Source organism: Lagopus leucura, unplaced genomic scaffold (genome assembly GCF_019238085.1).
Source record: "Lagopus leucura isolate 7727_CA_CO unplaced genomic scaffold, USGS_WTPT01 Super-Scaffold_73, whole genome shotgun sequence".
NCBI classification, from domain to species: Eukaryota; Metazoa; Chordata; class Aves; order Galliformes; family Phasianidae; genus Lagopus; species Lagopus leucura.
Window position 1 is genome coordinate 61,299,894 of NW_024962252.1, and position 72,089 is coordinate 61,371,982.

A 72,089-nucleotide genomic window follows, 5' to 3' on the forward strand; every position below is an offset into this window, starting at 1 on the left:
GAAATAATTCCAGTCATGTAAAGAAGGAATCCTAAATTCACTGTTTAACCTCAAGCAAGTGAATTTGACATGACATAAGTGTCAATGTTCTGAGGTCTTGAGGTGGCAAGTTTTGCATGAACACAAACTTTCCTAGGATTTTCCTAGTAGCACAAAGGTGCAATGAAGGAAAATGATGCTTAGAGATCCTCAAAAGATTTGGAATTTAATGACCACTCAGCCACCAGTATACATATGCATTAGTCTGCTCAAGAGAAAACGTAGCCTTTAACTACAAATTCATATTGTTTTGAAGGTCTTTTCTGGTAATTAAGTTTTGGCTTTAAAAGAAGAAAATGCTATTAGCAAGTGAGAATCTCATGCTTTATTTCCTTCCTGTTGTACCAGTGTTCTGCGTCAGCCACTGAAAAGGTGGAAAGCCTTGTGCACTTGCAAAGATAATCACTAGCTCTTATGGATAACCTCCTAAATGTGATGGCCTTGTGATGAATACAAGCGGCTTCAAGGGTCACTTGTATAGTCTCAACAATCTGAGTGAGTTTCACCTCTCATATTCAGGAGTGAAGAATAAGAACAAAGCTCTAGCAAGCTGGACTTGTGTAGTCAGCAAAGAATGGCAGCTTTGCAGCTGAACACAACTGATTCAGTTAATAACTTTTGACCACGTATCAACAGCTCATGTACTTCCATTAAAGCAACCATGGAATTACACTGTCAGTTTGTGCAGCGTATCTCTAGTCCATTAACATAGAAGCAAACAATACCAGAGGAGTGAGAATTACTTTGCAGATGGCATAAACCCTATTATACTAAGAACAATTTGTTCTGCTATAATTGCATTGATATAACAAAGGGTGAGATCTAAACCCTTTCCAGACAAGGCCATAACCAATTTTTCATCAGTTAATGTTCTCTCATTCCCCCAAAACTCCTGAAGAAGTATTCCACTTGTTCCATTTTTCTAACTTTAATGAGTGGAGATAGTTGCTTGGGATATGAAGGGAAGGAAATCTGGCAAGGATTGGGAACTTAAAAGAATACTTACAGTCACTGTATATCTGGAAGCTACTTTGCACTGGCTATCTTTCTGTCTCTTCTCTTCCCACTCTCTCCTTTATGATTGTTATTTTGACAATTGGCAGTCATATGGGAATGTTATTTTGCAGTGGTTTCCACAACAATCCTAGTATGCTTAATATTGAAATATATGTTCTTAGGCACGTTGTTTAGCAAAGATGATACACGTGGTTATCAAATATCTCTGATTTGTTGTCATCTGATTTTAGCACCATAATGATTGCTGACCCCTGTGTCATCTATTGTCAATAGAGTTATATTTGCTTCAGCTACTTTAATTGTCAGTGTGCACAATTTCAGCTTTCAAACTGTCCTTAAAACTTAGCCTAATATTACTATTTTCTCTTTTTCAAATTTCTACTGAAAATCTTTCCACTGTCTAATGTCTGAAGTAACTGCTGACTTAAATGTTCTAGAAATAAGTATATACCTATCACTTCTACAGATCATCAGTAATAAGTCCTATCTTTGAATCTTCATTCAGCTTAGTTAATTGGGGTTTGGAAAATATTAATTTTTTATGTCAGGATGTTCTCACTTGAGCAATAACTGATGCAGTTTCTACTAAAACATCACCAGCTTTGCCATAAGCAACAATAAAGCCTCACAATAGCCTGTTGAATTAAAAAAAATATATTGTTTTAGTTGTGGAAGTGGATACAGATGGGCAGTGGAGCAGAGTGGCTAATTTAGGTTGGGCTGAGCCTACTGGTTGGGCTTGATTTAAATTCACAAAATAAGCATGCTGCTATTACAAAGTTCTTTCATTCGTTTACTTTTTTTCTGAATTCAGTTGATCAAATTATCCCTTGTTCATCTGATACCCATTTTCAAACCTCTAACACTCAAAGACTTAAAAGTGAAATATCCAACAGGAAGACCTAGAGGCTGCAGCCTCTAGGTAGGATGTCAGGTTTTGGGACATTCTGATACTTGACCTTATTCTGCTTGAGAAGAAGGCAAGGTTTTCATCCTTGGATGTTCCAAATCCAACCAAACAGAAATTTGCAGTGGTATTTGCCATGGAACAACACACATTGTGACATTCAAAGCTCTCTTAGGCCCCATGTTCTCCACAGATGGTTACACCATCGGAACTCACTTGTTGGGCTAACTGCACAGTGCAGATTTCCAGCAGCTCCAGTTTATGTAGTTTTCAAGGACAGCAAAAATGTGTCTCCATGTAAGCAACGCACATTACTCGGGTGACATGAAATTTGTCTCAGAAGATTTTTAAAATTGATGTTAATTTGCATTAATGCTATCAATTAGCACATTTTGAACTCAGACACAGGATATTTTGCTTTCAAATTCTATTTGCTCCTGTAGTCATTTTACTTGTAAAATGGCACCTGTAGGCACAAAATATTATCATTTTTAATTGATTTCTGTTACACAGACCAACCTTATGTTAAATCTCTTGCAATAGCTTACAACAGAACAGAGCAACTAAGGCTGCAGTGTAGTTTTGCCTAATATATGCAGCACCACATGAGGGCCAAGTCACATCTGTTTTCACTTCTAAGTATGAATTGCAACAAGCTGCTTAGTCCTTCAGTTTCCTCCTCTCTTCTGTACAAACCAAAGCAAGAAGGCTAATATCAGCTCAGCAAAAGCTCAGATCAGATGTACAAGAAGTCCCAAGGATTTCAGAGCTGAATTTTCATTTAGGTGATGCTTTTGTTCATCTACAGAATATAACGTGGCCCACCACGTTGCAATGCTCTTCTAAGTATCTTTGCTGCATCCTGATCGATGAAGTATAGGAGTCCAGCTTCTAGGAAAGGTTCATTGGGAAATAAAATTCTAGCTATCAGAAAAAGGTTGGCTTGGGAAGTTGCTCTTCCAAGACAGAAATGAAAATGTGGACAGTGACCACTATGTGAGACTCAAAAATATTCAAGATGAGTTTGGGTACAAATTTGCTCTTTGTCCAACCTGGATAAGGCTAGATTGATCATCCCTTGTTATGACTAAAACCTACTTTTTATCCACAAACTGAAAAATGTTTCCCAAAACTGAAATGAAATACTTCCAAAAAATCACAACTAGCAGAATCTGAAATGCCAAAAATACAAAACAAAATTAAAAAACAATAAAAACTAATCCTGCTTATTGTCATATGTATTATGCAAATAGAATTTTTCTCTGTTTTAATTTATCCAGAGCGGTTTGAGTAGTAGTTAATCCCAATAAATACACAAAGCCCAGGCAGGTTGCATCAAGGCATGATCCCCCTCTCAGAGTCTTTATTCAACATGTGGAATAGGAAAATGAAGACAAAACCTCTCCCTTCTTTCTATGAAAACATAATTACTTTTCTAAAGCAAAATTACTAATATTACTTAAGTAATATTATTTTTTTTCTGCAAAACTTTCTGCTCTCTTACTTAAATACAAATTTCCATTGTCTTGGAATAGCAGTATCTCAAGTACTGTGTTCAGTTTTGGGCCCTTTACAAGAAAGATGTTGAGGCTCTGGAGCATGTTCAGAGAAGGGCAACAAAGCTCTGAGGGGTCTGGAGAACAGGCTTTATGAGGAGTGGCTTACGGAACTGAGATTACTTAGCCTGGAGAAGAGGAAGCTCAGGGGAGACCTCATCATTCCCTACAACTAACTGAAAGGAGGTTGTGGTGAGCTGGAAGTTGGCCTCTTCTCCCGTGCAACTAGTGATTGGACTAGATGGATTTGCCTCAAGTTTCTCCAAGGGAGACTGAGGCTGGATATTAGGAAAAAATTATTTTCTGAGTGGTCAGGTGCTGGAACAGGCTACCCAGGAAGGTAGTGGAGCCACTGTCTCTGGAGGAGTTCAAGAAATGTTTAGACATGGTAATAAAGGGAATGGTTTAGTGGGAAACATTGGTCGTAGGTAAACAGACTAGAAGATTTTGGAGGTCTTTTCCAAGTCTAATTATTCTATGATTCCATGATCTCTTAATGAATACAAAACTGACTTCAAGATTCTAGGAGATGGCCATGCCAACTTTATCTTCACAAAAAGTAGGTGCAAAACACAGCCCTACCATAAATACAAATAATGCCACATAACCTGGAAGAGAATCATGCTGTTACTGCAAACAGGGAGTTAAAACAGGAGCCTTATTGCAAGTAATTTGGAATACATTGGTTATTTATTAATTAGTAGAGCCTGACTGTGATTCTTTTAAACAATAAAACCATGTTTAATCAATAGGAACCCTGAATGCTGTGTCTGGAGCCCACAGCTGTTGCTGTGCTGCAGAGAATTTCAGGGAAATAAATACTCAGCAATTTTCTGAAAAGCAGCATCCATCTATGACTTTCTGTCTCCAAACCTACTCATGATACTACTTCATATTTCACTCTGAAATCCTTGACTAAGTGGAAATAATTTTATTCCAATTCCTCGGCTATGATATATTAGCATTACTCTGACATTTGTATTTGACTTTTGGAAGCCAAAGCCCATGCAACCTCAGTAAAAAAGAAAAAAAAGTAGGATAAATACAGTAAAAAACTTACAGAGATGGATGGAATTGAAGTAACAAGAAACTGGAATCATAAACATTGGAATGTGTGTATCTAACTAAATGTACCTTGTGTTCCTCATGTCATTGATCTTTAAATTACTGGAAAAATTTCCACATTAAGCAAACATGACCAACTAAGCACATCAAATATTCCTTCCCCTTGCTGCTTTTTTATTTTCTGGCCAGTGTGCTAGAAGTCACTGGCTGCTGATTCAGTTCCTATTGCATTACGTAAAGTAAAGCTTCCTTTCATTCTGGTAATTACAATAGCAAAAGCTTAAAATAGATTGCGAAGAAACAGTCAATAGGAGAGACACTGCCACACTCACCACTTAATTTTACACTGACGTACGATGGCGTCGTACAGTCAGATTACCATAAAACATCGGGACTGGAAGAGATCTCATTAGAAGTTCTTATGAAGAAGGCAGTACTTTCACAGGATAACAAAGCAGCAGCTTTTTTTTTTTTTTTTTTTCCAAAGTATCTGGTAAAATATTCTTTTCTGAAACTATTATAAATACCGACAGTTCTTGTTCATGTTATTCTTCTCTGATTGACTCTAATGAGTCTCCATTTGTCTTGTAAACTGAATACTTAATCACTGTGTTCAGAATGACATCAAGTTATTACAGAGTTCAGTATGTTTAAAGTGAAAAGCTATTAAGTGGCTGATTTGCAATCCTGCAGGGACTTCAGAATCTGTATTAAATAATACATAATTTATATTTCAGGATTACAGAATTGGCTCCATCTGGCTCTCTGCAGTTTATAAAGCAAGCTGCCTCATTAAAGTTTCTAGCACTGACCACTGGTGGCCTCCAGCAGAATTCAGTCAGAGACACAAAATGCTTAAAAATGCTGCTTATCAAATCCTAAGAGGTGGCTGCAAAACTCATGTGATGAGGGAGATGCGGGGCATGAGAAGTATCAGGTCTGATCTTGGGAAACTCTGGTTCACCTGGTTTCCCCCAAAAGGCTTAGGAAGGGAGAGAGAGAGACTTCTGCAAGTCCACTGCCCCCAGGCAGCTTGATATGTTCCCAGTCATCCCTGGAAGGAGCCAGGTTTAGAGCTGGTCTTCTGTTGCTCGTACCAGGGTTTCAGTGGCACTGCAGAGACCAGATGCTCTGATTCCCTCCAAAACTTGAGGTATTTTTAAAATTCAGACTGTAATGATATGTCCAGACCTATGGGTGATGAAATGCCCCTTTGCATAGAATGAATGCATGGAAGTCTGCCTTCTTTTCCATGGGACTTAAAACTGCAACCAGATTTCAAGCTGCTTACACAGGAACAGCAGCAGAGCTGAGTAAGAAAACAGATACTACGATTTCCCTGTTTTCCCATCTGCCCAGACGGACAACACCAACTGTGCCATGTTTCTGTTTAAGTAATTACAGATATCCCAGACTGTTAATTGAGCATAACCATCTTTTAGATTAATTATTTTTTTCTTATACATTACTCTTAGTCAGATGTGAGTGTAACAGCAAACCTGCTAATCAAACAAAAATGTCAAATAACAGGTGCCAGAGGGATAGGTGTGGAGGTACAGAATGGTTTGTGTTCATCATTAAGTTTCAACCCCCAATCCTTTATAATGAATAACAGATTAAAAGTTATCCATCAATCTGTCTACCCTCCTCAGGTCCCTCAGTGATCCCTGAAGCCAGAATCTCTCAAAACAAAAGGGGGAAGTAAGAGAAGGAAAGGGTAAGGGAGGGAGAAGAGAAGAAAAATATTTTGTGTGCATTTTGTCCATGAGAGTTGACATTTTTTCTGCTGCAATATCTGAGTCTTCATGAATGGTTTGGCTATTCTCCGAGATCAAAGAGCACAGTTGGTCTTTCCCTGAGGATAACGAAGGGAATATAAGAGAAAACAAAATGATGTTCTGGAGATAAGAGGACTGTTTGTGTCTTGGCGCTATTTCACTATGGCAATCGTGCATTAGATCTCAGAAGTGACAGTGACAGACTGCTCACTGAAGGCCCTGCAAATTGTGCAAATGTAGTCTCTTAAGAAATGTGGAGTTGGGAGGGTAACTGGGGCAGGGCCAGCTGTGCTCTCCCTGCAGGACACCTGCACCATCAGCCTGAATATCTGTGTGCCTCGGAGATGAGTGCTGTTCCTGCTTCACCTGTCAGTTCATCAGCCTCCTTCAAAAATGCATGCTTCAGGCACCTGGTAAATATCTGAGAATCTCTGCATTGTTTTGAGCATGAATGTGTAACAGCTGGCACTGAGAACTGACAGCACAAAAAGTTCGGAGAGACAACTTCATGATCATAGCTTAACCCATGGAACGAGAGAGGTGGACCTGTGGAAAGTCAATTGGGTGGAAGGGAAGCACTAGTGATGGGTCAGCTCTTCCTATCCCAGGAGGCACTGTGCCTCTGCTGGAGCACAGACAACTCCCTCATCTGCAGCAGGGACCTGCAGGGGAAGAGGCCTCTCCCCAGCACCGACAGTAGCAAGTATTACTCAGCTGTGCTATGCAGAAGTAATCTAATGGCAGGTACCCACTGGGATGCATCAGGCTTGTTTATGAAGGTGGTAATTATTACATGGTAACTGCTGCTCTCGCTAATTTTGTTTGGGCTTCTCTTTGATTTGCATGTAGAGCACAGGTTCCTAATAGTGTGAGTTACAGAAAATTCCGTGGTGAATAATCTGTCCTTCTCCTGCATCAGGCCTCACTGAGCCTGTACACCAGAACTTGTTATCTCCAAAGCACAAGTAACCGAAACCCCTTCAGAAAAGCATTATTTATGTATATCAAGTCTGGGTGGCATAACACAACTGTGCATAGCAAGGAATCCTCGTCTGCAGGGAAAGAAGGCATGAGATGAGCCTCATCAAGGAAGCTACCCAAGTAGCAAGGCAGCCCAAACTCAGGAAAAATATATCGTTCCTTACCACTGATTGCTCCATTACTGGGAAAGTGACTATCAAAGTCCTGACATTTTCCCCTGCATCATCAGGCAGCAATAACAATGTTAGTGGCGCCACTAACCTTCTGTGGCCTTTGCTTAATGGTGATCAGAGCCAGATCGAAGCAGAGCAAAACTGCCTGAAGCACATCCACACCAGAGCTGAGTGGTCTGAATACAAAAGGACTTCTCAAAAGCTACCGTCTCCACTGCCAAAGCCAGCAACTGCTTTGCTGTTGCAGGCACTTGTGTTGTCCACATTTGTAGGCCCCACAGCCCTGCTGCTGTGATGGGGCCCTACTTTGTTCTGACAGACAGCAAGGGCCAGCTGAGGCAGGAATCTGTGCTGGAGCAATAGAGAGAACAGGAGCTGACCATGAAAAGATGAGAGCCTGTGCTCTGACCTACACACCATGGAATACTTACACATTGTGCATAAGAGCAGACAGACAACCGGTATAAAAAAGCTAAATCCCTTTGTGGAGCTGACTAGTGTTTTAAAGCACTGAGACTGCACAAACAACTTCCCTGTTGAGATTTAGTTAAATTAATTTAATGATGCAGAAAAAAATAAAACTCATCTTCCTCAGGATGTGTTCAGTTTTCAAGGCTGACAGATTTTATTTTGGTTAAGGCAGTAAGCACCACTTTTCAGAACTGAAAGCAATTCCTGAGATTCCCAACATACTTTTGTTTACCTCCCGTACTTAAATTGTATTAGTAAAACTCTTAGAATTACATACAACCTGATGAAAAGCAATTGCCAAGGTTGGTAATTGGCTGCGAGTCATTGATAGGGATAGCCATAATCTTTGGTCTGAACTGGTGCTACCATTCATCCATCTGCTCTTTCGGTTGTCCTTAGGGAGTCCTTAGTACAGATCTCTGAAGTTGCTTGCATAAGTCAGCCAATTGTTTTTCAAAAGCCTTCCCATCATCCTAGAAGTTACACAAGTGGGATTATCAATACCAAGTCACAGTAGTTGCATATATTGCTAATATATAAGCTGAAATACTAAATGTATTGGACAAAGGCCTGGATGCCCCTGCTGGAGCAGGATTGGACCAGATGCACCCAGGGGGTCCCTTCCAGCCTCAGCCATGCTGAGATTCTGTCTCTGATTTATTTTTAGTTCATCTTGACTTAGCCCTCATCAATCACTTTCTCATTCAGTAGCAGGATTCTTGTTCAGCGTACTGCTGGCTGTGCAGCCTCCCTTTTTCCTCTCCCATTTCAAATGATACAGGTTATCCTCTAAGTTCTGGAACTTGGCAGCTCCCTCACATTGCTTGCATTTGAGCAGAAGGCCAAAAAGTATATGGAAGCTGCACTGTTTGCTCTGCTGCAGAGGTCAATAGCTTCGATTTGTCTTGATCTGCTGACCATTTTGCAAGAATCAGCTTGAACGTGTAGCATCACACTATAAAGGCTGTGTCTATGCTACTTCCTTCTGAAGCTGGTATTTGCAGCTGTGGGCTGCAATATGTAACTAATGCAATACATTTGAACTATGGAGATTTTGTACATAATATATTTTGTCTCCTTAAGCATTATTTGAAGATATAAAGTAAAACAACTTATACTACAATTTACAAAAAAAAAAAAAATCAGGCTATTGACTCAAGCTTCCATAAAGCCTGTACAAGAACCAGCAATACTCCCATTGTTTCTATTTGAGCTTTTCTTCAGCTGTGAAGAGGAATTAAAATAACTAGCAACCCCAGCAACCATTCATCTGACAGCACAGTGTACCATTACAGATTTTATATCTTTTTTCTCATGTTACCCTTGCTCCCAAGATGACAACATCTACAGATTTTGAGAAGTCAGTTGTTCTAATTGAGAACTGCGTTCATAATCAAGCTGTATTGGTGTTCTTAATTGCAAACAGACGTGATATATCATGTACAATGCATACACAAACATACACAGAAGTTTTATAGTGTGCTCTTTACTGTTCTTACCAGAATATTACACAATTATTAAAGTCAACCCCAGAGAAAATACTGGATCATCACAGCACTCCCTGAAAAATGGCCAAAAATACCAATGCACAACAGATAATTTCTGGTCTTTGAATCACCTTCCACTCAGAAACTTGCTTTTACCATTTTTGCAGTAATACACTTCTCTAACAGATGGTTCTTTGAGTCCTAATTGTCTTTCAAAGACAATTTGAGACACTTGCATCACCATAGCACTGTGTAGAGGATCTCATCTAAATCAGTCTTACTTGGAAGCATGCAACTTTGTGGCTTGTTATTGTTATGGGATTAATTGCTAATTGTTCAAATTTGTTAAACATTAAGAATATTTCTAGGGTCTAATATTATTTTCCTATAAAAGCAGACAATTTAAAACCAGTCACTCTTCATGAGGGTATTAGTCACTGGGCCAAAATCAACCTATGAACAGGTGAGGCTGCAAGTACAATCTCGGGGTTCTTTTAGCAGATGCCAATAAGTATATTCGTTAAAAGGTTGTCGTTTTTGGGCACCTGTAATCTGAGTGAGGAAAGGTTTAATGCTACAGTGCTTCTGGAGAACATATTTACACAAAGCAGACAGATCTCAAGTTCTTCCATTTTACAATATTCCCTTCAATAAATTGTCATCTCAAGTTGATAAGCATCTTTTTAAAATGAAGAATAACTTAGCTACCCTGAGTCACTGCCAAAAAAACATGTGGCTGAAGTGGCAGATTGAACTGCAAATGAAACTAAGTCATCACAGCTTATTTGAACACTGATTCAAATTATAAAATAAGCCAAGAAGTACAGACAGAGCTCTAAATCAGATTCTGATTTCATCTGTACCAGACCAGCAATTCAAGACTCCAGCCTACATAGCTGGTATTACAATGCAAACTATTTTCTTTTATAATGGCCAAAGCATTTTTTTGGTTCTTTTCCCCAAGCAGAAGTGCCCTCAGAACACCTGATACAGGCAAGATTTTGTAATATTGCTAAGTCAAAATTGCTTTCCAAGGTATGACTTTAAGGGATTGTTGTCATTAACTTGTTTTGTTGAAGAAGTTTTTCAAGCTCTTGAGGCTCCATTTGTGATCTTGGACTTGTGAAGGATAATAGACTGGGAGAGTGTCATTGCAGACAGATAACTCCTCTGTCACAAGCTGCAAGCTGGTGTGCATTTGGCTGGATTCACCCTTTGGCTCTGTGCAGTTCCTCAGCTTCAATTCCTTGGTGAAGCAGAATTCAATCTGACCCAGTGTTTGTGCTTTTTCACTCTAGAAACATAAGAGATAAGATCAGCTTGCTACAAAGAAGAAAATAAACCATTTTGTCAAATATATTGCCTTACCTACTGAATACAGCAGTGCTTGCTTGCACAGTTATCTTTGTAAAAATGTGAAGGAGACAAGTACTGGAAGCATCCACTACAAACATCTTATAGAACACACTTGTAGACAAGCAAACACATTCCAGTACTTTAATTCACTAACAGTTTGGGGAATGTGCATAACTAGTAAGACTTAAGAAATATCATGGCAGATTATCTTACCATTTAGCAAACTAGCCCAGAACACAGAAGCTGCTCATCTTAGCAATGAGCTCTAGTTGAACTCTGAGCATATTAAAGGATATGTCTGACCTGAAAGGCACCTTCCACCAACTCTTTTACAGAAGGATGGGAACTGAACCAAAGAAAGCTCTCCAAAAAGAGAGAAAAAAAACCTTGGTTTTACAGAAGTTTTTACTGAAGAGAATACCAAAGCAGGCTGCCAGGATTGGTGGACACATCACTTTCGGACTGCAGAACAGGCTAAAATAACCCACAGTGGGCATTAAAGAAATAATTCTTTGCTATAGGAATGGAGATTGGCAAAGTCACAGAGAATGCACACACAAAGTATATGTGGAAAAAGACCTGTTATGAAACCCTTAAGAATAAAGAGAAGTGACTGCATCCCTCTGCAAAGCCACATTCAACTCATATTCCTTTGTTGCTTAGAGTAACATAAAAATACATTTAAAGATAATTTTAACATTAAATTCTTTTTCACATGAAGCAACTTCTAAGAATCTCAGGGCACTACTAAAGCAAATGAGCTGATAGCATAAGAGCTATTAAACTCCATCAGCAACTGTATCTTGGGAAGTTTTCATAAAACTGCTCTCTGTGTATGGGCCGTAACTCTAGCAAGTGTGGTAAACCATTTTTATCAAGCTGAAATAATAAGATCCACAGAAGAGGACGAAACTATCTTGTATGGATTTCTGTTGTTGCTGGGGGTTTTTCTGTGGCTTTTTGGTGTGTTTGTTTTTTTAAAGTAGAGTCACCTTAGAGGAAACAAATTGACAACTACGCAGCCTATCCGTATATTGTTCAGACTACTACTTCACTCCTCCAAAAGCATTCTTAGTTCAGATAATGAGAACAAGTACTTTATGCTACAGCAAAGCCTATGTACTACATTCTTTGCTGTATTGCAATTCACAGTACAATCTTGGCAAGGAAAAACACAAAGAAATGGAAACATTAGACCGCAATAGCTCAAAAGGAAAAACTGGACCTATGACCATCAAAACACTGTCATACCTCTTCAGATAGGGGCTTTTGAGAACAAGCTCAGAAACGAGCCTTTAAACTGCTTTATTTCTGAATGGTTCTGTATAGCGAATAACTTCAAGCAAAACATAAACCATTCACAGTGAATTAAAGACTGCTTTTAATGGACAGTACCCTTGTCAAGGGCAATGCATTAACTAGCTCCTTTCAGCTCATTCTTACTGGGTCTGCTGATTTGTTATAAAGCAGTTATGTTTCAGCAACAGCAGGAGAAAGTACTCATATAAAGTTTACCTCTAGTCTAATAAGTACAGCATTTTGTAAGAGGTGCCTATACAAAGTTTAAGACAAATAGGGCTTAAAAACCCCACAGCTCCCAGTGTCTGAGTACCTACACTAAGAACAAAGCTATGGCATGAAGAATGGACGCTTCCCTCCATTAACAATATTTCTGTGTTAAGAAATGGATATATATCAACAGTAACATAAGCTGAGCTCAGTGGTGCCAGGATGCAGGTAATGTTTTTGTGTACTCAATTCTAGGAACTGAGCAACACCCAATTTCCAAGGAGCTGCACGCACAAGGAACACTCCGTGCTTTGCTGTGCTGCAGATTTTTCACTATTTTTACTCTTTTAAATTTTTGATAAAAATGTGTTTGTTCGGATGTTATTATTTTGTGGGCTTTTGTGTGGTTGTGTTTGGTTTTATCTATTTATTTTGTTACCTCTTCTGGAGGAAGACATTGGATCTTTGGTGTAACCCCATAAAGTTTTGTAAGCACTTCCTTTATATCAGCCATCTGAAAAATTTAAAAGCTTGTGAAAATTAATAAGTCACTACCACATTTTCCAACAGTAAGTTTGCAAAAAGTTTAAGATGAAGCACAACTTTAAATATAACACATGCAATTAAAGATCATTTACTCTCTAGAAATAATTTGACTTTTGCTGGAAGTACACACGTGATGCCGCTTTTATAAAAGGTCCTTTCTTACCTGGTAGTATGTACTGCCTGGCTTTATCCCAGCTTTCAGGAGAAAACTAAAGGAAAGACAAAACATTTCCATGGTTCTTGTATAGAAATATAACTTCACAAGCATTAGGTAAATTAATAATGTCAGTGACAACTTAAAATTATGTTAAGCAAGGAAAACTTGTCTTCCATCCTTTGCCAGGCCAAGGGAATGTGTCCTTTTCTTAAAAGCAACTTCCCATTAACTAAGCAGGGTCAGCAAGAACCCACTGTTATACTTTACTCTGAGAAGCCAGGAGAGAGACGTGCCTTCAGAAAACAAACAAAAAAGACTATGTTACTATCACCTGCTGGATCTCCAGATTGCACTGCTGAGAGCTAACATGGCACCCTTCCCTTGCATCAAGGGCACACTAACTCGTGTGCTCTGGCCACTAGGACACAGAATCTGGATCAACACTGATGTCAGGTTACTTACAAAGTGATTTTTAGAAATGTTTTGATGTTTTTTTTTTTTAACAGGACAGCTGTTCATATAAGAGCAACAAGGTAATTCTCAACAACTTTTGGCTTAAACACACTTTCCTTTAGATTCAGTCCTGAGTGAAGTTCACACTTTCAGTTGCCAGCAAACCTCAGGACCCAACAGGTGCTGAGCCTTAGAATACCAGCTTCCTTGCTTCTTCAGCAGTACATGGAAATGTTCAGCATCTCTTCGGATGATGAGCGCTAATAATGCTTAGCCCTTCCAAGGTCAAGTTCTGCACTAGGGAGATCTTGCCCAACTGTGTAAGGATCTACTTGCTAATGAAAACACAATGTTCTATCATCACTTTACAGGAGCCTGTATGATATCCTCTTAATATTAAAGATCTTTTTAAGGGAACTCGTAATCATTCTAACACTACTTTTCCCTCCTAAAAGCATAAATGAAGTAATGAGAACATTAGCAATCATTTTCCAGCAAAGATGAAATTAATTATGTGGGTGCTTTGTTCCCTCCCTCAGTGAGGAGCATGCTATGAGCAATTAACTTCAAGATGTTACAATCTTAATTTTTTTTCCACTACACATGCTGATTTAGAGCCACAGTCGGTCACTGTGCCATCTGTAAGATGTTCTAGTCACACAGCTACTTAGGCAGTTGGTTTATCAGTTACTGTTAGTTTTAACATTAAATACAATATGCGCTGTGCTTAGAAAAGCATGATTAAGTTTTACAAGACACCTGCAAAAACATGAGTGGGATGAAAAAAAGATTTCCTTTGTGCGTATGCAAAGCAAATAAGACTATTAAACAGATTGCTTGAACAAGACGCTCAGAAAATATGAACCAGATTTTTTAAATACATATACATTTCTAAATACAAAAGGAGAATTTTTCTCATCTCCCAGATAAAGTCTTCCAGCACAAAGAGATGTTTCATGATCAACAAGCCCAAGTTAAATGTTTTCCCACCCATAATAAGCATTGACCAGGGTAGGACTTTTGATATTCATTTGTAGCCATGATATGTTCATACAGTGCTTGGACAAGTTCCAACACTTCTATCAAGGTAGTGTATCTACAATTGCAAGTGCTTTGGAAACATTAGGAGAAATCAGTTCTTAGGACAAAGCAAGAATGTCAGATGGAGGTTACTTCTGAAAGGAAAGCTGAGAGCTGTACACACCAACTGAAGACTGCACTTCTGGACAACCTTCCTTGCTGTTATTTTTCAGCACCTTCCCAGGATGCTCTGTACAAGTTTGTCTGCAGCTTGCCTTCCCCTCTGAGCATAAAAACTGTATTTCCTAAACACAACTCAGAGATCTGGAGCTTTTGACACTTGATTTAGAAGTTAAAGTCTCACAGTTTTTGTTAGTGAGATACAGCTGATACAGCTTCTCAAAGTTTAACAGCTTGTGTTAGAAGGTGACTATGAAACGAAGCATGCTGCCTTACAAGACTGAAATGACCAGAGACATGTTTCTCAAAGCAGAAAACCCCTCTTCTACACTCCAGTACTAAAAGTTATTTATGCCATGAGATTTTTAGACTCTTTTCTTAAATTAGATCTTAAATTCATAGAAACTGTCTGAAGTAAGAGCAGACCAGAGAGTTCATTAACATACCCATTAAGGTCAACATGCTGGTAGAGTTCCAGGGTTTTACTAAAATATTTCTTCTGAGAATCTAGAATCGGAAGTGAGGCTGCACAAGTGCCATGCTTCTCCCACTCGTGTTTCCTATAGGAAGAAACCAAAATTCAAGTCCTATAAAACATTATTTACAGCAACACTTATTTCTTTTAGAGGAAGCACTTTTCAAGAGCTTTTGAACCTGTAAGGATAGTGAGAAAAAAGCTAAAGCCCCTCATTGTGGTTTGTAACATCAGGCTAAGGAAGAATTCTTCTGGACGGTAAGCCACATTAGAAATGTATAAATGAGCTGTCCTCAATATTGGCAGCTGCAAGAGAAAAAGTTTTCAAATAAAAGTAAGAGATGCAAAAGAGAAAGGAAATGATGGTACAGTGGCTTAGACAACAGCGTGGACTTGGGACATTCCAGATTAGTATTGTGTTTTGCTATACGTTATGTATATGAATTTGTCTTAAAGTCAGTAATGGTTCTGCTCTCTACCTGTTTCTTTTCACATAATTTCATTTTTGCAGCACAGTGACATTGAAAAAAAAAAAACAAAGCATGATGCAGATACAGCTAACTCTGACCATTCAGCACAGGCACATGAAGTGTTTAAGTGGAAGAGAGTTAAACAAGTTGCAGGAAAAAAAAAAGGAATGATAAACAATTTATTTAGAAATTGAAAGAACATCTCATAGCGCTATTCACTGAGACTTATCCTTCACATAGGCCACAATTAGACAAGGTCCTTGTGCTGAGCCTTAGCTGGGTGGCACACGGATACAGAACATGGCCACCTGCATTTGTGAAGGTCATCCTCCCTTCTGTACCTCCTCATACTCATAAGATAAGCAGTATCACAGAGAACATGTTAGCCATCAACAACTTTAACATTGTTTTCTTCATAGGACACAAGTACTTCCACAGTACTTGGGGGTACAGCATTAGATTGGATTCCACAATATAATTTGTCCTTCTTCACCATTTTCTTGATGGTGCTCTTAAGATACAAATACCACACTGACATATCTAACAGTTAAGTTCTAAAAATGGAGTCTTAAGTGGCAGCAAAAACACAAAGGAATGAAATTGATAAACTCTCCTATGTGATAAAAAAAAAAAATGCTAAACATTAAGATTTTTTTAAAAATATAACAAGGACAGAGCTCCCCAAGCTCAGTATCTGAGATATGCAGCCTACAATACTGGGCACATGTCAGGTGAGTCCAAGAACTGCAGAAATCACCCAGCTTGAAAAACGGTAAGAACCCACACCTGCAAGAACTGCCCACAGAATGTTGAAGATGAGGGGATACCCACCTGTCCTGGGTAAGCACAGATCCCTTCTGGTATATCACATGTATAAACTGATCCTGAAGGGAATTCTCTTGACTTAGAAATTTTTATTTTGTTCAAAAAATAAGTCTAAAACTTCCCCAAGAAGTGGGTTTTCAGATAGTAAATTTTGAGATGCAAAGTATACATCCTGTTACAAGGCATTGTATTGTATCCTATTCACACTACTTTGTAACAAAGGCCACAGTTCACTAGTAAACAAGGTGAACAAAGATGCACAGTTATTCTTACAGAGGAATCTACAGCCATTCTTTAATCCCCCTGAAGAATCTTTATCTCCTCCTTTAAGCCAGAAATAACTAAGAGGTAAATACAGGAAGAAACACAGTAAGCAATTAGGGCAGTCTTGGAAAAACCCCAATATGATATGCTAAGATACTTAACCATTTTGCTTGTCGCTGCTTCTGTTCCTTACCTAAGGTGCCTTCAAGTCTACGATGAAAAATCTTAATTTTATTTTCAGATTCTCATTTCAGTCATTTATTTTATACTAGACATTTAAAAAAAAAATTGAAGTGAACACACTATTTTAACTGAATTAAGACATACAGCAAGGTCTTACTGGCCTCCAACAAGCTTAACACTTGCATTTACAAAATCTGCAATTAGAATTGCCAATTAAAGTGTGCTTGTTACCTTACTGAGAGGGAGTGAATTACTCTGTCAATCAAAATACTAGTTACAGTGTTCTAACTTAACTTTCAGATTATTTTTATACTAATGATAACAAGAGATAAACACTGTTTGCTAGCCTCGAACAGAAACAAAAAAGACTTTATATCTGTTCATACCTGCTGCCTATTAAGGTATCTGTGTTAGAACAAGTGAGCATTCAGGACATGGGAGGGAACAGATTGAGGACACATTTTTCTTATTCCCTTAACAGTTTAACTTGGCATAAATTTGCGATGCTATTGAAATAGACAGCCATACTCTCCCCAGCACAACACAAGGAGAAGAGTACAGAGAAGCACGATCACTTTTCTGGAGGAACAGTTTTGGCATTCAGACTGATATAAGACACTTCTAAGACCATTTTAAGACTTGGAGGACAAAGATCTTCTGTAGAGTGAGGATATTAAAAGAGACTCCCATTCCCTTCAAAGATCTGCCCTAGTGACTCAGGGAGGAAGTAATCTAAACGAAAGTCCCAGAGGTAATTACAGTTGAATAAAGCAGGAGGCGGCGGCATTTAAAGCCACATTTATCTGATGTTATTATCTTCACAGTAGATCTGGCAGAAACAAATCACATCAAATTGCCAGTGATTTTAGTTTAATAATACATTCAAACTACTGAAGCCTGTGCAGCCTCAAACATCTATACTGCTCTTCAGTCCATGCACCTGGTGATATAGAAGCAATGAGAAACCAGAAAAGGAAAATACACATAGTAACATTGTCAGGAGAGATCAAAGTCTCCTTCTCCCTTCCCTTATGCAGGTTGATATCTAAACAAATGCTGAGTTGATCTGATTTTAGGCTGCTAGGAAAGTAAATAGAAGTCTGAAGAGAAATGGCTAGGACCACCCAATGCAAATTATTTTTCCATTTCCACCCTCTGTTCAGAAATACCAAAAGGAAAGCAGAGAAGCTAGCAAGGAAATATCCGAAAACTGCTCTTGCAGCTAGTTCTGACATCCCTACAACACAACCACAGTGCAAGATTTAAATATCAGCTGCAGATGCATCTCTCCCCAGAATAAAAAGGGAACAAACATTCTACCGCTCACTTTTAGTAGGGTTTGCTTCAAAACCTTTGCCTTAGCTCCCTCTTCAGAACCTGCTATATTAAGAAAACTGAGGGGGGGTTTTACAAGTACCACTTTCAGCGGTTTCCTGGATGCTGCCTCTCATGCATAACACCTTCCCTGAAAAATAATTAACTCAGATTGACTTTTTCCCATAAAATAATATCCAAAGTTGTTGTTTAGTTTTGTCTGTACTCACCAGAAGTGGGTGCGATTCAGAGATGAATGAATCACATCAGGCCAATAGCGTCTCATGTCTGACATAAGATCCTACGAAATAACACAGTTTCTTGATAAACTTACCTGCTGAGTTTAAAAGCTATTTCTAACAAAAATCAACATAAATGGGTATTTTCTTCTAAAACTGAGGCCTTATCTTTCAGCATCACTGAGAAACTTCATCTGCAGAAAAAGAAGAGGTCCTTTCTCCCACTTATTCTTGAAATGCTGTTGGAGGTAGTAACGGGCAGATGCAAATACCTTAGTAACATCCAAATACATTAGTATCGACTAGTAAGATTTTCTTTCAGCTGTTCCTTCAGAAATTGCTCAACCACAGAGCTTCTCATCATCACATGATCAAGTTCCCCACTCCTACGTAGAAAACATCTGGAACAGGCTGCAGAGTCTTTCTCCTTGAAGATACACCAAGGCTGCCTAGACAAACTGCAGTAGGTGTCTGCTTGAGCAAGGTGGGGTTGGACCTCATGCTCTTTAAAGATCCCTTCTAACCTGTTCTGTAACTCAGATGTAGATATTTTTAATAAATTAACACATTAAAAAAAAACACACAACAAAAAAAATCATGACCTGACTGTAACCTCTTTTTCACAAATACTGGTTATCATTGGAAATTCAGTGCCTATTTTCCCTAGATGTTTTCTTGCTACAGAGGAAGTGGCTTAACAAGTTCAACCACATGTCCACAAAACCAGGTAGGAACAGCTGCTACTGATCACATGCACTGTCACTTCAAGCAGTATCAGAAACACTTGATCAACTGCTGGAGTCTTACCTCTCAGCAAACTACAATCACAGATTTTGAGCTACACATTTTGCACATAAGAAGCACAAAAACACTGAGCTGTTTGGATGATGCTTTTTTGTTTGTATGTTTGTTTGTTTTTTTTTTTAATAAATACCTTAATCTCTGTGACGTTGAAATGCCACGTCCTATTACATTCTTCACCTTTGTCAGGCCTAAAGAAGCAAAATCAAAGTGAAAAAAGATATTAGCTATTACTAAAGCTGGGAGATATCATAGTCTCAATTTTAAATATGAGATTATAGCTATAAACTTGCAAAAAACAAATTGTCCATCAGCATTTATGAAGTTTTGTAAGTAAAAATCCAGTACACTAATTATGGCTAAAACATTTCCCATGTAGAGGCTCTTAATTAGGCCCTACAATTCATCACAATGTGTAATACTGTACAGAGGAAGTACTGATATAGGAACTGTCTTGTTAGAATCGTGCACATCATGCCACTGACAACACTGAGCTCCCCAACCACTGCATTAAGTGACAATTGAGCAAGTATTATCAGACAGTCATTGGAAATCTATATTTAATGCTGTTCATCCTCCCAGGACATGCGGTTTACTAACTTTCCATAGAGAATATTTCCATGTACTTGTCATGAAAACCTCCTAATTGCTGTCACTGACACCAACGTTATGTAGTTGATTCCTTTGAAGTAAATTAGTTTTTTCCAGACTTTCACAATATTTGTGCTCAGTTAAGATATTTACATGCTGTCACGAGTCACTAACGAAATCTTTGTACTCAGGAAGAAAGAGGAGAAGCCATTACTTCCCTTTCTCTTTGAGAACAGTGGTGATTTTATAAAGACAAATGTAAACAAGATGCTCACGTGAAAAGATTTCTGTAGCTCAGTGACTCACAGGATATACAGGAACACACCAGTTTTATATCAGAGCAGATTTTGAATTTCCAATGAAAGAAAGGCTTTTTTTGAAGCAATCATAAAACAGAATGACATTGGAAAAAAAAAAAGCCCTAAACATTTTGGTATGAAAATTTTTCTTTCCAGATTGAAATTAAAACAATCTACAATGATACCACAGTCCATGAATTGTCCAGTAGTCTGGAGGGTCTTCACAATCATTAGCACTCATCTGTAGAAAACAAAATGTTGTATGTGACCAGAGATAATAGCTTAGAACAATGAACAAAGCACACTCACTGGTGGCCCAAAGCACTAGAGATACAAGAGATTCTGCTTGTTCAAATCAGTGATTCCAGGTACATGAAACTGTGATAGTTGCCTGTTGACCACAGCTGAAGTTTTGAAACAGACCAAGAGAACACCAGGGTATCCCCACAGGCAGCAGTAACAGAAGACAAAAGGACAGATTCTGAGCTAATAGGAAGATCCATGCTAAATGAATGAGTTAGCCCTATATTTATCCTATATTGTAGGTGGCATTTTTCATTATTTTTCTTATCACCAGATCCTTCTAAGAGGTGCAAAGTCATCAAAATAAAAAATATAAACATAAGCTGCAATACTGGACAAGCACACATCCATCTTTAGAAGTCCAGGAGTGGCCTTGTTAGCATAATGAAAAGGAAAAACACTAAGAGTAGATAAAAGAAAAAAGTGCTTATTTCAAGTAAAATAATTAGAAAGTATTCTTAAGCTATTTTGAGTAAAGGGAAGAGAGTGAAGAGCAAAGACAATGTACATTCCTACCAAGGTTTCCAGTCAAGATTTTTGCTAATACAGGAGAAATACTCTACACATTAACTATTATTTAGAGCGGAATACATATTTCTGAGCACAAATAAAAAGTTTTTACAGTCATTTTGTGATGTATGAAATGACCATGTTTTCCCTGATTACCCTGCTTAATAATTAGGTCTCTCTTTGGTAAACAATTTTCTTTAATAACAACCTCCTCAGATTTTCTTCCCCCAAAATATCATATTTTCAACTCTGCGTTGCCCATTCTGCCTTAATTATGCCACAAATGCCTTTCACGTGACGCAGAAGCAAGAGTGGAGTATAGAGAAACACAGAGACAGACCTGTAATCTCACTAATTGCCTTCTACATGCCACAAGCCAGCAGCAGCAAAACTGTAGGCTGTGCAGGACTTTCTTACAAACACACGCTGGAAACATTAATGAGACTGCTCCTGTCCAAACAAGCTTTGAGGAGTTGAAAGAGCTCAGCTAACCAGCCCAAGATGCAGGAAGTTAATGACCAGTGACTAAACATCCCCTGAAAAGGAGACTGACAGATAACAATCTTGCTCAGCTGGGCACATGAACAGCACAGTTGTGTTCCTTATCCGATTTTTAAACCACAGTTCCCAAATGCCACTGCATGTTTCAGTTCAATTTAGCTGAAACAACCAGGGCTTTGGCTCAGACCCAGGACTTGTGCTGTTTCCTATCTGAAATAGCATTCTGAGGTCAGAAGGAAAGCTAAAGAGTCAAACTGTGGTCAGACAGCCAACATTTTTAGTCTCCCAAGACCAAACTGGGTGCCCCAAGTAACTCAGAACAGCTGAGTGACAGAGCACCAAAAGTCAACAGCTTATTTCCAGCAAGTAAAAGCCTCTTCAAGCTGCACAGCGCTGAAACACAGCAGACTGAAGAGATGAATAAAGATCTGGCATCATTTTACCTTTAGGTCTGTGAAACACCTGGACTTGCTCTCCCTAATCATGGTGCTAACCCAGCTAGCAGTTTCTTCTACACATTTCCCAAAGTTGGTGTTGCACTGCAGGCCTGCAGCACGGTGTGCCCACTGCCACCTGTAACACATTCGGTCACATGCTGCACTCGTCGGATGGCTTCTTCACCCTCCTCTCTAGTTCTGACCATGGCAATTTTCCAATTTTTTTTTAAAATCAATACTGTAAAATGGGAAAACACCAGCATGTGTATAGTAAGAGAGATCACAGCAGGGTTTAGTATCCATTTCTTCATTTTTCCTATTCTATCCAGAACAGGAACCAAATTGCATACATACTTGCATCAGATTTTCTCTATTTCACGAGGGAAAAACCCACAAAAGTTATTCGTTTTTTACAATCTCCAAGATGAAAAAGCTGCAATCATAACATTTACCTTCATAAGTTCTTGAATTAAAGATGTGTCCAACTCCACAAAAAGGGAGGGCAAGCCCCCTTATTTGCCCTTCTGCAGCTCTTACTTCCATCTAACAAAATTCACACTGATTTCTGAACAGAAAATTTAAGTTGAGCCTTACCACAGCATTTTTCTAAAACAGTACTTTCCAGCTTAATTGTGCAGAACACACTCAGTATTAAAACAAGAGCTGAGCACAGTTATGTACAGATTAAAGCACAGGAAGAGCTGAGAGAGGTACATTCACAAATTTTTGGTATGATGAATCACGTCCACTACATTTGCAAAAAAAGGCCTTGCAGGACTTCAAATACCTGAAACACTTTTTTCCACACGCAAATACACAAAATAGGTAGGCATTAAGATGCACGCGTGTCAAAAACACATTATGTACTGAAGCCCTCACCTGTAATCAAGTTCCTTTACACAAGATACATCAACTCATAAGTGCTTGCACAACATACTGTAACAAAGCAGTTTTTAACTTAAACAATAACACACTTGCAGTTTGCTTTGCCCAGCTATCATTTTTCCTTTTGACATCACGTCAGCAGTTTTAACTTAACACAGCAATCACACCTAAATAACTGAAGATGCAGAATAATCTATTTCTTTACATTCAAAACTGAATTTGGGAACCTCCCAGGTTAACAAAATCTGAACAAAAAAGAAAGCACTTATAGGAGTAGAGTTGGTATCTCCCTTTTTCCTATGACTCAAGGAGGTGAAACTAGACAAAAATGTTGTTTCATACGATTTTAACTTCAGTTTTCTGAACTCACTAAAAAAGTAAACAACCAACTTACTGGCCACTCCTTGGTCTCAGCTAAATACAGCTAAGTTTTTGTATTGGTATCTCCCACACACATTTATCATAAGCATATCCCATTCTCCACAGAAGTTTTTGACAGCAAGTTTTGCTGTTACTACTTTTATACAGGATTTACAGCAGGGCAGGGTTCATTTTTTTTTTTGTTGTTTCCATCCCCTAAATACAGAAATGCTCAAAGACACTTGCCATAACAGCTTTATACAGGGCCCCCTTTTTCCAGATAGAATTTGTATTTGATGAAATTGAAACTTTGAAGCCAGCATTTTAAAGCTAAACCTCAATATGCAAGACAGTTCAAGTGCTAACCAGCTGTCTTCAGGCAGACAAAGCACGGAAGTCTGCTTACACAGTCTAGCAAAAGTCCAAGGTTAAGTTGAGGACTAACAAAACACGTGACAAGCAATTAAGGCTTAGTGTACAGCACGTCCCACATTAACTATTACATTTGAAGTGCACACACCACAATCCATCGTGTTTAGTGGTACCCCAGAGTACAGAAAAAATTGCAGAAGTTGCACCAAGATCAGCCAGTGCCCTTATTAAAATGCAAGTATGCAAGCAAGATTAAATACTCAATGGGCTTTACTAATTCTCTTTTCAAAGATTTATTGTCTAAGGCTCCCTTTGTCCAGATAAAAGAGAAAAAAAACAAATCTCACCTTGCATACAGTCACTGGCCAGTGGTGAGCAAGATACAGCTTTTTCCAGGTGTGAGAATGGCTATTACTGTAGAAAGAAGAACAAAACTATTTTTTCCTCAAGTATTTTAAGAACACCACCTCCAGCCAGGAGCACAATACCAGCAATTTACAGAGGTTACATGCTGACTTCAGTGCTGTATAACTTCTACTGCAATATTTAACACTCCAAACACTGTAGGATCAAACAGTAACAAATTACATAAAAACAACATATTTAGAAACCTCACTGTTAAACACATCTGCATAGTAGCTTGATAAGCTTCCCATTTATTAAGATATAGAGGATAAGTTTTGCTTCACATTTCGGAAAATATCCACTGGCAAGCTTTTACAACAAAAAAGATACTTTTACAAAAAAAGATACTTGCTTAGGACATTATTAATCTTGTAATTCTGATTGATGCTTTCAACTGAAAATAAAGTATACAGCCTTGGAAATGTAAGTACTCCTCTGAAAAACAAACTACAGATAACCACAAACAATGCAGTTGATGCTGCGAGAGGTGTAATTTCATCCAAGTGTCACCATGCTGCCAGACAACATAAAACTTAGAACTAAAAAAATTAAAAATTACAAGAAGTAACATAAAGTAAGCATTTCTGAGGTTTATTGTTTTACACACAAACACTATATATTTTTTTAAGTACTTAACTATATAATTTCAAAACATTTTAGAAGTTAACAAGTTGTGACACTACTATGTTTACCCAGGGAAGATCTATAGAAGGAATACTATCACTTTCTTTCACAAAAACACTTGTGTTTCAAAGCTTCTTGATAAAGAGGTACATAACTTAGAGAGACTTAAGTACTATCTGAATCCTACATGAAGAAAAAAGTTTACAAGCTTTCTTTAAAAAGTGATGAAAGGGTAAATCATATTTTAGACACTTTTACAGAAGATTCTTTTTTTCCAGTAAATCTAAATTGACGCCCTGGCTAAACACCTCTTGCTTCAGACATTACAAGATATGAAAAGCTATGAAGCAACTACACTACATAATAAAACCTCAAATGAAAAAAAAAAAAAAGACAACACTGCAATTTGCACAAGCTGATAGCATTACAAGCAGAACTGTCAAAATAAGTTGTTATTCCCTGGAAGCTAACATCCATATCTCCTTTGCTTATACATGCTAAGGGTGCTATAGAAAAAGTTTCATGAGAAAGCTATTTCTCAGCTCCCGTAGAGATGCTCTCACATTGCATCACTTGCCAGTTTTTTCCTCTGGATTTGTGAGTTCATAATAGCCACATTTTCTCTTATGCATTCACATGCATGTGTGGTTTTACACAATTTATCTAAATAGCTCCAGAAAAAAAATCAGACATAGCACCACTGAAAGCTATTAATACTTTTATCTAGTCTTCACTGCTACAGAGGAAACCTGAATAAAACAATTCCCTAACACTGTAGAATATTAATTTCCCTACACAAATTAAAAAAAAAAAAAAAGTCCTAGCTTAGAAAAATAAATAGCATCTTTCACCTGTATTTAAAATAACCAAGCTTCTGAGATGAAACAGCAAAGTAGTTCTCATAAAACACCTTCTGGCTAATGACAGATAAGAACAATGATTTAGATTATTTAAGCAGTAGCTTTTTGAGTCACCTGTTTTAAATCACAGCTTACCTCTGAGGGAATTTATCTGAAGTACACCAACAACATAGTGCCATAGAAAAACAACCCAATATCCAATAGTGCAATTTAGCAGGCTTCATCTTGCTAATCAAGTAGCTGTAAAAGAAAGAGAAAGCATTAAAAGGAGAAATTTGTTACTTTTCTATTGTTCTACATCAGAAACGTAGAAACAGAAAAACACAAGTACCTTAAGAACAGTACACAACATAAATTCTATGCTATAGACTTACTGTGAGATTAAGATTAGGGTCTCTTTTAATGCTGTGCTAGACCTCCCAGCTTAGATAATAATTTCTATATAATAATTTTTTTTAAAACTTGTACATAATACAAATAGAGCCACTCTTCAATTAACAGGGATACTTATGGTCTCTATACCAGAACACAATCAACTCACATTCTCAGAGTAACTCATTAAAGAAACTCTGAAGCTAACATCAAACATTCACATTGGATTACCCAAGGCTGATGTTAGAAAACCACAGGAAATGGAGTATGATGTTCAAGAACGCAATTCCCTGTAAATAAAGACAGGCTACTGGAAAGCTATAATCGGATAACAATAGCAGAAGAGCAAAGCCTTTGGATACAGCAAATGAGAACAAGCCCCAACACAACAGCCACAGAAATAAGAAAAAGAATTACTTATCTTTAGAGAGCCTCAAGTAGACAGAGAACTCCAGCAAGAAACACCTTCACCTCCACTGCCAATACCTAAATGAGGTCTGGGAAGGGGTAGATCATGGCTCCACCCCTTCTGGTCACTCAGGTACATTGCATACACCTGAGCTCCCCTGGGTGGGCCTTCCCACCAGGTGCTCAATCACTGCTTCAGGCTGTAATTTAGCGTTTTCATTACAGCTACTAAACTGAAGTTAAAGAAAATTGCTGCTTAAAAACAAATTGGTGCCTGTTCTTGTTGTAAACCTTTAAGAGCCTCTACAAAAACATGCACCTGCCTGGTTTACTTACTGCACTGTAAACCCTAACAATCAGGAGGGAAAAAAAAAACAAATTTCACCAACAGGTGACTTTAAAATTGCACAGGTCAAAAAACTCAACTGCCTCCTGCACAGACACTTCTTAGGTACTGAAAATAGAAGCATACACATGTATTTACATGCAATTATTAACACTTCATTGAACTTCCTTTCTAACTTCCTTATTTTCACAGCCCTACAAGCTGCATGAAAAGAAGATACTCAATGCGTAGCCTATGACCCCCTTCCAAGATCTCTCACTATACGAGTGATATCTCTTTTTCTATGAAGAATTTTAAATTACTCCTCTGTTAAAATGGTCAACCCATAAAGACATTCAGTTTGGCTATCATAACTGACTTCAGGACATTCAAATCCACAGCTCTTTATAAGAAAGAAGCCATTTCTCCACTGTTACCCAGGGGCTCTGGACCAAGTTATGAACCCAATATTTGCACTCCTGCAAACATTTGTGGCAGAGCTCACCCACGATTTCATCTACTGCTATTTTCAGCTAATAACCAAGCAAGCAGGACTTTATCTATCTGCATGACAAACAGTTACTCAAGTTAAAACACTGAGAGACACAAGATTTCTTCACATAAGGCTCAGCCTTGCCTTCAGAAATAGTGTTTGTCAGCCAACAGAAACTGCGAAGACAACAATGTTACATGCTGTCATCAGACAGGCTACACTGTGGAAAAGACTATCCTAAGTAGATTGCAAAAGAAATAAACTAGCAAGCATTATGGCATTTATTTTGCAAACTGGTATGACTTAAGAAGACGGACACAAAGAAATGGAATTTTTACAGACTTATGTGCAAAAAAGCATAAAAGTCATAATCTCCTTTTCTCATTTGAGCCCTACAATTGGTCAAATAATGACCAGGGAGGGGGCCTCAAAAATCCTATTATCAGATCGTCTGAATGCTCCGGTTTCTTTCGCACGCTGCCCTGCCCCCTAAAACTGGAACATCAGGACAAAAGGGCCCTACATTTTTACATATAAAAAAGATATTTTTTCACTGATAAGCAATACACAACCTGAGGCTTTGACCTGGAAGACCCTAGCAGAAACTGGGAAGAAAACAATGCAGTTATGACAGACTGATTTATTCTAGTTCATCTCTTAGCCTATTGAGAGTGGGAGGTGAAATGTGTGTCAGCCTCACCTAAAGTATGCAGCCTAAGGAAATACACATCCAAACTATAACTGTAATAACAAATGAGGTTCATGTTTTAATGAAAGTTTGCTTTTGTTTACTAAATTATACTGGATTATTAATTCCACATGTAAAATAAAAGATTAACAAGTCTTATACTAATTACATACACTCATTGGAGGGAACAAAGAGAGATTTTGCATTATGAAAGCTAATTATACAAATTCATAATATTCAAAAGGATTGTTATTAAGGCAACCTACAGTTTCAAAATGAAACATGCTCAGATGCATAAAGTCACTATTTGAAACTTCAGCCTATTGACTCATTTGCCCCACAGATAAAACTGCAGGTAATATGAATAGCTTCATGATGATTCCTTGTTTACTAGGTCTGGATACCAACACAGACTGCATGCTAGTAACTGAGTCAGGACAAGCCCACTTCCAGTTATATGTGCACTGTCCAACAGTGATAACAAAATTAACTGCCCACAGTTATCAAGGGCTGGGGAGAATCTGGCTTTGTAACTCTAGTGGAAATGCTATATCAGGGCTTCAAACTGATTGACCACCTGGTACGAAGATGGGGCAAACCGAGGGAAGCTCAGGTGCATGCAATGTACCTGAATGACCAGAAGGGGTGGAGTCAGGATCCACCCCTTCCCAGACCTAATTTAAGGCTTGGCAAAGGAGGAAGGCCATTTAAGGAAGAGCAAAGATATCTTTTGGGAGGTCCCTATGTACCTGAGACCTCCTGAAGGTAAGAAACTTCTTTCTATTGTTTTTGTGCCTATGGCTACTGTATTTGAGTGAATCCTTACTTGCTACAGTTTAGGACCTTGCTATTCTATTGTTATTACTGTACTTTGTATTGTATGAAGAATCTTCAGCACACTTATTGTTGTTTAAGTTCTAATGCAGTATGTTGCAGGTACTGGGCATACTTCTTTTAGACAATAGCTACTAATTACCTTTATTTTAGTCTCTTTTTTTTTTGTTTCTAACAACTAGCTTGTCAAACAAAGCTCACGTGAAAGCTTCCTGGTTTACATGTTGGTCAGCCTTATAGACTCAGAGAAGAAGCTACAGAAATTATTTAAGGTATTTGTTGACAGACTTGCATTGTTAACAACAAAGCTTACAGCCAATTTAGTGTGGGCAGCAGTAGCCAGAAAATAGGGCACTTTTCTAGCACCCAGAACCACTGAAAGGAGCATCCAGGCTCAATGTAACTTCAAACAAGGGAATGAGCACTACCCTACTGCAACAAGTTAGACAGCCCAGTTACTAAGCTGGGAGTCAGAAGCATTAATTTCATTTCTAGCAATGCTCTTGGCTCAAACAGGGTTTATATCCCAGCATTCTCCTGGCTAACTATTCCTTCACATGACACACTATAGCCACTATCAAAGCAGGCCTCTTCTCCTGCCTCTCACATGACCCAGCCTAAGGCAGCCCCGGTGTAGGGCATGTTCAGGAGTAGCTCTGATCTGTTCCCCACTGACCAACTTCCTGGGGAAGTCCTAAGCAAGGCACTGCTGTGCCTTCCTCATACAGTAACCAATACACTTCTAATGCTGTGCTGAACGATTTGACTTCTTGGCTGCTCCTGAGGAACAACCATCACCCTTTATTACAGGTGCAGTTCAGAGAAAACTAGCACTGCAGAGATCTCATGGGGATGACTCCAGGTGACAGGAGGATACCAAAACTGATGCCCAAGTGCTACCACGCAGTTCTTCCAACTCTGGGTAATGCTACTACTTCTTTAGCACCCCTTTAACTTGCTCCACAGGGAGCCGAAGGAATAAAGCCCGAGAACTGGCCCAACGTCCCTGACTCCAGCCCGGCTCCTTGCAAACAGTCACGCAGGTTAAAGAGAGAGGAAAAAGCCTACGCGGGATACCTCGTGCAGGCCCTTCTCCCGAGACGCGGCGATACTGCACACGCAGGAGGCTGCAGCCGCTCCCTTACCTGCCGCTCCGCCGGGGCCGCCTGAGCCTCTCCGCAGCGCGGGTTGCACGGCCCGCCGCGCAGCAGGTTGGGGCTGAGAATAGGGGCACGGCGCAGCGCCCGCTTCCCTACCGCGGCTCGCACTTCCGCCCGGCGGCACAGCTGAGTGCTGGGCTGTGCAGCGGGGAGGAGCCTTCGGGAGCCTGCTGAGGCCTCTGTTGCTTGTTAGTCTGCGTTTACAGCAAGCCGTCGACTAAAGCGAGTGCAGTGAGGGAGCGCTGACACACGGGTTTGTGTATGCTTCCTCAAAATAATAGGGGAAGTTTGAAACGATAGCATTCTTGTTTGGAAACAACAGGCAGCTTTTGAAGAGGAGAGAACACAAAGAAGTGAATCACTGAGCATCCCAGACCACGCTTGGCTCTCATTTTCTCTGTGCTGTGACAAACCATAAGATTGACTCCAACACCTGCCTGTCTGCTGATATGTGAATCACAAATGCCAAGTGGTATTATTAATTACTACTGTGTGCTTCTGAACTACGGGGGAGTTATTGCAACCACCCTCCATAAATGCACTTGAGAAACATGTGGGCAGATCTACTTCCACAGACAAAGCAGTATTTGTTTTAAACAAATTAATTACACTCTTGACCATTACAATCTTCATTCAAAGTCATGTTATTACCCACTGGTAACTTGTTCTAGTCATGTTTATGCTTTTACTCAGCAAGAAGGAGGATGAGGTGAAAGTAATCTTTGCCCTTTCTATGGCAATACAAAAATGTCACGCTGAATGGAACAAGCGATCCATCTGCTGCAGTTTTCAGAAACAACAGCCCGAAGTATCAAAAGTTTCAGGAATTTTGTTAAGACTTAAAAATATTGCAGTTCTCCAGAGCCTAGCATTTGTCACTGCTTCTCCTGTTGTTGCTGAGGGCATCACCCTTCCATCTGGCACAGAAATCTTTATTGCTGCTCATGAGGAGTCAGCAGGGATGGATGTGAAATTATTCTTTCTCAAATGCTGTCTTTGCAGAGTAGTGTTGGAGAGAGCAGTCTGTACTACCTATATGACACAGCGTGCAAAACACTGTGCTCCACTTTTTTTGAGGTATTGTAAAGATTTACTTTCTGAGGCTCCCAAATTAACTCTTTGCACTTTGTGGAAACTTAGCCCAAAGGCTAGTTTAAAGATTTGAAGAGGCATTCAAAGTTCATCGAAGATTATGTAGGCTCATAATTAACTTGGATGATGAAGCTATGCATTTATATCCTTAGATTATTCATCTTCTATCAGAAGAGGGTTGGTCAGCAGGTACAGGGAGGTGGTTGTTCCTCTCTACTCTGCTCTTGTGAGGCCCCATCTGGAGAACTGTGTCCAGGTCTGGAGTCTGCAGTACAAGAAAGACAGAGCTGATAGAGAGGGTCCAGAGGAGAGCCACGAAGATGATCAGGGAACTGGAGCATCTCCCCTAGGAAGACAGGCTGAGGGAGCTGGGCTTGTTCAGCCTGGAGAAAAGAAGGCAGTGGGGTGACCTTATTGCAGCCTTTCAGTACCTAAAGGGAGCCTACAGACAGGAGGGGAATCAACTCTTTGAAAGGGTTGATAACTGCAGGTGAAGGGGAAATGGTTTTAAGTTGAGGGAGGGAAGATTTAGGTTGGATGTCAGGGGGAAGCTCTTCACAGAGAGTGGTGAGGTGCTGGAATAGGCTGCCCAGAGAGGTTGTGGAAGCCTCATTCCTAGAGGTGTTCAAGGCTGGGTTGGATGGGGCCCTGGGCAGCCTGGTCTAGTATTAAATGGGGAGGTTGGTGGCCCTGCCTGTGGCAGGGGAGTTGGAAATTCATGATCCTTGAGGTCCCTTCCAACCTTATGATTCTGTGATCATTCCATTAAGTGCACTATTTCGTAAGCTATAGTTAAAAAGAATGTTTTTGATAAATATGAGAGGCAGACAATTGGGACCTCCTTCATATAATATCACCCTAAGACTTTGTTTAATATTTATCTGTGTACTGAAAATAAGAACACAGTTAATAAGTTTAAAAAAAAAAAAAAAACAGTGTTCCTTGGGAAACTACTTTTAGAGACACTGGGGTCCATCAGTGCTGGTCACTGTTTAAGTGCTTCCCCTTAAGAGATCAGAAATAGACAATTCCAAAATGTCAAGCAGGTGGGACAGAAGGCTGGCTTGCCTCAGAAGGAAGCTTCTAGAGCTTAGGTGAAAAAATGAAGTGTATGACCACAGAAAGCAAGGAAGAGCTACAGAGATGCTCTTGGCTACTGTAGGGAGAAAATGAGTGTAGCTGAAGCTGGCCAGTACTGTGGGAGACAACAAAAAGAGCTTTTTAAAATATGTTAACAATAACAGGAGGACCAGAGATAACATTGTTCTGTTATTCCATGAGGATGGTTACCTCACTCATCTCAACTTTCTGCTTTGCTAAGCAGAAGCATTTTGTGACACCTTTTCCTCTGTTTTCAACTCCAGATACAGGCTTTGGTTCCCTCAGAGACCTCAAGAAGTGTTAACTTTACTGAATCTTTTTAAACCTTGTAAGGGAACTGTTGAGTCATGGCCTGAACCACTGATTGAGCACCTGGGGAAAGCTCCTAGTCAGCCCTGGGAGCACAGGTGAGGACAGTTCAGCTGTGTGACTGCAAGGGCTGAAGCTACACCTCACTTAGACCTCTTTTAAGGGTTGACTGCTACTGGGGAAGGATATCTTTTTGGAGATTCCTCCCTTGAGGAGTTTCTCTCTGAGTCTAGATCTTCAGAGACAGGTGAGTGCTTTTCCTTTATAACACCATACTGTTCATGCTAATCCCTTTGCAGCAACTCCTTTATTGCTCTTGCACTGCACTGACCTTTCTGATTGTTACAAATCTATATAGGGCTTCCCATGAAAAGCACTTTTCTTCCTCCTATGGTAGCATACAAGTCACATTTACATTGCTGTATAAACAGTAAGCATAATTTTGGTCTGTCTCTTGTAATGTGGTCCTATAACTTCCATAAAGGTGGACTTGGGAATTATATTATAGACTTAAGATAGTAACACTTTCTTCAGAATGGCACTGTGAAACAGTTTGAGATGGTACATTGTGTGCTGGATAGAAACTTGGACAACTAAAAATGCTTTCCTGCCCTTTATGTGAAGAATACTTATTAAAGTGATATACTGAGTTTTGCAGAATACAAAAGGGATTATCTGTGGAATAGGTTTTAAATACTCTGTGTATTGGAGAGCTGGAAGGCAGTGTTGCTAAAATACTGAAATGAATTTTACAAACAACAAATGTTCTTCTGCTGATTAACTGTCTTCTAAGACAGTTTGCTTTGCTTTGCAGTTTCTATCAAGTATTTTTTTTGAGAGGATTTTGTCAGGACAGTGAAACAGAAGGCTGGTGCCTAAGTTGCATTTGTCTCACAGAGATGGGACCAGAGTTACTCATGGCTTAGCTCTGGCAATCTCTGGTGTATAGTTTTGTGTGAGAAGATGATTACTCACCCAGTTGTTCAGCCATTTATTTATAAAGTCTTTATACTAACGGTGCACTTATCCTCTTTGTTACTAATTCCTTCCGTTCATTTGGTTTGAAATACAAGGGGAAATGGCTTTAAACTGGAAGAGGGTAGGTTTAGACTAGATATTAGGAAGAAATTCCTTACTGTGAGAGTGGTGAAACATTGGAACAGGTTGCCCAGAGAGGTTGTGGATGCCCCCTCCCTGGAAGCATTCAAGGCCAGGCTGGATAGGGCTTTGAGCAACCTGGTCTATAGGCATGTGTTCCTGCCTACAGCATTGGAACTAGATGATCTTAATGGTTCCTTCTGACCCAAACCATTCTGTAATTTTATAAAATGTTAAGCTTGTGATCATTTAGGCCAGGACAGTAAGTCAAAAGCAGTGAGAACAGCAGGGTTTAATGTGACACCACAAAGACAAAGGTAGTAGTATGAGAGGGAGAAAATCTGTGAGGTTGCAAAAAACACTTTCCTAAAGCCAGTGTGAGTAAGTGAGCAGACTTTTAACTCCAGGTTGTGCTGGTCAGCTTGGAAAGGTAAGTAATATTTACCAACTATGCAGTTGACAGAAAACATGTTTCCTCTGGACAACTGACAATTTTTTAGTGCAGTGACAGGGTTCAAATATATTATTGTAGCAGTGCTTCCATGTTCTGGCCCTTTTTCAAGGCTTGTATGGCTGACAGAATAATTTCACCTTTAGTAATTTTTGTCTCTATTAGCTATTCTACCTATTTGTTTTGTCTCCATCCTTTCTTTCACATTGCTAGGCAGAAGTTCATTTGCCAGCCTAGATTCATAGGGTACTGATCCCTTTGACTGTGCAGTACTCCCTGTATTGAGATGCCTTCATAGTTTCACTGAACCAAGGAAACTTTCATTATGCCTTTTGGTGGAGGCTCAGGGTAGCATGGCATTTTTGGCCATAGAAACATGACAAAGTTCATGTGGGTTACTGAAATTAACATCTAACTGTAAATAAACTCCAATAAACGCTTTTTAAAAATTGTACCTGATCATTAAGACTAATTAAGTCATTCATAATCTTGTTTCAAATCTGTCTGACATCAAAGCTTATGGTCCGTTTTGCTATTAAAGTCAGATGTAATTTTTTTACCGAAGTAGAACCATTCAAAAACCTTAGTTTCCCATATTTGTTGATTCTGCTTTTCTAAATTGTGTGCAACATTTGTCTTAGAAATAAATAGATAAATTCAAGACTTTGTCAGAAGTTACTCGTGATATTTAGCAGAGAATAAATGATGTGTTTTTGCCAATATATTACTATGAGTAATTCAGTATAGTACAGTTACTGTAAGCAGGTTTTTCTGAGATATTTAAAGATGGAAGCGTTCTTAGGTAAGGTTAATGCTTTGTAAACTTCATTATTTATTTCTTTTTGTGGGTTTTTTTTTTTTTTTTTGGTAAATGGTGTTAGGAAATGAGAACTATACAAAAAAAGTGTTGTGATTTTAAGAAGTTCTGAAATCTTTCCTGTTTTACATTAAAACAATATTTTTAAATCCTGTACTTTGCAGCACCACTCAGTAACACCTACAACCAGAAAAAAAAACTCAGTAATTAAAAAAAAGTGTACATGGGTCACTCCAAAAGTAATGCCTCACTTATTTATGTGGAAACTATAACAGATAAGAAGAGCACAATAACACTATTTGATTATGCAAATACTCAGCTACAAAACGCTGTTTTTTTCAATATACTCACCACAATGAGACAATTTGTGTAGACTAACTGGTCAAGATGCTCTTCATTTTGTGGTGTGACAGCTGCGGCCAGCAATCTGGAATGTGGCTTGTCTTTCATGTTGTGGTTGACACTGCTGAAATGCTCCATTCATCACCTCACTGTGCTCACATCCAATGTTTGGTCTCCATACACATCAGGAGTGGATGTCAATGGTTGTGATTTCTTTCTGCAAGGAAGAAATCAGTTCCGCACCTTTGCTTCATATGTGCATCCACGTCAGACACCATTTTGTCAGACTGCTCTTCTGCTGCCATGTGTTGCATGGTACAACATGTAATGGAATGCTGGTGGGAATGTTCAGCCTCTACTCACCTGCCTCCGGTGTCATGGGCTAACATAATGAAATAGGAGGCATGAGGAGTGCTCTGAAAGTAATGTTTCTTTATTTTGTGCTATCACAAAGCATATGGTACAGTCAGATGAATATATATATATATATATTTTCCAAACAGAATGGTTCTGAGCACCTTTTAGATCTTTCAGTTAGATTTGGAGTTCTAACAGAGGAATGAAGTGGTAGGTGTAATAGCAGGCACTATGTTTCTGCGCTTATGTCTTGCTTCTGATGGGGCTTTGAGAAGTTGGAACTAAACTACTACTCTCTGCTTAAGAATAAAACTGAAAATGCAGTGCTGAGAATTTACTTGAGTTCAACTTTGTGCTGAGGTGAAAGATGTTAAGTGCTTCCAAACTGCAGGACTCCCGGCCACGCTTCTATCATCCGGGGGGGAGCTCAGTATTTCTCAGGGGACCGCCGCAGAATTACTGCCACCTGCTGCACGTCCTCTGGAATTGGATCGGCTTCCCACAATGCCTTACTTCATCCGCGGGGCTTTTTTACGTCCTCTGGGTAGTCGTAGCTTCCAAAGTTCTTAATTAAGTTTTTGAGATCTTTTAAAGAGGAAAATATTAAGAAGTTCGTCCTGGAATAAATAGGTAAATTTCAAAATCAACTCTCGCGGCTGCGTATTATCACAGAATCACAGGATGGCCAGGGTTGGAGGGGACCTCAAGGATCATGAATCTCCAACCCCCCTGCCACATGCAGGGCCACCAGTCTCCCCATTTAATACTAGACCAGGCTGTCTATGGCCTCATCTAATCTGGCCTTGAACACCTTTAGGGATGGTTGGGCAACCTCTCTGGGCAGCCTGTTCCAGCACCAAATAAATTTTTCAGTCAAGATGCCTCTTATGTTGTGTTACGATCACATCTTGCAAGGATAATAACGTGGTGCTAGAATCTTCCCCAGCTGCCCTACGCCCCTAATTAGATTATCAAGTTATTATTCAATGAGTGCTGTCGACAGCTCTCGAGCCGAGTTTCTTGCAGGTTTGTGAAGCCCTCCCCTCAGCAGCTGCGCTTTCACCCCTGCCAAAGCGGGGTCAGCTATAGAAGAACGCGTGTGCGGGGAATCTGCTCCCTCCGGGAGCGAGAAAGCCAAGGGCACGGCCGGGCAGCAGCTGCAGCGGGAGGGGCGGCTCGCGCTCCCTCGCAGCCCGCCCTCCTCGCTCCTTGCGGGTGCTGATGGGCTGCGTACGGACTCTTGCTCTTGCGGAGCTGAACGGTCACAGCCGCTTTGAACTTCCCGCGCCCCGCTCCCGGCGGAGGACGCACTGCGCGTTCGCCGCCGCAGTTTCCAAGGCGCCGCGGCCACAAAGGAACCGAGCGGTCTGGGCTCCACTACATCTCTCCGAGACCGCTGTCGGAGGTGACAGCCGTCCCGCCGCGTTCCGTGTCCTCGTACCCGCCGCTGGGTGAGCGCCTCCCGCGGCGGCGGCGGCGAATCTGCTGGGCCCGTCCCGCCGCTAGCGCGGTTTGGGCGGTTGTCAGGGAGAAACAAGATGGCGGCGGCGGCGGAGGAGGACACGGAGCTGCGGGACCTGCTGGTGCAGACGCTGGAAAGCAGCGGGGTGCTCAATAAAATCAAGGTGCGAGCGGAAGGCCTCTCCTCGGTGTACAGTGTTCTCGCGGCGGTGCGTGGGGTGCGCTGCCGGTCCGCGGCTGCCGCTTTGGCGCGGGGGTGCTCGGCGGGCCGCGTCCCCTCCAGCCGGCACAGGCCCGCGCCGGCTGTCACAGCTTCGCGGCGGCGCCCGCCTTCCCGGCACTGCCCCCAGTCTGCTCGGATTGGGGCTGTCCGAGGAGCCGTGTCCAGCGCCCACCTCTCGCAATGGAGCCACTGCGCGCTCGCTGTGGGCCCGGTCGGCGGGCTGCTCTGCGGGGAGGCGGAGCGCGGCCCGGCTGTGCCCTGTCTGTCGTGCAGCGGGTGTTATGTGGCCGCCGGAGTACCCGCTTTCCTGCTGCTGCCCAAGCTTCCGAGCCATGCTGGACAGAGTTCGCAGAATTTCCTTCTGCTTCCACGAGAAAAGACGCCAAACCGGAGTCCTGGAGGCTCGATGTTTAAACATAGGTGCGCGGGGTGGTGGAGCTGCGTTTTGGGGTAGGCTGAACGTAAAAAGGGTCTGGATGTGCTGTTTGCCTACTAATGCTGTGTTAAAAAACGTGGAGTGTTGCAATGGAATGTAATTGGTTTCCAGGCCTTTAGCCTGGACTTGTGTCAGCAAGGATATGAAAGCATGTTCTGTGGATTCACACTCAAAGCTTCGAGCAATAACTGTCACATACAGCAAAGAGCCATGCGGATATCAAAGCATGAGAACTGTTGAATCTCCTTGTAAGGTCGAGGAGAAAAGAAGCTTGGATTTCAAATTAAGGGTGGCGGCATTTATCCACAGAATTCTACTTCGAGCATTTCAACAAGTGGGCAGTCATTATTGGTATTCCGGGAATATATGAACAGCTGAAATAGTAGATGGAAATGAGAACATCCTTCTATGTGTACTTAGAAGCCCAGTAAGTATTGGCTATCTGTGATCCTTTTCAACAAAACAGCATTATTATAAACGTATTGCACTTGCATTTTAAATGCATTATCCTTTTTTAAATTCCGTAGGGAGATGAAGGGTTCAAGATCATGCAATTGTGTTTTGAGTAGGGTGACTTTCTTTTGACTAGGTATCAGAGTAGGCCTTCTGGTCCACCTGCTAACTTCTTAGGTAGTATCAATCAGTAGAAGTATAGTGATAGTGAAGTCATAGTAACTTCAAGAGGAATAAAAGCAGAAGCACATTAGAACACTAAAGCTCACCTGATTGCTGTGACCTAATTCCTGCCTTGTGTAGCATGGAAGCTTTTGAACTACTGTTAACAGTTCCGAGTTTTATGTCAGTTTTTTAATTGTAGTCTTCATTATTATATAATGCTGGAAGTAGTAGTATCTGACATGATATATGTTATCCTTAAAATAGCAAACCCAGTTCCCAGAAATGGGAACTTTTTGATATCGGGAGTCACCGATTAATAATTGGCATGCTTATAATTAGTGCTGTTGAGTTTAGTATGTGATTATTTTGTTTTTCTTGGTTGTAAACCTTAACTGGTGTGCTGGGTCGTTAGCTGTGAGTTGATTGATAACGTTAATGACTTGTAGAAGTTGTTGTACGTGACAAACAGCCTTCCAGAAGAACTCATGATGAGTGAATGTCCTTAAGAGGTTAGCTCTTAGTTTAGGTTATACCGTGCATTAAATAATAACAATAAAAGTGTAAATACCAAAACCATTGTCTTTTTGTTAAACTAAATTAAGCAGAGTTGCACTCTGTATTGCTGTCAAATGGTTGTTTATTTTATATTTGAAAATGAGTAGTGGCTGTTTTTCAAGATAGATGAGGTTAGAAGGCTTAATGTAGGTAGTTATGTTTGAGATTTGCTGAAGTGGATACACTGAACAATAAATTATGTTACCTAAATATAGCTGAATTAGTATGAGGAATATACTAGAGGTAAAGACAGCTCTGGAAAGATTGGAGTACTAACTGAATTATTTCAGTGGCTAAAATGTATCAAGCTGCCAGATAATATATTTGAGAGCAAGCAGTAACTGAGTAATTTTTAGCAAGAAACTTTACCTTTATTTTTTCATACTATATAGTTTCATAGTGGATTATAGTTGACAAATATCTTATTTTCAATTAACTTTGGGGTATGCTAATAAAGATGTAAATGATTTGGCTGGATGAGGAAATCAGTTACTTGTATGACAGCTCAAAAATCTGTTCCAGACTTGTCTGTTTGTCATAGATTTTGGGCATCGGAGTATTTAATGAAATCATACTATGGAAACTAGGAAATAGGCAAATATATTTGCTATTTACAGTTGAAAATTCCCTGTCCTTTCCCTAAGCTGCAGCATCTGTGTGTGCTTGTTACATGTATGGCAGTAATTAAGGATTGGAATGAAACTGATGGGTAAAACTGCTTCCTGGTGAGTTCTGTAAACAAAATTTGGAATATTTGTGCTTCAGTAAAAATAATAACTGATGCTATACATGTGAGGCATGCTGTATAAATACAGATGATCGTCTGTCTTGAAGAGGATGTGATCATTCTCATATAGAAGCTACAATAAAATCATAAAATGGTTTGGGTTGGAAGGGACCTAAGGGGTCTAATGCCCCAGCCATGAGTAGGGACACCTTTCATTGGTTGTCATGTGAGGAAGAAGAACCACTGTGCTTTCATAGCATTGCTTTGTTATTTTGATTTGTATCTTTCCTTCTGGGGGAAAAAAATTATGGTGCCTGAAATTTTACAGCATCCTTGGAACTTGCTGTTTCTACACATCTGAGGAATAAAAGCATTGCAAAAGTCACATGACTAGTTATGTGTTGGCCAGCTGATGCTGTTCTTGCTAATTTGGTTCAAACCCTGCATGGCTGTGGTGCTGGCTGATAATGTGTTGTGAGATAAAGTAAAAATACTATTAAAAAAAAAAATGATGTGTTAACTGCTCATGTGTAGGTCAGTAAAATTATCACATTTGTTTTCCCGTCTTCCATTTATTTTAGGCCATAATGCTTTAAAATATTTTTGGGTTGTTAACTGTCACAATCAATTTGCTGGTCACTACAGTGTAATCATCCTCTGTTCTGTCCTTTTCAAGCAATTAATATTAGAAAATCAACTCATTTTTTCAAATCAAGGGGAAACATTATTTTTTCTTATTTTCTTATTTTTAAGTTAAATGTTTATTGTTTCCTCTATAGTATGGCTTCTCCATCTTTCTTTTTCCAGCATTGCCAGCAAATTTAATGACTTAGCCAATAAGGGCTGCTATGGTGAAGTCTTTTCTGCTTAAATGAATGAGGAATTAGCATGAAAATTACTGGTTCTGCTTAGGGATGGTAACTTTGCTGGTGGGGAGTGACAGGACAGAGGTAAAGAAGCTGCAGTCTCCAGTTTGATACCAGCTTTGGACACAGGCTAATGCAGGCTTTTAGCCTGGTGCTTATAACTTTTAAGCCTGGAGTAATCACTAGTGGTTAGACAGCTTGATGTTGTGTTTGCTTGCTTACAAGCAGGTTACCTCGGTCTCTCTATGCTTATATGCTTCTATTTCATATAGTAAAATCCTCTAGATGCATGCTATGTACCTACATGTTGGAGATATTTAAAAGCTTCAAATGGATGTTGGCAATCTGAGATGCAGGGGAGACCTGTGGCATTCCTCAGTCCTGGACAATCTATTGCAGCCATTTCATCCAGTGTTTGCTGCATAAGCTGTTGTGGGTGGCTTTTACAAGTGCACTGGTTCAGATTAATTGTTGAGGTAGGTGTTTGCTGTCTTGCTGGTTTTCAAAGAGTACTCCCAAATCAGATGAAAATTTTAGACAAGCCATCTAAAAATGTATTTGTTTATTTGGGGAGGTCTTGAGGTAGTAAGAACTGTTTTCTGTCTGGGAACCCTGAGAGATGTTTTCCTGCACGATCCTTGAGGTACATGTGTAAGGTTCACTGTTTGGGACAGGATTAACTTAGCTAGACTCAGAACAGGAGAAAGTCCAGTGCAGGAAGGATGTTTTCCTGGGCCACTGCTTTTACACTGCAACAGCAGTCAGTAAGAGGTGCTGTCTGCTGAGTTGTTCATGGTAGGAAAAGTGGAAATTAACTCTGATTTTGAAACACTGACCCACGTATTTCCCAACTGCTTACAGGCAGCAGTTGTTATATACGGTATCAGCCTTACTTTAGCTAAGTTCAGTGCCTTTTAATTCCTTTGTCATTGATATGAGCTCTTGTTTGCTAAAAGCTTGTAGTGATGTCTATTGAAACTTGGTGCACACAGGATGGAAAAGAAGCCTATGGCTTTAGTGGATTGCAGGATGATAGATTTGCAGTCACTGTGGCTGTCAAGATCTGACTTACAGACCATAATCCTGGTACAGCTTACAGCATAACGCCGTTTTATCGAAGGCTTTGAAAGGATCAGGGTGAGGAAGTTCAAATACTAAGCTTTGTTGTGCTTTACCGCTACTGTGAATAAAATGTTTCTTAGGCAACAATGGAAAACACCCTGTGAAAACAGGACAGCTGTCTAAGTGAGCACTGCATACAACTGGTAGGCATCCTATCCTATTTCTTATGAGAATTCTTAGATTTTTTGCAAGACTTTTTTTTTCTTTTAGAAAGGTATCCAATGATGATTACTTTTTTTGCTTTGCTAATTACATAAGAAAATCCAGCCACTCTTCAAATTGTTTTTAATTTTAGACATTTAAATTTAGGTATTTTAGGTATTTTCAAAGACAAATTGGTCTTTGAAAACCTTTTTCTCCTTTGCTCCTGAGGAAAATGGCATGCAGAGTGGCAGTGTCTTTTATGGTCGCACAGTTGCTTGGCACAGTTAATCTGCTGGCCACTTCAAAATGTTTTCCACTGTTATTAATTCTTAATCAGACTACTTCCTCAAATGTAATGCGTGTTATTCATTTAGTATGCTCAAATCACTGGAGTCAGGCTTTCTTTTCCTTGAGAATTTGTGTTGCTTTGTGTGATCTGACAAGAAGTCATAGGAATTTGTATAATTTAGCACAGACTTTGAAGAAAGTATAATTGTAAGTTATGTGTCTGTGTTTCCTGGAAGAATTGTAAATTAAGGGTAGGTGTTTCAAAGCTTCCAATAAAAGTTGGATTTCTCACTCTCAAGGGAAACAAACAGGAGGTGATGTGTTTTAGAATCTTCTTGAGAATGAAGAATTTGGGAAGTTGTGCATCAAATCCCTCCTGCCCCATTGCTTCTCCAAAAGCTTTCTCACGCTCAAATCACGTTGCGTGTAATCCTAAATGTCTTAATTGTATTGCTGTAGTTTACAATTGATACCAAGTTGCTCGAGGAGAAACAAATAGATGTTAAGATACTTTCTGGCTCTTAGCATTCTATTTGCACAGGTAAAATAGTGCTTGTAGAAATGCCATTTTTTTTTTTTTTTTTAACTTGGCAGGCAGAGTTGCGAGCAGCTGTTTTTTTGGCATTAGAAGAACAAGAGAAAGTAGAGGTAAGAGAATTTTAGACGTTTCAGTTTTGACTTCCTGACAATTCTTCATGTATAATTAAAAATAATTACTGTAATACTTTATATTTGTGAAGTATAACAAGAGAAAATTATGTATCACTGCATAAGAGCTTAAAAAAAAAATATCTTTCCAGTATTTAGAAATTCAAAGTGTTATGTAGCTTTTACTGTAAGAGTGTAGCCTCAAAGGAAACTGTTTAGCACTGCTGCTTTTATGTTGCTCTGCTGCACTTGACTAGAGTAACTAATCATCTTTTCTGCCAGAAGATGTTATTATTAGTAAGGTGTTACAGTGGTCTGTTTTGAGAAGTTTTGTGGCCCTTTCGACTGCCAGCATTGCCTTGTTTCCTATATCTGTTCGTTCTCTAAACCTACACAGGAGAGCACTTTGAGAGCTGTTTATCCAGGCTCTCCTTTTTGAAAATTGCCCTTTCCTCTGCTGGTAGTTGGTTGTGCTCTTTCTGGAAAACCACACAACTGCAATAGATGTTATTGTGACACTGGTAAGGATGGGAAGCATGAGTAGTTATTCTAGGGCATGAGACTCCATATGTCAGAAACATAACGTAAGGTTGCTGAGGAAGAAATAATGGAAGAGTGACGCAGTGCCATTTCTTGTGGCAAGTTTCAGCATAGTGTGGAGTACCCTTAAAAAAAGCCCTCCCAGAGTGTTTGAAGAGCAGTAGGGCTGAAGAGAGAGACTTGCTGCAATTCATCTCAGTTCACTCCTTTTCAGAACCTTTAAAATTATCGTGACATTTTAATTTTACGCTCCAGACACTGAAAGTATATTAATGCTTATCTCTATTCTGAATTCCTAAATATTAGGAAAGTTGTTTTGGTTTGGTTGTTTTAAATATTGGTGAGGCGCTTTCATGTGTATGTTAACTATCGCTGTTTGTATGTGCTGCCTCTAACAGAACCTTTCCTTACATTCAGTTAGGTTCCTATCCAGGGTGTTTTCATATATTAAGAATGACAATTAGAATTTCATTTGAAAAATTCCTGAACAATTTTGCCTAATCTAAACACAGCAAATTGATTTCTCTCTGCTTAAAAATCACAGTTGAAGTCAAATCTAACAGTGGGAAAGAATGTTTTCATAATGTGTTAAAAGGTCCTTGAATTAATAGTAATAAAAAATTGCACTGATTTCTGAACTGCTAACCAGCATCCTTTGTCTAGATGATTTGTGAATAAGTACTTTTTAGGTGTGATCAAATTTCTTTAAATTTGACATTATTGTTAAAGGAGCAACTTGGGAAGTTAATTGATTAACGTACCTTTTTAATTATCAAATAAATAAAAATCAGTATGCTATTTATAACATCGTGGTAGTTCTTCCTGCTCTTTAGCTTTTATAAAGAAATACTGAGACAATGGCTTTACAGCTTATGCAGATGATGGGATCAATACAAAAGTAGAATTCAGAGAAGTGAATTACATGTACCATGAGCTATGTGTAAGAGCATACCCCAATTTGTTGTGTTTTTTTTTTTTTTATTATTATTATTATCAATATTTTTAACTTCTTAATAACACAAGAATGTTGTTAATTAACATTTGTGTTTTGCTTTTTGACAGAACAAAGCACCTCTGGTAAATGAAAACCTGAAAAATTTTTTGAGTACAAAAGATGGTAAGTTCTGGTTAGCACGTCTCTCAAAATTAAAAACAACAGTGAATAAAGGATTGAATTGAAAGGTGAGAAGGGCCCCTTTTTATATATCTTTCTTGATATAAAGTATGCTTTTATTCTCATCAAGTAAATGTAGTTATTATGACTGGCTTCAGAACACATTACAATCTAGAATTTTTAAAGTTAACTTTGCTGAAGTTTAATTTATAACTGAGGTGACTGGTGTGTTTGAGTTAATATTTTGTGATGAGTAAAGCCATTCTAGGCAGTGAAAACAGGTTGCAGAGGTACAGTACTGAACACACATAAGAAAAATGCCAAAGTCATGTTTTTAAAAGATCAGAACAGATGAAAGCAAAGCGAAAACAAAGAGAAACCCCAATACTTCCCTATACTTGAATTTTGGACACAATTCCTTTTTTTCCCTGCACTATTTCTGGCTTTACATAATTCAGTTAAAATAGCTGAGTTAGAAATGAAGGAACTGATACACAAATCATGAATTGGGTATGATGTGGAGTTGCGTGTGAGATGGTAGTTTGAATGTCTAAAGACGTTCGTAGAAGTGCTGATTCAGTGTAGTTGTTCATCTTGAAGCCACGTCTGTATTATAACTTTGAAGTATTGTTTGTCTGGTATATTTCTCCTTAATTTTTACATGTTTTTATTTGTTTATTTCTGTTGTAGGTCGTGTGGTGGCAGGTCTTGTTGCAGAATTTCTACGATTTTTCAATCTTGATTTTACGCTGGCTGTTTTTCAGCCTGAATCAAGCACAGTAAGATACTTTTTTTTGCTTCTGTGTGATGCTGATCCTTTGGAGTGCATGCCAGTTGCTTGTGTTTATTCTTATAATTTTTATAAAATGTTTAGCATGTAAAAGGTATGCTCTGCCATAAAGACAAGTTTAAATGTGCTTATATGAATGATTATTACTTTTCAAAAGTCAATGTTTGATGTGTTAAATTTAAATTAACCAATTAATAATTATTGGAAAACTATGGCAGAGCATACGAGAGAACTTTTCTATAATCTTACCATGACATATTGTGAACTTAATATTTGTATGTGAAAATTAAAATCAAATAGATATCTAGTCTGAGAGAAATTTCAGAGGGACAAAGGACTTTGTCATCAAAGTGTTTGCTTTTAGGTTTTTGATACTGAGGTAGCTTTTCTGTCAAACCAATTTCTTTTTATCTTTGTGATGTAAACATTTTCATAATAGATTTGGGGATTGAAATGGTTCCACTTAATGATTAATTTCTCTTTTCATTTCATATTCATTTTTATTCTTAAAGTCTCTTTTTAATTTGTTTAATAAAAAAAATATTCTTATTTGAAGAGTAATTTTCTTTTTCTTCACTTAGTTATTGATTTTATTGTTTTGGCAAAAAATGACTACAGAGATGGTCATATGAACATATGAGCATAGATTAGAACAACCCAAAACTGAGGCTGTACAAATGATATTTTGCTGTTTCTCAGAACTCAGTGTTTCTTTTTAGGTACTTAATCATGCTAAATCACATACACTGTTTATCAAATCTCCTTGTCTACATTTATTGCATTAGAAGACATCTGTGCTAAGATTCAGATTTATACTACTGAACAGAAGCAGTCATGTGTTCTCCTATGTTGCTAACTGTTTTTGGGAGGAGTCTCTTATTTGCAGCACAAAGGCATCCAGTGCTCTTTGGAGCGCTACCTTTTTCCAGTAAAAGCCTCTTCTTTCTAGAAGGCATCTCTTGCAGTGCATGTGTGGGACTTGGCCAAAGTTTCAAAAGTTGACCAAGACTGCTGTGAATCATGCTGAAAGATTTTGCTTTATTTTTCTATACTCGTCCCAGTCTGAGTGCTATCTTTTTATCCTCCATGGTGTGCTTGGTAGTGTTCTTGTGTTTAAAACAATTTTGGGTGATCAGTGATTAAATTCATGTGCAGATAAGACGTGAATGATTTCATAACTGTTGTGACTTTATTCCATATGCAACAGGAAGTCTTCAATAATCACTGGTTAGTCAGATTATTGCTCTATTAAATATGACCAACAAGCTTTAGGATTTTTTACAAAATACATACTGTTTCCTGACAGTTTCTGTGTTGTGATTTCTTTTTTGATTTTTTTTTCCTCACAGCTAAATGGTCTGGATGATCGAGAAAACTTAGCTCGAGATTTGGGAATTACAGAAGAAGGTACTGCAGGTGGTCCCCTATTGCTGGAGGTTGTTAGAATGTGTCAGCAGAAAAAGATATCAGGCAATGAAGAAGTAAGTGCAGTTAATGTATTTTCTTTCTTCATAATCCTTTATTTTTATTTCATTGATGAGAAATGAACTGAAAAATACTTACATTGTTTCAAGCCTTTCAAGTTAGTATATTAGGAAAAGCTTTCAATGTAATTTATCAGAAAACAATGCTGAAAGTTACTTTTCATGCTACCCTTTAACTTCTTTCCTGCCACCACATACTAGCATAGGGTGACCCCAGAAAAGTGATACAGAACATTCTACCATTTTTTTTCTAATTTCTAGTGTAATTAGTTAGCACCTTTAATGGTTACCTATTGTATCTTTGTACTTCTAGATTTTTCAGGTCTTAGTAGAATTAGAATTGGCTTTTTTATAGCTTTGTAGCTGTTCTTAAAACAAATATTTTAAAAAGCTAAACATATGAAGGTATTGAAATATCTTAAGGCAATGAGAATGCTGTTTTAATGGAGTATATAATAGTGTATGGGAACTGCTGAGTCACGGCCTGAACCTCTGATTGATCACCTGAGGTGAGCCTTGAGTCAGCCAGAGGAGCACAGCTGAAGGCAATTCACCTGTGCTGCCGGAAGGGGTGGAGCCAGGCTCCACCCCTCCTGGACCTATTTAAGAGCTGGCTACCAGAGGGGAAGGATCTCTTCTGGAGATCCCCTCTTCTGGTGTTTTTTGTAGGTGAGCCTAGCATATGGGTAAGCCTTCCATTTATTCTCTCTTATTATCTTAATCTACTTTGCCTAACTCTCTTGTTCTTTTTGTGATTATAACATCTTAATATCCATTGATTATACATCTTAATACCCATTGATTATACAAATACTTATTAATTAAATTAATGGAATCCAACCAGTAGCATTTTATTAGTGTCTGTTGTGATTGTGGTTTGAAAGAAAATCCTTTGCACCCCAGATATAGTGGGTCCACGAGCCAATTCACAAGTGGTTGTCATAGTCTTCCTAACACAGCAGCACAGTGTCACAGCTTGCATACAGTGTGAGCAGGAACAGTAGTCTTGTTTCTGATGGATGGTACTATGACATAATTCAATGTATTTCTAATAAGTATTTATGTGGCATGTTTTAGGTTGCCCCAGTTCTAAGTGATGGCCTGTGCTCCACATCAAAATCGTCTGATGGAAGATCAAGTACACACCCCATACCGAGTAAGGTAAGATGGTTTGTGTGTCATGAAAAAGTATACAGGAGAAGCAAAACAGTGGACTCCAGTGGTACAATGGCATTTACTTAAATAATCAGCAGTTTTCTTTCATTTCTCTTTGTTATTACTACTTTATGCTCAGATTCCAAGTTATAAAGGATTTTTTAAGTGGAAGAAGTGTTTGGATTAAAAGTCTGAGCAGGTAAAACGTCTGCTCAGAGAATATGCTAGCTTGTGTTTTATGCCTTCCTTTACAGGAAGAAAGAGTATAGAACCTTTTGAGTTGGAAGGGACCCTTAAAGGTCGTCTCTAGTCCAACTCCCCTGCAATGAACAGGGACACCACAGCTAGATCAGGTTGCCCAGGGCCTGATGAAGCCTTACCGTGAGTATCTTCAGGAACAGGGTTTCCATCACCTCTCTGAACAAACTGTTCCATCCCTCACCACCTTTATGGTAAAATAACTTCTTCCTTATATCCAATCTAAATCTCCTCTCTTTTAGTTTGAAACTGTTTCCCCTTGTCCTATCACAACAGACCATGCTAAAGAGTATGTATCTATCTTTCTTCGAGCCCCTCTCCCACTTTTAGGTACTGACAGACTGCTATCAGGTCTCTCCAAAGCCTTCTCTTCTCCAGGCTGAACATCCCTAGTTCTCTCAGTGTGCTGGGGAGGTGTTTCAACCTTTGGATCGTTTTTGTGGCCCTACCCTAGATACTAACAGATGATTTCTAGGCAGCAAAAAGAGCTCTCTGGGGTTCTTACAGAGTAGGCTCTGTTCATAAGCACTTCACTGTCCTTTCCACGTTCTGAGAACATTTGGCTGTTCTGTACTAAGTCCTGTACCTATCTGGCTGGGTATGTAACAGCACACAAATGTCTGTGAGATACTGTGGGGCTACTTGTCGTCTTTTTGGTCAGTTGGCCAGCTGCTGTTTGGAACTGATAAGGATACAACTGTCTTTCCCTTGGGGCCTGTTGCTTTCTCTTCAGTCTTTTTGTGTTAACACAAAACTAACATTTTGCAGACCTTTATCTTTCATTACATTTAACTGGAACAGTTCCATAGGTCATGAACTTATGGAAAAATGTATGGCACTGATAGGGCACTTGTTTATACCAACTATCCAACAAAAAAAATGACTTAAGTACTCAAGTTTGTTAATTAATGTAATTTGAGCATAAGTTTGAAGCTTTTTTTTTTTTTTCTCCAAGATAACTGGAAGCAGCTTAGAAGCTTTCTAACATGTCACTGAAAGCTGAGAAATATAACACTGCATGGGTGATGTCATTATTTGATCTATTTGGAAGAGGGGAGTGATTAAGATAAAAAGAAAAAACAGTTTGGATCTGCTTCATTTTATTCCGTTTCTTCAGTTGTGTGCCATGCAAAACCTGAAAATGAGACCATTAGAAAAGCAGCTTCATTTCAAGACTAAGCCACTTTAATTGCTGTTTGTTGATTGTTTCTTTAACTGCTAGTATTTCTGTAATTGACCTTTCAGTGTAATTTTAACCAATTCATTTTTGCTATAGGAGAAGATAATTCTTGCTTGGCCCAAGCTTAGGGGAAATAAATCCAAATGTTGATTTAAATATCAGTATTAGGTATGAAGCAACAGTATTACTGAAATACTTCTGTCTTAGGTTGATGTTAAATTAGCCGAGAAGTACTACTGAGGATGAGATTACAAGTCATAAGTAATCCATACTTCACCTTCAATTTGTGTGTATGTATGCACACATGTATCTCAAGGTTGACTTGACCTGAAGTGTGGAATGTGTTTTACTCATTTGTCCTTGATGGAGATTTTTGCAATGCAGTTGTTAACTTGTACCTATTTGGTAGTGGTTGCAGCTGGGCAGCCTGACACACATTAGTTAGGGGTAGATGGAAGGAGACAAGTGGAAAGTATAAATTCTTAAGCCTTTTAAGTGAAAGATAATAGCTGATTTTTAAACAAAATCAAAACCAAAACATCCCACAAAACCACCTTTGGTCAGTGCAGCCTGTATGCTGCTTATTTGGAACAAACAACATCATTGGTTTTGCTTTCATTGTTGCTGTTGTTGGTGTGTAGAGCTTGTAAAGTAAATAGATCTCATTGCTTTCATTTTCATTTTGTTGCACCGGGATGATATCTACATAAATTTAAATGTTGTTCACTGGGCCACAAGGATTTGCAAAGATAGGAGTATTAGTTGACTGTACTATATATAGAGCAGTCCTTAAAAGCATGAGTATTTATAGAACTGAGCCATGAGCATGACTGGAAGGCTGAAAGTTACCTATTCTTAGATACCTTGTTTATATCCTTTTAGTCTTTACGCTTTTTCTCTTCCAATACTAATTATCTGCGGTCATGTTACACTTGACTATTACTTCATGGATTGCCATTTGGTGTGGGTTTTCAGCTTGGTTTAGAGCATTCTCAAGTAAGCAGGTCTGTCACTGAAAACTGAGAGTCAGGATATGAACCTCTGGCTTGTTATGTTCCAAGCCATTTCAACTATGCAATTCACATCTGTAGTCTCTTAGTGAAATTACAATATAAGGCAAGCCTTCTTTTGCATGAAACCGTGAATATTTTTGAAGTTAGGTTGAAAGTGGTTGTTGTTTTTTTTTTTTTTTAAGATGGTGTCATTTACTTGAGTTTAAATTGATTTATTTTGGAACTGATGATTTTAACTCAAAAGAAATTGTTTATGGAGGAGTTGCAAAGTAACACTAATTAAAAAAATCATGTCACATGCTCTAAAAATGTATTCAAAGCTAGAACTTAAGAAGTAGCATGTATGTAGATTTCTTCATTTGATGATCTTTCAAAAAGGATTGCTCTTTTAGTAGAGTTCATCTAGATATAAAATCATGCTAGGGATAGAACAAACTTTTTTTAACAGACAGTAACAACAAAGAAATTTTCTAAAGTGATTTAACAACTTTTTTCTGTTGTATGATTTCTGATGAGTATAGAGGAGTGCCAGTAACATCTAAAGAACTTTTTGAAGAGTAGTGTTTGGTTAATGTTATGATACATGTATACTACTGCTTGCAGTGTTTTAAGAAATCAAAACAGTTCATATGGGTTTTCTTGAAGAGAAATTATCTTTTCTTTCAGTGAGGTCTGTTTTCTTTATCTTTAAGGTTACTGAAGCTACTCAAAGCGATACGAGTGTCTCGTCAGGAGAAGCCAGCAAAAGAAGCATTCATTTTCTGCCTAATGAAACAAAACTAGATCCTCAGTTGCAAAACAAAGACTTAAATACCAAAGAAAAAAGTGATCCAGGTGTGGATGAAGATGATATAGAGGGAGATTCTTTTTTTGATGATCCTATACCCAAACCAGAAAGAACTTATGGCTGGTAAGTGGTGTGGAGAGACATAGGTTTCTTTTGTGCTCAGTAAGCTTGCACACCTTCAGGAGCTAGCTGGCATTCGATTGCTCCCCCTTTGTAAATGCACATGAACTATTTTGTTTCTGAAATGCTTGGCTCTAATCTCTTGAATGTACCAGAGAGAAAAACCTGTATCGCTCTGAGGTGCATTGGTTTTGCCCTATAATGTCCCCGACTTATTTCTTTGGTGGAATGAACACGCGTGAGTTACAGGCACCAGTGTTTCTTGTTGCACTGGAGCTGCAGTTGTGACCAACAGTAAAAGAAATGAAAAATGAGAAAGGTAGTGCTTTAGATATTTGTATAACTTTGTAAGGAATACAAAATATCTGGCAAATATGTTAACTGTAAGCATAAATAACACTTCCTTACCACTGAGGGTTTCCTCTTCACACCGCAATTCTTATTGTGTGCTGTTCTGTTTTTAACAAGTTGTTTTTTCTGTGGCCAGATCTGGTCACTGGTTCTTGCTTCAAACGGTATTTTTCAGTGATTGAATTGTACAGTAGTTTTGTTACAGAACTCTGCAACTTATCTTTGTGTGTTCTTCTCAGAGTTGTGGGTTATTTTGGAGCTTTGTTTAACTATCTACTGAGAAAAGCTGGAACGTTATTTCATGGTGTTCTTTTGCTGTTTCTTTATAGTAAGTTACTGGACTCTAAGAAAAAGATTGTTTATTATTTGTTTTTCATGGGATATATATAAAGAACAGATTTTTTATTTTTTTCTTGAATGGCACTCATTTTTCTATGGAAAATACAATGTGTTACACACTGTGTGAGTTCACTTTTCCTTTTCCTTATTGGAATTATCGGTGCGTTCACTCTTCCTTATTCAAAAGTGTCAAGTAGCTGTTAACCAACCATCATAACACAAGGTTGTGATTCCATGAAATAGGTTTAAATGATGAATATTGAAAATCTAATGAGGATTTTCTTAGTGGATAAACTCCCTTTGGGAAAAGTAGTAAAGTCACAGCCCCCTGACTGTTGTACATCATAATATTACTGTGATTTAGCTATTATAGTAATGTTCCATAATAAAGCTTGTTAAATATGCAAATAGTAGTGAATGAGTTAATGACTAACTGTAACAGAGCTGGTTTGTTGTTTTTTTTTTTTCAGCCTGTTGCTTTTAGTGTCCTGGCATCTCCTCTACAGCAAAAGAAAAATAAATAGATTTTTCAGATGAAATAAATCTGTGTTGTGCTGGTGCACCTGAATCTGAAAGAGTGGTTAGGAGGGACACCAGCATTAATTGGTACACAAAAAGCATAAGTTCTTTTGCCCCTGGAAGAAGGATTCTTTGTAGAAGGAAGGTAGCGAGCAGTTAGTAAGGGTTGATTAAGAGCTGGCCCAATATCTCTGACTCAGTGTTCAAAATTTAAGTGTTAAAATTACATGGCATTTTGATGGCCTAGATATAATGATACAGCGAACGGTTCAGATGATATTGTTCAGTGTTTATAGGAATACAATCAGAATAATAAACAAGTCTGGCAGTATCAAATGTGAAAATCATGGTCTCTTTTTTAATAATGGTTTTTTCTTGTTTTGCAATTTCTATTTTTTCTTTCTTTCTTTTTTTTTTTTTTTTTCAATTTGAACTTGATATTTCAATTATATGAGCAGAATGAGTAGTAGCCAAGAGAACTTTAACTGGTGGTGGTGAGACGTATTTTGCTATAACTGAGAAGTTTCCCTTCTGTTGGGCTGAGTGCCCTTGAGAACAAACAGTTTAACCAGACCTTAAGCTAAGCTGGCCTAAATCCTGACTTGTGTCTGTGTATATCTGAATCTTTCTTCTTTTGACTTTGTTTACACTTGTATATAATAAAAAACTCTTTGTTAAAAATGATGATGCTAAAGAAGGTGTGGGTGTTCTGTTGGAGAAAGAAGTCGGGCAGAAACCTTTGCATAGATGAGAAAGTGACCTTGGTGAATGTCTTGCTTGACACTTGTGCTAGCTAATGACTGTTCCTAGACTGCAAAATGGTTGGTCTTTTTCCTTTATTCTTTTTGCTGTCCATATGGCTGTTCTAATTTTATGACAACTGAATAAATAACAGAAAAGAAAGTCACTTGCATGCATTTTCCAGCTCTGTGGAATACTTCTTTGGTTTGTTCTAGGAAAACTGATTCCAATAAAGCAGAAGGTCTAGCATCCCTTTCTGATGCACCACCTCTGAAAAGTGGGTTAAGTTCTCTGACTGGTGCACCTTTGCTAAAGGAGTCCGATGGTAAGTTTTCACATCTTTTTGTGTTTTGATGAACATAGGAGATATTTCCCATAACATAATGAATAGTCTATATATTTGGATATAAGTTGCCTGTAGGTGGCCCCCATCTGTTTGGAATGTGCTTTGTTTTTAATGCTCATTTCTGAATGATAGCATACTGTTTTTTTGCCAAGTTCTGACACGTTGACACATCTTGTATTTTGGAGCACAAAATACCTGCTTCCATTTTCTGTGTAAAGCAGTTTACAAGAGTTTAAAATCCTACTGTCCATTTTTAACTTTTTACCACATTTTTTGCATGAATTCTATAAAGATATTTAGGGAGATTTGCAAAAACGTCTTGAATGCTGGGAGATTGGCTATTGTTGTTGTTCATGTCTTTAAATGTTAGCACGGTTCAGACTTGAAAGTTGAATGTAATACAACTATGATATATTGTAAAATTATATAAAATTACTATAAAGTAATGGTTATAATAGATTGTACAAATGGGAACTTGTAGTTATGAGCTAAATTTCTGTTACGGTTTGCTTTGGTTTTCCTACAGATTTAAATAGAAATTCTGTTTTAAAAGACCTGCGCTTGGTGAATGCAAAACTGGGATCTTTAGAATTAGGTAAGTAACAGCTAAGCACAATTAAGCTTCGACATTTTCAACTCAAAGCTCTGGCCCAGCCTCCTAGAGGAATCTGAGAAAATGAAATATACATAACGAAAGAGGATCTTCATCTCCTGTTATTTTGTTGGAAAACATTGAGAGACCTACTGGAGTTGGGAGCAAGATCAGATCAGAAGAAATACAGAGAAGTAAAAACTTTTGAGTTTTGTATGCAGACCAGTATTTTCTGCATGCAATAAAAATTTGATTTATTCCATACTTTTCTAATATCAGATGATGTGTTTTGTTGTCTAGGTTCCTAAGAAAGGAAAAGTTTTGAATGCTTCTTTTTAAAAAATAACCGGATAAGTTTTGATTCTTCATTTGCATTTCCTGAAAAATAATGTTCTTTTTATTAATACCTTCTAAAAATTGTTTAGGAAATGGAGATGATGATGAGTACGCTGATGACTTCAACAGGTAAGACAGAGATGATATTGCAGGAGCTCAGTATTTCATATATTCTAAACGTATCCATTGACATACTTAAATTAACTCACGTCCTGGCTTGTTGCTAGTGCTGGACCCTGCCAGTATCTCTGAACTCCTCCAAACTTCAATTTGTGTAGCATACAACTTCTAATTATACAAGTATATTTAGAAATCTTTTTAAGGAGGAAAAAAAAAAAAAGCAAAATGCATTGCTTTGGCGTAGGTTTTAATGAGTTACTTAAAAGCCTGATGTTAACTTTAAGATACTGTCTAACTTTAAGTTGCTTATTAACTGGTTTTTCTTTTCCTAAACCATGCACTTAGAGATGTTTTACTGCTTAATTAACACTACTAAGCAGTTATTCCATTTAAAAAAAAAAAAAAAGCATCTTGAGTAGTCAGTAATGAATATTTAAGAGCTTCATCCTTTTAATCAAGATATTATTATTGTAAACTGTAGGACTGAGGCATAAGCAAGTATTTATCATGTCTCCTTCTAGGTAGAAGGCCTTTAGTTATTATGGGTTTTTAACTTCATATTTAACTTGCTATGAATATAAATGTAATGCTTGGACGTTTGAAAAGAAAGTTCTAATTCTTTCTTCTCAGTGCCAGCCATCGCTCAGAGAAAAGTGATATCAGTATTGGTGAAGAAATAGATGAAATTTCTGTGGAAACAGAAGACTTGAATGCCAGTGATAAAGTATGATTCTTTTCAATTTGTTCTTTATGTTTTTAACCTATGAAGGAGTGTGCTGCTCTCCTGGGTTTCTAAGATATTTCTTAGTCTTGTTATTTGTTACGTTCTGTATTTTTACACTTAGCATTCCTGCCAAGTTAGGTACCATACTGATTTAACAACACAAAAATAAGCGGTTTGGTAGCACAATTCTGTTTCTAGACGCATAAAGCAGATTTACTGCTGGTTTAGTATCCAGCATAAGGAGTCCTTATCCTTTGTTCCAAGATCTGTCTGTGCACCTCCTGAATGAGTTGAAGTCCCAATGAAAGGACCTGATGTGAAGGATTTTGTGAAATAATGCTTTTTTTTTTCTATACTTCCTGAGCTTTTGATTTCATTTGTTTCCTAGCTTGAAGACATCACACAAGACCATACCATTTCTCAGTTCAGTGATGTTGCAGATTATCTAGAAGACGTGGCATAGAATTGGACAGCAAAAACGTTTCATTGTGCTGGACTAGAAGACGACTGTGGACTGTTGAATTCAGACAATCACTTTTTGCTGGAACATCCACTCCCTATTTGTGCCTTGTTTAATAAAGACTGTAGGTGGAGAGGGCTTCTTTACAAGTTGTAAATGAAGTGTTGTGTTCCCATTTGAGTCTGATATTGGAATTACTTTTTTCGTTTGGTTCAGCCAAACCTTTCACAGCAGGAGTTGGATTTTCCAAGCAGGATGTCCATTGCTGGCAATGGGCATAATAAAAAGCAGTCTACAACAAAACATCTACATGGAGTCATGTGGCTTTATAATGAACTTGCACTGTTATTGTAACAGTTTGAAACGTTTTTAAAGATAACCAAAGCAAGAACCTTCAGAGGTAGTGCTTCAACTTCTGCCTCTTTTAAGAGTTTTGTCCAGTCAGTATGTCATACACATTGATAGTACATCTAGCCACTGTACCTGAGCGCTCCAGACTTACTTGAAACTACTGTTTTTCAGACTTTTTTGAAAGTTGGACTTTTTAAAGACTTATCAAGTTGAGCATATCTAAATTTAGCTAAGTTTAGGAGCTAAATTTAGTACTAATCTTAACTGAATATTCTTGTTTAAATATGTTTGTCAGACCATTGATGTTAAGACCTAAACTGTTTTTATGTATGATGATTTCATTAGCGTTATTGGTTGTTAAATCATGAAAATTGATTATGTAAGGATCCACAAATCATTAAATATATATATATTTTTTAGGTTTTTAACAGTGTGGGAATGGTTTGTGGAGCTGTTATTGTTGAGGGCTCTTCCTTTGCTGTAAACTCATTTCTATTCCTGAAAATCCTTGCTGTGCAAAAATGGGCGCCAAAAAGTGAAACCACGAACTGTTTTTCCGATTCTGATTGCCACAGAGAAATAAATTCAGATATTTAGAACACCGTACTGAAGACATTATCAGTGCTAAGTTCTAGCTAAAAGCAAATTTCAGTGTATTCATTATATTCTTGCAAAACAGAGTCAGTAATGGAAACAGTGACAGTTCCTTAATGATGCCATTTTGCAAAGCGCTGCTGTAATATATAGGTCATGGACATTAGTAGTACTGAAACAAGACTTTGAAATGTGCACTTTCTGAACATTGTGAACACATTTGGAAAATATACATGAATATAAATAACTTATTTTTTTTCTTTTTTAACACTTTGTAATTTTCTTTTTCCAGGAAAACTGTTGGCCTCTCATCAGTGGCCGCCTCAGAAGTAGCATGCTAAACTAAAGCCATTGGTTAAGTAAATAGAGCTGCTACTAGCATTGGATGCTGATTTGGATCTTTCTTGCACTGGGCCAGCAGGCATGGAGCAGTGCTGGAAAGTTAGGCTTTTGTAGTACATAAATAATGAGAAGAGAGGAGAAAAGTTGTGCCTTTTATTTATGTGCGCCCCAAAATAAGCCAGCAAAAAGCACCAAAACATTTGGTCACCTTTAACTTCTGACTTTGTGCCATGTTGTAGCAGCTTAACAGGAGAATTTTTTTACCCCGAAAATCCATGTGCCATGGGCTTCAGGTAACAACGATATTTTAAGAAATAACGTAGTGTGTAAAAATTACTTGAACTATGGAGGAACATTGTCTCAAAATACTACATGTTAGAAGGTATTTTTTCTGATTGAAATCTTTTTAAGGTGAGCAATGACATGTCTGAAGGATGTAAAATTCAACTTGAGCGCATGGGAACAGTGAATTGCTGGCATTCATTTTTAAGGTGTGTGGAATAATGTAGACAGTGCCATTTGCATTTTTCTGTGTCTTGGGAAAATGTAGTTTTGTTCCCTGTTAGCTGTAGGATCTCTTGCAATTTGTCATACCAAAAGAAGCTAAAACTATTAAATTATTTCTAATTGCATATGGAGATGTGGCCTTTAACTAATTAGATACTTTAAATGTTAACATGACTTCTGTTAACAGCAAAGTGTTTTCTCTTTCCTTGGGGACTGATTGGAGACCTTGCACTTTGATTCTCATTTAAGGAAATGCCAAAAAGTGGTAAGTCTCCTGTGAGGTTTTGCTGAATTGTATATAATAACTTGCAAAATAAAGCTATTATGCTGGCTAAATTGTATTTTTGAGACTTATTGAATAAAAAAAGATCTTGATGTTTAGAAAGTTTGGGAAGCCCTGTGGGTCTGGGGGATTTTATTGAAGAATGTTTTTTTCATTTGTTTTCCTCTCCAGAGTCAGTCTAGTCTGTAGTTGAGAGAGACTCTGTGTGTGTGTGTGTTTGTGCTTACATTTCTTTTAAGCCCAGTGAATCCTGCAGTTTCTTATATTGATTCATAAAGTCTGAGTTTTTGGGTATCAGTTTGAGTTGTCAGATATCTTATGATTGAGCAGAGAGGGGAAAAAAGAATACTACCTGTATTGGTAAAATTTTGTCTTGTGTAGTTCAATTGAGTTACTTAAAGATGACTGACAAGTTTAGCTCTTGAATGCTTGCTTTGCTGTCTGAGAAAGGCACTGAAAGTTGGTCTGTGCAGCTTTGCACCAATAGGTTTGTTCAGAAACATACATTATGAAACCCTCAGACACTTTAATTTGTGCAACAAATTATGGGAATTCTGTGAGAGAAATAATTAGGGTCTAAGCTATAGCTGACAGTCCCTTCATCATGACTATGGTGACGATGACAGTTGATTAAAAAAACAACACCCTATACCTTTCTCAGTTCTTTGTTGTGAAGTTGCTGCGTTCCACTTCACTTTTTTGTTTCTATTTTATTTTATTTTTTTTTTTAAATGAATGAGAAACCACAGCACATCTGATTAAATATTTCATCATAAGTGACTGTTTCCACAACTGCAGTAAAAAGCCATTCTCAGCTATAGGCTATTTTGACAACATTGTTATTTGGGTCACAGAATCACCAAGGTTGGAAGAGACCTACAAGATCATCCAGTCCAACCATCCACCTATCGCCAATAGCTCTCACCATACCATGTCCCTCAACACAACATCCAAACGTTACTCAACATCCGAAACATTTTTCTATCATCTAGCTCTTCAGAAGACTTAGAACACTTCTGTGGATGACATGTGAATTGAGTGCTGATGGTAAATAAGATTTTGGGCTTTTTGCATTTTAACACAGTGATTTTCACTGAAGAAACACTTTATATAAAACCAAGCTTCCTTTCCAGGAAATAATGCATTCTTGGGTAGTTGAGTTTGATTATAGACAAGAGCTGACTTAAACTTCTGTTTTTAGTATTGTCTAGACTGCAGGAATTGAATCTCAACAGGATGACTGTAGAGCTTACTGTTCATTTCAGAAGTGCCAGATTTTTGATAGGTCTCTTTGTTTTTTTTTTCTTTAATTGTTTTCATTGTAAGCTAAGGTCAAAAAGGAGTTAAGTCATAAGGGGTACAGTTTTGATAGACTTGTGATTTCATTCATCCTGAAGCACAATGCTCTACAGACCTTGATGTAGTCAGGTATTGCATAACAGGAGTTGCAACATGACTGTCCTGATTTCACTTGGCTACGTGATGCCATTAACTTAAATTGAACCTCTGAGAGAACTGCAGTGAACACTGAAAGTGTCAGCTCCCTTGTGTATCACAAGCAGTATAAAATTCCATTAAAAATGAAAAGCCTCATGAGCTCATGCTTACAATTCCTGTTTTGGGGTCTGGAGGTGTGATTTTGAAATACAGAATAGTAGGGAAAATACATAAGCTGTCTTTATATGTAAAAAATGTCACTTTGAACATGTCCGTACACTTGAATATTTACCTTTCAGGGAAAAATGTGGTAATTAATTATGGGAAGAAGATGGAGCTTTGCTCTTTTGCATAGAACTAACTGAGGAATGATTAGAGCACAACAAAGCTGAACATAAAAGCTTACTTTGGGGAGCGCTTGCTTCGTGTAGTGAGTTGAATGTTTGCTTTTAGTGTTGCTGTTTTAGTGTATTATTTGATCTAGGGGACAAAGAAGCTTCTCAAAAAACTTTTCAAAGCCTTATAAGCAAAGAGCAGGAGAAAATCTGCAGACCTCATGCTTGTGAGCTAAATGAAGCACAGCAGCAAACTAGAAGGGAGAGTTGAACAGTGGGCAGGAAATCTAACGGGGCCAAAGCAGGTGTGCATCAGATTTCAGCGTGTTAGGATCAGCATCCCTGCTGCTCCCAGCATGCATGAGGTGGGAGAAATACAGCCACGTACTGAGGCTTGGAAGCTTTTGCTGAGCAGCGAGGAGGAGTGTAGGCTTGCCTTCATCTCCGTGCTTAACACTGTGACTGCCATGAGTAAACAGCAGTAAAGGAGTTGGTGGAAGAGGATGGACAGAAAAGCCATAGGCAATGTGGGAAAGTATCAGTATCGTCATCAAAGTAATGACGGTGACAAGACAGAATGCGTGTATGGAAGGGGAGGATCAGAGTTAGTGTTTGAGCAGGGCAAAGGTGATTTCTGTGAGAATGAAAAAAAGTTTTTCTCGAACTGCAGATGTTTATTTGGAGAAGTATAGGGCCCTGCCAACAGAATAGTCTTACTGGCATCTAACTATGCCATTGGAGCCAGTGATACCAAGGGAAAGTGGCAGGTAACAACAGTCAGGAACTTCTACAGGGCATCACCCTGTCAGTCAAACATGTTTTGGAATCTTTCCTTGCCTGAACCCATCTTTAGCACATTGTTAAGAGGCTGAGGCTCTCAGGCTACCTTGTTTTTTATGCATGAGCCTGGAGACCTTGGAGGGGATCTAGGGTGACTGCTGGACTCTGGGGCCTCAGCTGAAGGAGGAGGGAGCTCCAGTGCCATTCTTGTTTCTCCTGGGCGAAGTGGAAAGCTCAGGTAATTGTAGATGTATTTGGCAGATCAACGCTTGACTGCATGGCCGGGGTCATGGGCAGGGCTTTGTTGGTTTTGTGAGGGTTGTTTTGTTGTTGTTGTTTCTTCTTAATGGCCACAGGATCTCTGAGGAACGAGGAATTGGAATGAGGAAAAATAAGATGCACTCAATGATGATTAGTATCTTTGCTGACAAAATTTCTAACATATGGATAGGATGTTAAACTAGGTTTGTTGGGCGTGGAGACCAAAACCTAGCAAAAACCAAAGGCATGTGGGAGTGTGGAAATCCCCCACCATGAGAAACTGGACTGACAGCCTCATCTGAGATTCTTGTCCATGAACAGAAATGCAAAAATAAGACCAGTCTGTAATAAACAGGACCAGCCTGTGCAGTCACAAAGCTATGACACCACAGTACGACGTGGGCGTGGTGGAATAGCTTGCACTATTGGAATACTGCGATGGCTGGACACAGGCTTGATAGACAGGTAGGAAAGAGAAATGAAGGGGTCCATGTACATGTGCAGGGAATAAATGCAACACAAACTGTGGCAGACCTGTCAAGAGCTTATCGTAAGGGATGAAGGGAGGTGGTTGAATCACCATCCTCAAAAGTGTTTAAAAACCATTTGGATGTGGTGCACAGGGACATGATTTAGCAGAGGGTTGTTAGTTAGGGAAGTATGGTTAGGTTGTGGTTGGATTTAAAGACTCTTAAGGTCCTTTCCAACCTGAGCAATTCTATGATTCTAAGGGGAAGCCAAGAAAGGGAATATTGTGGTGGCTACCTGCAACAGCCCACCTGATCAAGAAAAAAATGAAGCCTTCCTTAATTGATTCCAAGAAGTGTCCTGATTGCGTGCTGTGGTTTCCATGGGGATTTTCAACCACCTCAAATTTGCAGGAAGAGCAACATGGCAAGTCACAAATGAGCCCAGCGATAAATGAAGGGTGTAAAGGAAGATCCTTGCTTTAGTGCTGGACAGGATTTTCTGGGATTGGGTGCATTGCAGGGGATTACTCTAAGTGTACTGCCTCAGAGTACGAAAGAACTACTCAGATGTAAAGCAGGATGACTTCCAGAATGTGCACAGGCATATGGGAACAGTGTATAAGGGACAGAACTGTTTGAGAGCTGAAAGATTCTGAAGGTAGCAAGAAGGATTTCTGTGAGATATCAGCAGAAGGAAGACAAAGAAAATGTGGGCCTGCTACTGAATGGAGTGACAGTGATGAAGAGTAAGAAAAAAAAAGACGGGTATTGTTTCTTCTTCACTCTGTCTCCTGAGAAGGTCTGTTCTCAGGTATCTTTGAAAGTCTGTGTAGTTAAGGGACATTCCTGATGATCAAGAAAAGGAAGATGTTATGTCTAGCTCTTAAAAAGATGAGAAAGAGCAAGTTTACAGACCAGTCAGCCTCACTTTAGTCTCTGTTAAATTTGATCAAAGTCCTCGTTGTAGCCATTTCTAAGCACATAAAAATAAGGTGACCTAGAACAGCCAGCATGGGTTTATAAAGGACAAACTGCACCTGATCAATGTGATCACCTGTCATTAGGCAATTGCTTTGGGAACAATAGTGGATGTCATTTTCTCTGATGTCAGCTGAAGTTTTTCATAGCATCTATGAAGCCGAATTGCGGAGAGATGGACTACAGAGGGTGCAAGGATTCCACTTGAATATGTTTCAAAAGGTTATGATAGTGGATTGAAATCCAGCTGGTGACAGAAGTAATGTTCCTCAGGACTGAATACTGATCAACAAACAGGATGATAGGTTGCACTGCATCCTCATCGTGCTCGCAGATGATACCAAATAGTGGGCAGCAGCCAATTTGCTGGAGGATAGGGTTGCCATTTGGGGAAAGAAGTCAGATGTTGTTGTGGAGCTGGAGCACATGATCTGTGGAGATCTGATCTGCCTGTAGCAGAGCAAGCAAAAGCTGTGTCTTCCCAGTTAGAGGAACTGTCTGTAGAACAGATTTGAACTCTTTTTAGAGGTGTTCAGTATAAGGACAACAGACAGCAGTCAAATTATATTGGAGAAATTTCAGTGACGTTTATGCAGTGAAACAAAAAAATCATCAGGAGAATGATCCAGGAGTGAAGCAGGCGCCTGTGGAATCTCCATATTTTCTGTCCTTAGAGATTTTAAAAGCAGCCTTGAGCGGCCTAATCGATCTTCAAAGTTTGTTCTGCTTTGAGCAGCAGTCTGGACCTCCAGAGAGCTGTTTCAGCCTAAATTATTCCATTATTCTACTAAAACTGACCTTTCTATCGTTGCTATGGGGAAAGGCAGAATAAACCTGGCTGCCTCCATGCATGTAAATTACCTTGTTTTCATGTTGAAACTCTTTTGCAGCAGAGCGCATGCACACGCTAACTCTCCTGTGGAGGAAGGCCATCATTAGGCACAAAGTAACTTGATGCAACTCCAGCATGAAGTTTTTAACTTTATCATTGAGCATTTAATCATTGATTCATTAAAGTTGGGAAAGGCCTGTACAATTGTTCAGTACAGCCAAAATGCCACTATATGATGTACTTCAGTGCCATATCTACCTTTCTCCTAAGTGCCTGCAGAGACAGTAACTCCACCACCTCTGTGGATGGGCAGCCTGTTCCAATGCATTACCACTCCCTGGAAGAAGAAATGCTTCCTTATATCCAAACCTGAACCAGCCTGGTGCAATGTAAGATTGTTGCTTTTCATCCTATTGCTATTACCTGGGAGAAGAGGCAGACTCCCACTTTGCCACAACCTCCTTTCTGGGAGTTGCAGAGAGCGATAGAGTCTCCCCTGAGCCTTCCCCTTCTCCAGACTGAACACTCCCAGTTCCTTCAGCCATTCCCTGTAAGATGTGTGCTTGTGAGAGTCTCAGAAAATGTGAACTTGATTGCACTCTGCGTAAGCAGCTGCAGCTTGCTCCTATTCTTGGATCTATGTGTTTGTAAAAACAAGTCATAAAGCTTCTAAAAATTGTTTTTCAGTTTCTTAGCAACTTTGTGTTGTGTTGTTGGCTTTTTTCAATTGTTCTAAGGCTATGGGGAAACCACAACACATACAAAGAACTAAAATCAGGTCATTTGCACAGTTCCCCTGTAGCAGTATCTATCACATGACTCTTCACAGCAAGAACAGGTGCTTCAGCTTTTTTCTTAGCTTTTGCTGTTGCTTTGCTCTGAAATAGAACAATTTCCACCTTTTGCTTACAGTGTTTCTGTCTTGGCCAACAAATGACCTTCAGGGCATGCTGGAAGGCACACAACTGGGAAAGACATGGCATGTGATGAAGCTGTGCTTCCAGTTGCCCTGGTGGCTTAGGCGGCTGTGGAAGAATGGCTTTAAACTGACATTCCTGTTATGTTTTAGGCAGATAGTTCTGGTGTTTGGTGTTAGGTTATGTGATCAAAGGCTCATCTCCACAACAAGGTGGCAGGGCATTGGATGGCTGTGATTCCAGGCTGGACAAAACTGGTGAGAAAAGGCATCTTTCTGGTGCTGAGTGGCTCAAAGGTATGCTTTGAGTTTATGCTTAATAGCTGAATGCAAACTAGCGGGAGAGATAGGAAACTTTGAAAAATTCTTTAAGAAGTAAATTGTAGATATAAGAAGCTGATGTTGCCATTAAAAAGCAAGACATCTCCCCATCTCCTATCCAGTTATCACACGTGTAGCATTAGAAAGATAGTGTTCCTCAATTATAGACAGTCACAATGCTAAGTTGTGGAAATTTATTAGAATTGGAATTTGAAACAGTTTTAAGTTGATGGAGGGAAGATTTAGGTTGGATGTCAGGGGGAAGATCTTCACAGAGAGAGTGGTGAGGTGCTGGAACAGCTGCCCAGAGAGGTTGTGGATGCCCCACCCCTGGGCATCCACAGGGGCATCCATTCCATCCAATGGATGCCCATTCCTGGGCATCCATTCAAGGCCAGATTGAATGGGGTCCTGGGCAGCCTGGTCTAGTATTAAATAGGGAGATTGGTGGCCCTGCATGTGGCAGGGGGGTTGGAGCTTGATGATCCTTGAGGTCCATTCCAACCCTGGCCATTCTGTGATTCTCAGTTAAGTCTGAAGTTAGATAGTGATAGACAAACTTATGAGAAAGTCTGGATTTTGAGTGTTTTTTTTTTTGTTTGTTTGTTTGTTTTTTTCTCTAAACTTCTGGGCCAGAAGTAAAATCAACTCTCATGGACCTCTTCCATGAAAGAGAAATTGAAATTCATGAATACTTTTTCTAGTCTGTGGTTTTAGTAAGTGTGTGCTAATTGTGCCAGTAAAAAATAAAAACAAAAATAGCTGCATTGAGGCCATAGATCTAATCCAACTGGAGAAGCTACTGTACAATAAATAGCATGATAACAACACACAATAGCTGTTCTGCATTGTTTACTTGCATGCACGCTCATTCTCCATTGAATACCAAAAAGCGTTAAGCTAACCTGCAGAAGGAAAGACACAGGTGCCCAGAGTAAAATACAGGCAGAAGTGAATGCTAAGTACAATTTTGAAAACACTCAAGCTAATCTGTTTCATACAAAGGGAAATAAAATAGCAGAGAGAGACCAGTCCATGCAACAGCGTAGCTGAGAAAGCAGCGGGTGGTAGCAGAGAGCAGTGTTTGAGGCTGCCTGAGTTGGATGCCCCATCCCTGGAGGTGTTCAAGGCCAAGTTGGATGGGGCCCTGGGCAGCCTGGTCTAGTACTGAATGTGGAGGTTGGTGGCCCTGCATGTAGCAGGCTGGTTGGAGATTCATGATCCTTGAGGTCCCTTCCAACCCAAGCCATTCTGTGATATGATTCTAAGATTATGTGTGCCACCAGCCAGTACACAAGAGACGTGGCTCAGTGCACGAAACTTTCTGTGCATTGCCAAAGTTGTGTTTCCTTTCACAGGGATGTGGCCAGGTCTTGATAATTAAGCAGATATTGAGTTGGGCAATTCAGAGTGAGTAGCAGACAAAGGAATTAACCTGAATTAAAAAATCAGTAAATCTGAAAAAAAGAACCAACTCAGCAGCACATTAGAGACTGGCAGACTGGCTGTGAGAAGCGTTTTGAAGAAGGCAGAATCCCTTCTGCAAAGAAAAATTTAGGAGGTGTACTTTGGTTTTTGAGCTGGTGTGACATCATAATGGTTGTGATGAAAAACTATCTGGGGAAAGGATGAAAATCTGTATGCCCGCCTGTAGCTGCTCATATAGACTGTATGATCTCATAACTCTGGTAACTGTGTTTTTTTTTTCTTTGTGGAACCTACATCTTACTGGGTTGATGGCTTACAAAGTGAGCACAGCTTATTTGCAGTGCCAGCCATGCACACAGTTGTGCTACCTGTGAAATGCACCGTGTCTGGGGGCCACACAAATGTCACTGACTCCCCCTCTTTTCATTCATGCGGGGAGCAGAACTGCAGAGGGCTTCTTCCTGTGCTGCAGCACCTTCACCACTGCAGCCAGCAGCAACGGCTCCACCTGCTTTGGCTCTAACTCTACAGAGCTGCTGAGATTTGGAGCACTTCTGAGAATGGAGCTGCTTGTCTCTACACCTGCCTTTTCTCCCTTTGCTTACAAATGACACTGATGCTTCCATTCTGATTTAGGATCGAGTTAAAGTTAGAAAGCATGACAGAGTGCTGTGCATCTCCTTCAGAACTTGCAGTACCAAGCAGTGACCACTGCAGCTCTTTCACAGTGTGGGCTTGGAATTGAAGGGCTACATCTCTGCAGTACAGCTACAGACTTGAAAGAAAAATGGGGTCACAGATATAGGCCAATTACCCATGCATCACGGAACAGGAAATCTTGCAGAACTGTCTTTTTTGTTTGTTCATCTCCCGGTGTGGTTTGCTCTTGTTATCTTTGAATAATAATAATTTTAAAAAGGATGTATCCTGACTTACACTGTGGTATAACAGAGCTGTTACTGGTCAAGGAGCTGCTAGGCCTCGGAAGCAAACTGAACACTATCCAATTGTGTGGTCCTTTGCAGTAATAGCATCTATACGTGTTGTTGCCACTACTGTGATTTTACTCAGGTAAACTGGTTCTCTTTGCACAGTGGAGTTGATTCTCCTTAGGAATTCTTATTACTTGGTTTTCTTTTAGTGTTCCCACAAAGTGTTGTGGGAGGGAAGTGAAATAAACAGTATAAACAGGCAGGAACATAAAAAAAGATCATTCAGGTCAAGCACACCTAATCAGCTGAGCTTCCTTTCTCTCTCTTCAGTTCTACCAGTATAGAGTTGAGAAAGTGAGATGACCACACAACAAGAGGTGGAGGGCTTTATTGAGTAACAACTGTCCCTTTCCTTCACCAGATTTCATTTTTAACCAGAGGGTTAGTCTAAAACCACAGAGGTCTATTACTTGCTACCAGCCTGTTTCTTGAGGTTATGTGGAGTGATCCTCAGTGAACTAAGATTGTTTTTTAACACAATATTTCCTGCTCAAAACCGTAGAAATGCAGAGGTATCTCACACAGTGGTGAATTTGCCAGGGCTTTGGGTAAACCAGAAGTTTTGTCACTTGTGATACTGACAATCAGTGCGAAGTGTCAGGGGAACTGTTCCTAGCTGGTCCTTCAACTGGACACCAGGCTGCATGGGGGAAGGGGATTTAATGGCATGTTAAACTTCCCTAAGTGAATAACAGCAGGGATGCTGATGTATCTGAGAATCTTGTGCAGTGGAAAGTTTCACACTCAGATGAAAATATCCAAGAACAAATTTGTATCCTTTTGTAATCTCAGCTAGAAACAGAACAGAGGAAGAACAGAAAGTGGTGGATCCTCTGCTGTATATTTGGAGGCTGAAGGGTCTGTCACGAAGCAGTGTGTGACCAGTGATGAGATCCAGTGGAACAGTGGTGAGACTCACTTTGGGCTGTGGGGCACAGAGCATTTCTTGCTCTCAGAGGCATATGGTGATGTTAGAAAGATGTTAGGATATTTTTCTTCTTCCCCTTTATTTTGACATTCATGAGAAGGTGAACAGCACTATTCTCAGAATGCCCCCCTGCGTTCATTAGTCCTGAGGCCAGTCAGCCTGGGAACTCAACCATGATAACCACACCATAGGTAGCCACAAGAAAGTGGCTTAAAAAGTCCCTTGACTGATTGCTTCGAGCTCCTTCCCCTTGCAATGGTCCATTTCCTCCTTGATTTCCTTCCTAATTTTATTTGCCTGCTTTCTTGCATTTATTCATGTGTTTCCTATTGGATCCCTGTCCCTCTGTTGCCATCCCAGGTTGATCCTGTTCATCTGTTTGTAAAGGTCCGATTTTGGAGTCCCAGCTCTGAGCAGAAAAGCCAGCTGACATCTGCTGGCTCACAGTTGCAGTGTAGCTCCTGAAGAGTTAAGCAGGGAGCAAGGAAGCCTGCATTTCTGATGTTACATTAAAGGTGCTGTGGGGAGGGAGGAGATGCAAGTCAGGCAGACTGAGATACTAAGCTTTCAGGAGGGACTGGTAGGCAGAACTGGATACCCTGAAGATGTGCATAGAAATCCTAGTCCTTCAGACTCTAGTCTGAAGTTCAAAGTGTTTGAGTGGGATGGAGACTGAACAAATCTACTCTGAGAAAGCAAGCTGACAAGTGTCCTGGCAAGGAGATCCTGCCTACAAGAGCTTCAAAGTCAAGTGAGAGCAAAACAAGAAAAAAGTGAGGATCTTGGATGCTAGATCCTCTAACACAGGTTGAAAACAGTTCAGGATCTTGCATCAAGGACAACAGAAAGAGAGAAGATGACAGACATTTAATGTAGGATATTATCACCTCAGATATGACAAGATAAATTTGGAGGCAGTGAGCACTCTCTGCTTTTATGATTGTCAAAAGGAGCAAATCTGATAATTGTCTTTTCCAATGACTAGAAGCACAAAAATAAAACTTCATCAAAAGTTATCTGAAGCCTTCTCTGAAACAAGGCACCCTTAGTACATGACTTAGAGCAAATTGTACTCTCACAAAGCTTCTTTCTTGTCTATTCAGATGGCAGCTTCTTTAACAAGTGAAGAAGGGAGTTAAGAATAAAATCTTGTGCTGCCCTCACTGAGGTGGCATCTTCTACAGCAGGAGCTCAAAATAACTTTTAACCACACATCTCCTCTTGCTTGTACCAGTCTTTCAATCTTAGATTTTGCCTTGCCTTTTGCAGCCTTTTTTACACTCAGCTATGATGGAAAATGAAAATTAGTGAACACAGAAGTTACTTCAGTTATAAGAATACCCACAGGGAAAACAGCAGAAATACAAGCTTTTCTATGCACTTTTTGCTGCAAGCCTCCCACTTACTTTCCATTTTTCCCATAATCATCTGTGCTTAATCAACATTCTCTGTAGTCCAATAAAAATGGATTAAGAACTATCAGAAAGCCAGCAAGGCATCAGATCTCGTGGAATTTAAGCACAATTTACCAGATGTCAGTTTCTACATGTAGGATAGCTCTGAAATCCTTTGATCTTTTGCATCAACTCAGCTCCTAATGTGCTTAATGAGGCTGAATCTACTTTACATGCCTGCAGGCTTCTCTCCAGCTCTGGGCATTCACTTTCAGCAGACACACTGTCACATGGAAATGAGGGGTAGGCTCTGAAGTTCAGCCTTTCCTTTAGTAATGTCTTGCCCTGTGAAGTGTTTACCTGAGTAATGAAACATTACAGCTGATGAGGTAACAGCAAGGAGAAAAGTTACTATTGTAGTAACATAACATAACCAGAATTTGTTTTTTTTAGTAACTAACCACTTCTGTAAGTGATTCCACTTCTGTAAAGTCAGGGGAACTTCTGAATTCTGAGATGTAGTCCACCGTTATCAGACAGTAGCATCTGGGTGACACAGGATGCGAATCTAGTAATTACAGTGTTGCTTCTTTCACAGTTACTCTTCATTAACACCATTAACTAGGGCACCACAATTCATGCTCTTTCATCTTATTTTTTTAGATTAAGCTTTTTTTAAGCATTCCTGTAGTACTGAAGTGTATTACGTACACTTCAGGAACCTTCTGGCTGAGCTCAGCTGGTAGCAGGTACCAGGCCACTGCTGAGATATGATGGTTATCACATAAAATTACTGGGGAAACTGCAGCAAAAATCTTGTGTTCAAGGGAGTTCTTTTGCCTGTTTTAACCACACTGAAGCAATAAGAGCAAGGATTCTCTGGCAAGAGTGCAAGCTAACCTCCTGGACACCTCCAGGCTGACTGTAGAACTCTGTGAACTCAGACACTAGGAGTGCATCCTGTTGTGGAGCTAGGTCACAAAGACACAATTAGTGATCTGGCTTGACAGTGAGTACCAGTCTTCCTGTCAACATGATGGAATCCTCTCTCTGTTGGATGAGGAGAAGACTCCCAAAGCATGATCTCCTCGGCTCTCCGTGCCAACCACAGCAGAGCAGGTGTGATGGGCACACACTCCATGTTGTGTCCTGCCAGGAAGAGGCCATTGTGTCTCCAGAACCAGGCCAGTGTGAGGGCAATGGGTCCCCTCCATGCTTTGTGCATCACTGTGGGTTAGTGTGGAGAACACTTACCTATATATAGGAGATAGAACTCCTGGCAGTGTCACCTGCTGTGCTCTTTTTCATCTGCTCTTCATCTTCCACTCTCCTCCCATCTCCCTGCTGCTCAACTGGACTGCACATCTCACCTCAGCTTTATGGTGAGCCCAATCCACCTTTCGGACATTCTCTCCCACACTATATTTGATTTATTAGCTTCAGTTCTGATTATATTGTATTATAGTGTGTTATCTTGCATTCCGATACTATATTTAGTAAATTAGTTTGTTTCTCCTCAGATCATTGCCGCTGTTTTTAATTATTTTGGAGTCCTCTGTTTCCCTTTTCTGGAGGCGCGGATCCGCGGATCCCTCTGCCCCGCTGGTCACGGAACTGGGCTGAACCAGCCCATAAACCACTGACGCTGGGGGAGGCCTTTCCCCTTATTTGCAGAAGGAGTGGTGGTAGAAAGTGCAATTCCAGGCAAGGAACACAGTGATATAATGTAAGTATATTGTGCCTGCGAAGTAACAAAAGAACAAATCTACCGGCTCAAGTATTTACAGCTGAGGCGTGATCCTGACTCCAAGTGAAGACTGGTGAGTTCAGTTGAAAACAGTACAAAATAAGGCTTTGTGAGAAAGAAAAAAAAAAATGTCGGTCAGATGCACTTCTCTGAAGGGGGAGGGAGGAGGGTTGGGACTATGTTGAGGCATATTAAAATCAGTTCCTTCTTGTCCCTCTTTCTAGGAGGAAGCAGACAGCCAAGACAATGAATCTGCAGGTCCTCATGCATACATGCACTTACTGGTGGTTAGTGCTTTGATAAAACTGATGTTTCCAGTGTGATTACAGAACTGGCAAAGAAAAAAGAAAAGGGATCCGAACAAGTAGCAGGAGATACATCACTGATTGTTTTCTCAAAGGAGCAGTGAACTGTAAAATGCTCTTAGTTAGTTCTGCGCTGCTCAGAAAATGCAAGAGACCACAGAGACCAGCCAGAGGGAGCAGCTGCAGATCAATGTGAGGGCATCCTAGGTGGTGGCTCCTGGGACAGGCACTAAAGCTCCAGCCCTCTGGAGGTGAATGATGAAGCAGTAAAAATTTTACTGTCTTCCAGCACTGGTTAATGTACTGGGAGGAAGCTGCAGTGAAGCAGGAAGTGGTTAATATCGGCACACTTTCCCAATACTCAGTGATAGAGGGAACCAAAACATTCTGCAGAGGAGCTATCAGTTGCTGCTTATCTTGTTCTTGCAGACATCCTTGTCTTTTCCCTTCAGCATAAAAACATGTCTATGTTGTGCACACAGTGCTATAAAGATATTGAGTAAGGTGTCTGTGCATCATAAGCAATTTATTTCAGAACAAGACAAGTTGATGGTTAGGGCTGTCCTGCATCTGATGCCTGAGCTATCTGGCATCTGGCTGTATGCTGGATAAAGTAGACATTCCCAGAGACCAGTTAAAAATTCTTGAACTTACTGCAGACTGAGAACTTTCCTTATCAAGGGCAAGAGCCATAACCAACTTTATGGGATAATTTTCTGAATCAGTGCCAGAATGTCAACACCACCAAATCTGGCCCTTTCTGCTACACCTGGCAGAAGTTACACGAGCATATCTGGAGAAATTATTGACCATTCTTCACTACCCAGCCTGTTGCTCTATGATAGCATTTCAGTGGCTTTAGCTGTGCTACACGGTTCTCCTACATATCTGCCCACAGCGTTATCAGGTGCCTGACTGAGTGTGGGCTAGATTAGACTTACGGAAACAAAAGGAATGAAGTGGAAAGACACGCTTGCATTTTCTGAGCAGCACAGAATTAACTAAGAGTATTTGACAGTTCACTGCTCCTTGAGAAAACAATCAGTGATGTATCTCCTGCTACTTGTTTAGATTCCTTTTCTTTTTTCTTTGCCAGTTCTGTAATCACACTGGAAACATCAGTTTTATCAAAGCACTAACCACCAGTAAGTGCATGCATGCAAGAGGTGCCCACTCTTGGAAGAGAATGAAAGGTGAACTGTACTCTGCTCCTAATCCACATGGAAATTCACAAGTATGTTCATGTCTCTAAAGCAGACATACACATCTCCTGTTCATTGCACTGAGAGCTGAATATCCAATACTCTTAAAGCCTATTATAAGGAGAGTGATTTAGACTGTGCTGGATTATTTCACAGATCCACATTTGATCATGAAGAGGATCCATGTTCTGGGCACAAGCTCCCACCCTCAGAAGTGCCACAAGTGGCATCTCAGTAGCAACAGTTTAGGAGCTGCAGTGCCTGCTGTGTGGACGATCTGGGAGGAGATTTGCCCCCTTGCAGAGCAATCTCTTACGGGAGTTTTTTGCCTGAGCTGCCTTAGATGGTTGCTGGGATTAGTGGTTACAT

General features: G+C 39.4%; 2 protein-coding genes across 5 annotated transcripts; one reads left to right on the top strand and one right to left on the bottom strand.

The window, feature by feature from the left end:
- Positions 1–8,115: 8,115 nt before the first annotated feature.
- RNASET2 (ribonuclease T2) lies at positions 8,116–29,782 on the bottom strand. Of its 4 annotated transcripts, none has more exons than XM_042888986.1 (10): positions 29,679–29,782; positions 25,549–25,653; positions 23,872–23,938; positions 20,342–20,397; positions 19,400–19,457; positions 18,457–18,527; positions 15,142–15,255; positions 13,049–13,094; positions 12,779–12,853; positions 8,116–10,768 (listed from the first exon to the last, which is right to left on the bottom strand). In XM_042888986.1, the coding sequence occupies exons 2-10, from the start codon at positions 25,635–25,637 to the stop codon at positions 10,535–10,537; spliced, it is 810 nt and encodes a 269-aa protein (XP_042744920.1). In that variant the 5' UTR covers positions 25,638–25,653; positions 29,679–29,782; the 3' UTR covers positions 8,116–10,534. The 4 variants fall into 4 exon arrangements, with proteins under 4 accessions (XP_042744920.1, XP_042744942.1, XP_042744935.1 ...); XM_042889008.1 differs by having other exon boundaries at positions 29,611–29,762; XM_042889001.1 differs by lacking the exon at positions 29,679–29,782 and adding an exon at positions 26,207–26,223 and having other exon boundaries at positions 25,549–25,655.
- A 6,990-nt stretch (positions 29,783–36,772) lies between these two features.
- On the top strand, positions 36,773–57,447 carry CEP43 (centrosomal protein 43). The gene is made up of 12 exons (XM_042894783.1): positions 36,773–36,885; positions 42,295–42,348; positions 43,951–44,005; positions 44,693–44,781; positions 46,142–46,273; positions 47,354–47,437; positions 50,575–50,792; positions 52,955–53,064; positions 53,612–53,680; positions 54,103–54,142; positions 54,764–54,857; positions 55,246–57,447. The coding sequence occupies exons 1-12, from the start codon at positions 36,799–36,801 to the stop codon at positions 55,318–55,320; spliced, it is 1,107 nt and encodes a 368-aa protein (XP_042750717.1). The 5' UTR covers positions 36,773–36,798; the 3' UTR covers positions 55,321–57,447.
- The last annotated feature ends 14,642 nt before the right edge of the window (positions 57,448–72,089 follow it).

Bases quoted from the DNA above. Each gene is read 5' to 3' on its own strand.
- RNASET2 (XM_042888986.1), bottom strand. From the start codon at position 25,637: ATGAAGCCTGCTAAATTGCACTATTGGATATTGGGTTGTTTTTCTATG. The intron at 19,458-20,341 runs GTATCATTGTAG...TTGCTTCTTTAG, and splicing joins TGGACAATTCATGGACTGTG to GCCTGACAAAGGTGAAGAAT. The intron at 10,769-12,778 runs GTAACAAAATAA...TTATGTTTCTAG, and splicing joins AATGTCTTCCTCCAGAAGAG to AGTGAAAAAGCACAAACACT.
- CEP43 (XM_042894783.1), top strand. From the start codon at position 36,799: ATGGCGGCGGCGGCGGAGGAGGACACGGAGCTGCGGGACCTGCTGGTG. The intron at 44,006-44,692 runs GTAAGTTCTGGT...TTTCTGTTGTAG, and splicing joins TTTTTTGAGTACAAAAGATG to GTCGTGTGGTGGCAGGTCTT. The intron at 50,793-52,954 runs GTAAGTGGTGTG...GGTTTGTTCTAG, and splicing joins CCAGAAAGAACTTATGGCTG to GAAAACTGATTCCAATAAAG.